General features: G+C 41.5%; 7 protein-coding genes and 1 pseudogene across 12 annotated transcripts; 6 read left to right on the forward strand and 2 right to left on the reverse strand.

Annotated features, from left to right (window-relative positions):
- The first annotated feature begins 1,179 nt into the window (after window positions 1-1,179).
- LOC143890870 (uncharacterized) lies at window positions 1,180-4,541 on the forward strand. Its single transcript, XM_077395555.1, has 6 exons — window positions 1,180-1,528; window positions 1,695-2,287; window positions 3,225-3,698; window positions 3,858-3,951; window positions 4,057-4,205; window positions 4,428-4,541. The coding sequence occupies exons 1-6, from the start codon at window positions 1,180-1,182 to the stop codon at window positions 4,539-4,541; spliced, it is 1,773 nt and encodes a 590-aa protein (XP_077251670.1).
- A 6,676-nt stretch (window positions 4,542-11,217) lies between these two features.
- On the forward strand, window positions 11,218-27,521 carry LOC143870480 (uncharacterized). 6 transcript variants are annotated; one of them, XM_077376610.1, is made up of 9 exons: window positions 11,218-11,599; window positions 11,818-11,873; window positions 25,413-25,803; window positions 25,892-26,077; window positions 26,162-26,344; window positions 26,433-26,729; window positions 26,818-26,895; window positions 27,001-27,225; window positions 27,313-27,521. In XM_077376610.1, exons 3-9 carry the CDS (start codon window positions 25,423-25,425, stop codon window positions 27,334-27,336), a joined length of 1,374 nt encoding a protein of 457 aa, XP_077232725.1. In that variant the 5' UTR covers window positions 11,218-11,599; window positions 11,818-11,873; window positions 25,413-25,422; the 3' UTR covers window positions 27,337-27,521. The 6 variants fall into 6 exon arrangements, with proteins under 6 accessions (XP_077232725.1, XP_077232724.1, XP_077232726.1 ...); XM_077376609.1 differs by having other exon boundaries at window positions 11,823-11,873; XM_077376611.1 differs by lacking the exons at window positions 11,218-11,599; window positions 11,818-11,873 and adding an exon at window positions 12,171-13,065.
- On the reverse strand, window positions 12,382-13,757 carry LOC143890878 (putative disease resistance protein At3g14460). The gene is made up of 2 exons (XM_077395564.1): window positions 13,325-13,757; window positions 12,382-13,202 (listed from the first exon to the last, which is right to left on the reverse strand). Exons 1-2 carry the CDS (start codon window positions 13,755-13,757, stop codon window positions 12,382-12,384), a joined length of 1,254 nt encoding a protein of 417 aa, XP_077251679.1.
- On the reverse strand, window positions 13,866-14,620 carry LOC143890889 (putative disease resistance protein RGA3 pseudogene; annotated as a pseudogene).
- Window positions 20,683-23,838, forward strand: LOC143870464 (uncharacterized). Its single transcript, XM_077376608.1, has 2 exons — window positions 20,683-23,617; window positions 23,701-23,838. Exon 1 carries the CDS (start codon window positions 21,419-21,421, stop codon window positions 23,528-23,530), a length of 2,112 nt encoding a protein of 703 aa, XP_077232723.1. The 5' UTR covers window positions 20,683-21,418; the 3' UTR covers window positions 23,531-23,617; window positions 23,701-23,838.
- Window positions 27,522-27,637: 116 nt separating the features above from the next.
- LOC143870546 (trigger factor-like protein TIG, Chloroplastic) lies at window positions 27,638-33,563 on the forward strand. Its single transcript, XM_077376616.1, has 6 exons — window positions 27,638-27,777; window positions 27,933-28,113; window positions 31,604-31,696; window positions 31,964-32,044; window positions 32,144-32,293; window positions 33,375-33,563. Exons 2-6 carry the CDS (start codon window positions 28,048-28,050, stop codon window positions 33,483-33,485), a joined length of 501 nt encoding a protein of 166 aa, XP_077232731.1. The 5' UTR covers window positions 27,638-27,777; window positions 27,933-28,047; the 3' UTR covers window positions 33,486-33,563.
- A 2,034-nt stretch (window positions 33,564-35,597) lies between these two features.
- LOC143890898 (uncharacterized) lies at window positions 35,598-36,620 on the forward strand. The gene has a single exon (XM_077395585.1). The coding sequence runs from the start codon at window positions 35,598-35,600 to the stop codon at window positions 36,618-36,620; it is 1,023 nt and encodes a 340-aa protein (XP_077251700.1).
- Window positions 36,621-46,943: 10,323 nt separating this feature from the next.
- Window positions 46,944-48,823, forward strand: LOC143890925 (uncharacterized). Its single transcript, XM_077395599.1, has 3 exons — window positions 46,944-47,219; window positions 47,335-47,631; window positions 48,707-48,823. Exons 1-3 carry the CDS (start codon window positions 46,944-46,946, stop codon window positions 48,821-48,823), a joined length of 690 nt encoding a protein of 229 aa, XP_077251714.1.
- The last annotated feature ends 21,189 nt before the right edge of the window (window positions 48,824-70,012 follow it).

Here is a 70,012-nt window from a genome sequence, read left to right on the forward strand (position 1 = left end):
TTGTGAAGCATCATTGATTATTAAGAACTCCAGCATAATTATTCTTTTGCAATTTTTTATCTTTAACTCGAACTTTCAATTTTTAGAAATTTCTTTTGAATCTAAAAATACTTTCAATCCGTGCTTTGGTCTCACTAGTAGGCTTTATAACAGCCGGTGCTGAGTTGGAAAGTCCTCAAATTCGCCAACTCCGCCTCAAATCCCACATGGCCACTTAAATTTGAAATTTCTCCTCACCAACCATCATTCCAAACGCCCCTTACAACATGGTTTTTCACGATTTGTTTTCCAAAAGCCACCCTTCCTCCACAATCTTACAACATGGCTTTTCACGATTTGTTTTCCTCGCCTCGCAGGGCCAGGCCGTGGCCGTGGTCTGGGTCTGGGTTTGGGTTTGGGTACAATAATGTATCTTTTTAGTGCCCAAAATGTTTTTTATTTTCCCATTAAAATCAAATCAATTTTTAATCTCCCCACGTTTTTGTTATTAACACCCCTATTAAGTGTAGGCACTAATAATGGTGATTAATCATCCTCCAACAGTCATTTTCTCATCTATAAAAAGGAGATAACAGCACCATTGGAGAAGACAGCTTTTACAACGAATTGCTTCTGTTTTCTACCATCTTCTTCCTCCGTTCCCTCTGTATCTGAGTACTATTCCAAGGTGGTTCTAGGTGGACTGGTCAGAGAGTACACGTGGACCGCCTTTCAGGCTGTTTTATCTTTGAGCGTCGGTTCGCGAATCTCGTTGCACCGTAGGGGGCGAATACGATTCTTAAGGAGAGTGATCATGTGGCACGACTCAGCCTTTCTTCCTCAAATCTGATTTTACCAACGTTTTCAACAAAACAGATAAGTACAAATTCATTTTTTATTCCTTTGGAAATCTAAAACAGTGCTAATTTAGAGACAGAATAACATATATCTTTTATGGATTCAATCAAGCCATAAATCAGACCTTGCTGGACCAATCTGTTTTTATAACAATCTTAAGAATCGTATTTTAAGATCTGATCCTATGGCTTCTGATAATCCAAACCCAAGTTCTGTTGATCCCATCTCTGTTGAGAATTCCAATCCAACTTTGGTTGTTCGCACCCCAGTTGTCAACAGAATTCTCAACACCGTTCCAGATTTTTCCAAGATCGAACGCCATACTGGATTGAACTATAAACGATGGAACAACAGATCTTGTTTGCTCTGCAACAAATCGGTGCCGCTTTTGTTGTTATCCAATCAAAACCTTCTGAAGATTCTTCTAATTTTGAAAACTGGAATAATGTCGATTATATTTGCAAGAATCATTTCTTGAATGGTTTGTCAAATGACCTTTATAACGTATACTATTCATATGAACATGCTACTGATCTTTGGAATGCATTAATAACTAAATATAATTTAGAGGATGCTGGAAATAGGAAATATGTGATAGAAAATTTTTTAGACTTTGCTATGGAAGATGGGAAACCTATTTCTGCTCAAATAGATGAGTATAAGTTCCTAATTGGAGAATTGGCTAAGGAAGGTATGAAGTTACCTGACACATTCGTGGCTGGTTCTCTTATTGAGAAACTGCCTTTGTCTTGGAAAGATTTTAAGATTGGAATGAAGCACATGACAAAGGAATAGAACTTAGACCAAATAGTTGTTTGGATTAAAATCGAAGAGAAAAACAGACTAAAATGCCAAAGAGTATACCTCTAAGGCAAACATTGTTGAAACCAAGAATGATGGGTCTAAGAATCTGAAACCAAAGAAGGAAAAGAACTTCAAGAAATCTGGACCCAAGAAGAAAGGAGTCTGTTTTGAATGTGGAAAACCCGGACACTACAAGAAGGACTGCCGATACCGAAAGGCTGGTTCGTCCAGTGCCAAGGTTAATCTAACAGAGGCGGATGTAATTGCAGCGGTTGTGACAGAGGTAAATTTGGTGAAAAATTCAAAGGAGTGGGTTCTGGATACTGGTGCTACCAAGCACATTTGTGGAGACCAAAGCTTCTTCTACTACACCATAGTTAAGGAAGGGGATCAAGTTTTCATGGGGAACTCACAAACCTCAAAATTCGTTGGAAAGGGCAAAGTATTGCTGAAGTTAACTTCAGGAAAAGTACTTGCACTTCAGGAAGTGCTGCATGTGCCGGATATACGGCGTAACTTGGTATCAGGAGCACTTCTCAACAAGAACGGACTAAAGCTCACCTTTGAAGCAGATAAGGCAATGATTAGCAAATATAATGTGTTTGTAGAAAAGGGCTCCAATGCCAATGGTTTATTTATTCTTAATGTACTTGAAATCCTGAATGAAAAAGCATCATCTTCTTCTGCTTACATTGTTGAGTCCTTTAATATTTGGCTTAGTAGACTAGGCCATAGAAGTGCACCTTATATTAAAAGACTTTGCAACTTAGGTTTAATAAATGGAAAAATTGAACCTAGTGAAAACAAATGTGAAATATGTGTTGAAGCAAAATTCAGAAAGAAACCTCACTTTAGTGTTGAAAGAAAATCAGATTTACTAGAACTAATTCATAGTGATTTAGGTGATTTCAGATCACTTGAATCTAGAAGAGGAAAGATATATTACATAACCTTTATAGATGACTTTTCCAGATACACTAAAGTATACCTATTAAGAAGCAAAGATAAGGCTGAACAAGCCTTTGTATAGTACAAAAATGAAGTGGAAAATCAATTAGACAAAAAGATAAAAAAACTTAGAACAGATAGAGGTATAGAATACTCTATAACTAAGTTCTGTGATGATAATGGTATTGTCCATGAAACCACAACCCCTTATCAACCTGAATCAAATGGTATAGCAGAACGGATGAACAGAACCTTAGAGGATATGTTCAATGCTATGTTGATAAGTTCTGGTTTACCCTTAAACTTGTGGGAGGAAGCACTTCTTTCGGCTTGTTATATATATAACAGGATACCCCCCAAAGAAGAAGGGTCATATACCATATGAATTGTAGCATAACAAGATGCCTAGTTTATCTCATTTGAGAGTTTGGGGTTGCTTGGCTAAGGTTGGAATACTTGAACTTAAGAAAAGAAAACTAGGACCTAAGACTTGTGACTGTGTATTCATAGGATATGCTCAAAACAGTACAGCCTATACATTTCTAGTTTTGAAATCAGTTGAAAATATCCTAGAATATAACACTATAATTGAATCTAGGGATGTTGAGTTCTTTGAACATCACTTCCCTATGAAGAAAGAAATTCCTAAAGAACCTAGTAATGTTTCAAGATATCAAACTGAAACTGAAAAGGAATTGGACCCTGAGTTTCAAGAACAAAGAAGAAGTAAAAGACAAAGGAAAGAAACAAATCTAGGAGATAGGATGTTCACCTATCTAATAGATAAAGATCCTGTAACTTATACTGAAGCTATAACTTCTCCGGATGCTGTATTCTGGAAAGAAGCTATAAAAAGTGAACTAGACACCATAATAGAAAATCACACTTGGGAACTAGTGGACCTTCCTCTTGGAACTAAAGCATTAGATAGCAAGTGGATATTTAAAAAGAAACTAAGACCTGATGGGACAATTGATAAGTTTAAAGCAAGATTAGTGGCTAAAGGCTTTAGACAGAAAAAGGAGATAGATTACTTTGATACATACTCTCCTGTTGCTAAGTTGTCCACCATTAGGACACTTTTAGTTATAGCCTCTATTCATAAACTGGTAATTCATCAAATGGATGTAAAAACAGCATTCTTAAATGGAGATTTAGAAGAAGAAATTTACATTAAACAACCTGAAGGATTCATTGTGTATGGACATGAAAACAAAGTTTGTAAACTAATTAAGTCACTATATGGCTTAAAACAAGCACCTAAACAGTGGAATGACAAATTTGATAGTGTATTAGTTACAAATGGCTATAAGATTAATGAATCTGACAAGTGTGTTTATAGTAAGTTTAATGGTGATAAAGGTGTGATTTTGTGTGTATATGTAGATGATATTCTAATCATGGGTACTAGTTTAGACATAGTTAAATCTACTAAGAGATTTTTAATGTCAATCTTTGAAACCAAAGATATGGGTGAAGCTGATGTAATCTTAGGGATGAAGATCATCAGAAAAGAATATGAAATAATATTGTCCCAGTCTCACTATGTAGAGAACATTCTAAGGAAATTTGGACAATATGATAGTTTACCTGTGAAAACACCTTTAGATTGTCAGGTACACCTTAAGAAAAACAAAGGTGAGATGGTATCTCAAAAGGAATACACAAGTATTAGAGGTTCAGTGTCATATTTAATGAACTGTACTAGACCTGACATTGCACTAGCAGTTGAAAAACTTAGTCAACACACACATAGACCAGGACATGAACACTGACAGGCTTTGACTAGGTTGTTGAGGTACTTAAAAGGTACAATGAACTTTGGACTGCATTTTAAGGGGTATCCTGCTATCTTGGAAGGCTATAGTGATGCGAATTGGATCTCTGATTCAAGAGATTCAGTGTCTACCAGTGGATATGTATTCACCCTTCGTGGTGGTGCGCTTTCTTAGAAATCGGTTAAATAAACTTGTAGTACAAGTTCCACTATGGAAGCAGAATTTATAGCCTTAGCCCTAGCAGGAGCTGAAGCCGAATGGCTCAGAAAATTTTTTGGTAGATGTGCCTTTATGGCCAAGGCTAGTTCCCTCAGTATCTTTACACTGTGACTGCCAAGCTGCTTTAGCCAAGGCCAAAAGTAAGACCTATAATGGCAAAAGAAGGCATATTCATGTGAGGCATAATTTGGTAAAGTAATATTTGAGTGAGAGAATAATTGCACTCGACTTTGTAAGGTCGGAGAGGAATTTGGTAGATCCTCCGACAAAACCACAGATAAATAAGATGGTTTATGAGACATCGGTAGGAATGGGATTAAAGCCCGTGGCTTAAACCATTAGTGATGGACACCCAACCTATGTGAAAGGAGATCCCTGAAATTAGATTCAATAGGTACTAACAAGTCACCGAATGGTTTGTTAACACTATCACCCCTATTCTTAGATGCAAAATGATTGAAGATAGTGTTCATTGCAAATGAGGTAGGGTGAGTTGAAGACTCTTAATCAGTTCATTACCTGTATTAGGTAGTATGTTACTTGCAGTACATACTTGATGACTGACCTAAGTGAATGTGGAGGTGAGGCCGCTTCCTATGAGAATTTAACGGGTAATTCTCTTGAACATTCATGAGAACCAAGAGGGGAACAAGGCCAAAATGTTCCAATACTGTGATTGAATCACCAAGGAATCAATGATAGGGTATGGGTAACAGGTTAGTCGGTTACACATACGAGAAAAGGCTGAAGGAGTCTAACTTTACCCGTACTCGGTAACGTAATCTGTTTATCCTAAATATCGGTTGAAGTCCAAAAGACACGGTATGAATCCAGTCTATTTTTCTAATGTGCTCAGATACTTCCGTTTTCAAATTTCAACTGTATTTTGAATCTTGTGGGGGATTGTTAGAAATTTTTAAAAGATAAAAGATTTAAAAAGTCAAAGATACCTTTTCTTTTAGTTTAAAATTTTGGAGGGAAGATTCAAATTAATGTTTCCCTCTCTTGTTTTAAAGTAAAAGATTTTTGTTTGAATGGGGATTTGAACCCAAGACCTTGGTGTGTGTGTTTGAAAAGGGAGCTCTCATTTACAAGTAAAAAACAAATAGTCCCACATTGCTTTGAAACAAAATTCTTCTCATCAATATAAGATGAAGAGTTGGAGAAAGGCTTGGGCCTTCAAGGGGCTTTCGAATTTGTTGGATCCTAGGCTTTTAGAAGAGAACAAATACATGTTCAAAACACACACACGCGGGAGCCTCGCCGGGCCGGGCCGTGGCCCGTGGTCCTAGGTCTGGGTCCGGGTCCGGGTTTGGGTACAATAAAGTATCTTTTTAGTGCCCAAAACGTTTTTTATTTTTCCATTAAAATCAAATCAATTTTTAATCTCCCCACATTTTTGTTATTAACACCCAGAAACGGTAGGCACTAATAATGGTGATTAATCAACCTCCAACAGTCATTTTCTCATCTATAAAAAGGAGAGAACAGCACCATTGGAGAAGACAGCTTTTACAACGAATTGATTTTGTTTTCTCCCATCTTCTTCCTCCGTTCCCTCTGTATCTGAGTACTATTCCAAGGTGGTTCTGGGTGGACCAGTCAGCGAGTGCACGTGGACTGGAACCTTTCTGGCTGTTTTATCTTGGAGCGTCGGTTCGCGGATCCCGTTGCACCGTAGTAGGCGAATACGATTCTTAAGGAGAGTGACAATGTGACACGACTCAGCCTTTCTTCCTCAAATCTGATTTTACCAACGTTTTCAACAAAACAGATAAGTACCAATTCATTTTTTATTCCTTTGGAAATCTAAAACAGTGCTAATTTAGAGACAGAATAACCTATATCTTTTCTGGATTCAATCAAGCCATAAATCAGACCTTGCTGGACCAATCTGTTTTTACAACAGGTAGGCGCCAAAATCTCCAACACAGCACGTATTTTCTTGGCATTGGCCACAATCCCACTCTGACTGAACAGGAAGCCGATGAACTTCCCGGAAGTTACGCACTTATGCTACAAATCCCACTTAAAAATATCCATATATAGGCAGGCAAACTCACGAAAAAGAGATATAAAGGTTTTTTTTTTACAGGGTTAAATTTTGTGTCAAAAGAAACATAAAAATTGTATATCTCACTTTACGCCCGATTTTACAATGTGCAAAGAAACAACGATAATTTTTCCAGAGTAAAAATTTACCCTAGAATTTTAACTTCAAAAATTTTACGTAGAAAGAAACGAAGTCTTAATGAAACATTCCAAAGACCACACATATCGGGTATAAATACTTCATTGGCACCTCATGTGGTCCTATTACCACTGCCAAATATTTTGTATACTTGTCACAGCCGAATTACGTCAATATGCATTCCAGCTAACTCAAAATGGATATATAAGTTCCAATCTTCGAAGATTCTAAACAATTTCATCATACCCAAGAGTATATAAGAGTGAAGTACAAGATAAAGCAAAAATTTTGCAAGCCCGCATAAAATGTCAGAAAATCCCAACAATTTGTTCAAGTGAATTCATGAACAATCTACTAAAAACCTCTTGGACTCTTGATGATCACCTTGATCTACTTCAATCGTTTCTTGAACCTACAAAATCAAATTGACAAAATGAGGAATCAATGATAAATTCTAAATAGCAATATCCTCACATGAATATGTCTAAAAATTATGAAAATCCCCTTGAGCACTTATGTCTACAAATTTTGGCTACAAATTTTCCAAATATAAACCTGTTTTTACTATTTGCCATTCCTCTCAATTCCTGAGAAATGACTACATGAGGCGATTTTCAAATACAAATCCATAGTGTATGACCATCCAAATCTATGAAAAGAGCAAGAAGCTACCTCCTTATAACTATAATGTCTTCAAATATTAAGCTTTATATGATTGAGATTATAGTAGAAGAAAAAACAGGAAAAGTATATTTTATCATATAATGCGATCCAAACATATTTTTTGTATTTCTCTCATGCATAGTTACTTAAATCCTTAAATCCTGAATAACGTAAAATTCTTAAAAATCCTAAATTTATGATGCCCAAATTTAAACTTCAAAAGTATAAATATTTGAGATTTCTCAAAATTTTCAAATTAAATGTTTATTCTCGTTTTTAGAAATTTTCCAAATTAAATGCCAAATCTAATGAATAACTCATCAAATTCAAAATTATTGAAAAAGATAGCTCGGAAAATTGAATTGGCACCTTAATAAAGACATGCACTTAACCATCCATCGTTCTGAACTATGCAGAACTACGCAGGTTTTCTCAAATATTTCACAACTTCAAACTTTGTAACTTGACAGTCAAACTAGGAGTCCATCTCGGCAAGGACAGAGCCAGGAATTTACACTTTTCCTGCATTGGTCATTAGGGGTTGGCCGCTCACATGGCCCAGTCTACTAGAGATTGAATCCTAAAACACTTTGCCTGTATTTCAAGGGATTTTGCAAGTCATTGAGGGGCACCCTCACGCTATATGTACCTCCGCCCCTGCATCGCGGGCTGGGAGGCCAACCCTAGCCCAACTCGAGGTAGCATCACATCAACTCTAACCCGACCCATCCTGAGCCTCAGGTCGATGAAGGTCAACCTCGACCCTACCCACCTCTAAATATTGCAACCCTACCTCTAAATATTGCAACCCTAACCCAACCCAAGTTTTGAAATTGAGTCGGGTTGCAAACCTTAAAAAGAATATCAAAAAACCATAACCCAAAGATTTTGAAAGCCTCAATGACATCATGATAAAATTAGAGGGATGGGAGTAGGTTCGGGTAGGCTTGTCCAAGTCTCAACCCTCCCCGATCCGCAATCAAATCGGGTTGGCTATTAAAACCCTAATCCAACCCTATCTGAGCCCAAATCGGATTGAATCCAAGTTGCACCACTATGTCAAACATGGGACTACCAAAGAAGTGAATGAGTGAACCTGCGAGGATGAAATTACCTATACTTTGGCTCCAAGAAGCTCGCTGAAGGGCCTCTGCCTGAATCAGTATCCCAAATCTTGTACACCCTTACACAAGTGAAACTTGCCGTCAAAGTCTTGTGCCGATAAGGATACCTGAGATATGTGCCTCCAGAACAGTTGTCTACACTCAATTCCTCAAGGAGAACACACTTAGGAATTAGAATATCAAAAATTTCGTCTGTCATAATCACACTCGCTAGAGATAGAATTTTGAGAGAGCTAAAATTTATAGCACCAGAGGGTTTGAATCAATAACCCCTTAACTTTAAAACTTTTAGTGATCCATATTGGAAGAGAGTATGAGGCAAACACAAATAACCTCCTCCTAAATAACCTCCACCCTCGTAGGAAAGATCGAGTTCTTGCACTTTACTCCTGATGGCAAATTCTATCCATCGATTGACCTTGTCACGAGTAGTCGACCTCAAGGCCGGCAAGCAGACATGAAGCCCCAAACTCGGTATGGTTGCTTCTTTGCGACGCGACAACACTCTTTCTGTGAACTTGACGAATTCTCGCCGTCTATATCTTCCATGAAACTGAGACTCATCAAAGTCCAATTTAGAAATAGAAGCACATAGGTATCTCCATCTTTTTGCCAAAATACTTGTTCTTGTAGCATCTCTCATGGACAGGCAAGAGAGGATGTGGAAAAGAATATCGTTTGACAAATCGTTGATTGGAGCATAGAACCTCGTTCTCCCTCTTCCCATCATTTTTTCTTTCAGAACCCTGAGAAAGAGAGAGAGAGAGAGAGAGAGAGAGAGATTTTAGGAGGGTGGGGATATTTTCGAGTTGCCTGCTAAATTATAGGGTGGACATATTTTCTAGTTACTAAATTCATATGTATTTAAGATAAATTGGGCAGTCTGTTTTAATTGAGCCAAAATAGGAAATGGTCCCACGTATGGGCATAGGAGTAATAGCACCCACATGATCTTGGTCCCATACCGAACGGACTTCCAATGCACAAAAAACCGTAGACGAACCTTAAATAATGGATCAAGTGCCTAGATCGTCCCATGTAGTGTTTCTCAATTCAAAATTCACACCGGCTTACTTTTTAGCAGTTTTTGAGTTATTCAATTAAAACATCTGAGGTGGCTGTTTTCACATACAAAAGTGAGCCACGAAATGGCTTTCCACGAAATTGCCTATCAAATCCCATTTGTGTGTCTGTATTGGGATTTGCTAGGCAATTTCGCGGATGACTTTTGTATTACATAGAGCAGACAAACAGGCTCACTTTTTAGTGGATTTTATCTTTTTCATTTAATTCATCTGAGGTGGCCCCTCCCTCATGCAAAAGTCGGCCGCGAAATGGCTTTCCACAAAATTGCCTAGCAAATACTTTTATATATATCTGTGCTCGAGTGTAGAAAACAAGGCTGGAGCCACTTTTTTTAGTAATCCTAAGCATTCATTTGAAAGGCCCATCATGAGTCGGGTGTGTATTAAAAATCAGCTTATCTACGCTCGACCGCAAGAACCTGTTAAACCCAAGGCAGAGTAGTGTAGACACCTCATTTTGACCGAGCCCTAAATCCCAAGGATCGAATAAATGCCCCGAAACTAGGTGATTCCCGAAGAACCGAACCCAAATGAGAAGTGTTAGGGGTAAAATCGGAATATCCAGCACCGAACCTCAAACCCCTTCTCCATTACTCAGCTGGATCGACACAGTCCCCGCAGCAGCACTCGGTAACGAACATTGATTAAACCTCCTTGATACTTTTCCCTTGAACGGTACCGAGCTACCAAGAGAATCAAACACAATCGTGGAGATCTCGCCCCCAAACGAAAAATCCGGACGACCGGTACACGTAAGGCGCGGCTTTTGAATTCAAAACATCCCGCCTAAATCATCATCCACGATCTTCGCCCAGAATCATCGGAAATCGTATCTCCACATGTTTATTCGCCAGCTATCAAGCTCCACGTGGGCTAAATGTAGGATATGATTGATGTCTCCATGATCTTATTCTCCCGCCATCACGCTCCACGTGGGCGAAATCAGAGGCACGATTGATATCTCCAAGATCGTAGATCTCCACCCCTATAAAAAGGGGACTACGCACTCAAGCAAAGGCATTCAACTCTCCCTCTCTTCTTCTCTGGTCTTGTAACTTGACTTAGCCCTCTCCCATTCCCCGACCATTGTCTGTGATTGCCCATCTCTGACTTGAGTGTCGAAGTGGCCGTCCAGAGCCACAACTCCAGGCCTGCTGACGCTTTTTCTATGAGCGCAAGATTACAGGTTCTGCGAAGCTAGTTCGTGCAGTCAGATTTTGGGCGTCATCAGATTAGCGCCATTCGTAGGATCTGCTATGCCAAAGTCAAAAGCCACCTCCCAACCTAACGATAGCATGGTTACGAGAAGCCAAGCAAGCCAACGATACCACGGACCACCCGAGGAGATGGAAGAGATGGTCACCTCCGGCGACACTCTGGTTACAAGGACCACCTTCAACCAACTCACACACTAACTCGCACTACAACAAAACCGCTGTTTAGCAGCGGTAATTTAGCAGCGGTCTTTAAAACCGCTGTTGAAAGTGGGTATTTAGGCGCGGTCAATTAGACGACCGCTGCTATATCATCGGAGAAAAAAAAAAGCTTAAACAAACCACTCCCGCCATATTTTTTTTCTCTCCCGCTGCCTCTTTTCCTCTCCCGCGCAAACCTATATTTTCCCTCTCATGCCCTAGCTTTTCTCTCCCGCTCCCTCTTTTCCATCAGGATCTGCTAACGATTAGGAGCCCAAAACTGTCGAGAAACCCTAATCTACATTGCCGATTGATGAAGGAGAAGAAACTGAGGAAGAGAGAAGCTTCTATTGCTTTGTTTTGTAGGATTTGACAATTCTTTTTCCTTTATTTGCTAGGGTTTCGACCATCCCTCTGCATTTGGTTCCATCTCCACGCCCTCCCTGTTTTTGGCCATTGTCAAACGAAGAAGAAGGGGGCTGATTTGGGGTTAGGGTTCCTTCTGGCCTGAGATATCTACCATCGTTCCAACAATGTGAGTCCCCTTGATTTCTCTTTTCTTTTTGAAAAAGGGTTTCATTATTAGTTCCATCTCTCTCTTTCTCTATAAATCTGTGCCAAGGCTCTGTTTTTTGTTTTCACTTGTACCCATTTTCTGATTTTCGAGCTAGGGTTCCTTTGTATTTTCAGTTGTTTTTCATTTCATCTGTTAATAGATTTATGATTCTCTTTCCCTTTGGTAATTTCGGCAAGATTAGAGAAGGATAAGACAAAGGAGAAGAAAAGAAGAAAAGGGATCTTAACTAGAGGTAACTTTTGTTTCTTTTTCCTTAATTTTACTAGTTTTGTCATGATATTTATGATCTGGTTCGGTGTTTATTTTATTTTGTTATCTCTATGGATCTTCTCCTAATTGAGTCTCAAATTTCCCAGATTTTTTTTTTCATTTCAAAGGATCGATTTCCTTTTTTTCTTAAAATTATGGAGATTTTAATAATAACATTGTAATGGTGTAGAACATTTAAATAGAGAGTGAGATCGCACCTATGCCTGGATGACGATTAAATGATGTCAATGTGGGGATGTGTTGTATCTTTGGCCAATCTTGGCCCCCTTCTTCTCTACATCGTTCCTCCAGTTTAGGACAACATAAAATCTTCAAACATTCAAGTGTGGTGGGGAGGCCATAATCATTATTGTCATCATCAGGAAACAAGGAATGGAGTTGACGATAATCTTCAATTATCAGTTCTTTGAGGGAGGTGAGACTTTCCAGCCGAGTGGGCATGAACTTGAGATTAGAACAAAAATGGATTTCTAGAGTTTTGAGTGTGGTGGGAAGCCCCCCCCGCCCTCTCCATTTGCCAAGGACTCTAGGTTGTGACAGCTATAGATCTCCAAATGTTGGAGAGAGGGTAGATCTTGCAACCAGCCTTCCGTGGACCAACACTTCAAATCATCAGACCATCCTATGTTTAACCTCTGAAGATCGGTTAGGGGTTTCAGCAACCCATGTGGTAGTGATCTCAGGCTTTCAAAGCGTTCGATAGTCAATATGGAAAGAGAGGTGAGGCAAGGAACTGATAAGCTTAATAGCTTCTCACCACACCTCCCTAGTCTTAAATCACAAAGAGATGAGAGCAATGGAAGGGTACTCAATTTTTCACAACCAATTATTTCCAACTTTGTGAGGGCAGGAAGAGGGTTGGCTTCGGGAAATGCCTCCAGCTTAGGGCATAATCTTAATGTAAGCTCACGAAGAGAGGGAAGATGGATATCAGGAGGCAAGAGGCGTTCACATTTTCTACAGTCCTCAAAAGTAATGCTTGTTAAATTGAAGAGATGCCCTATCCAACTTGGAAAGCTGACACCACCATAGGCAAAAATTTGTAAATTTTTGAGGTTTGTGTGGGGTTGGAGGCCTTCCAAGACCGTCTCGTCATTAACCATTCCATCTTCTGAATTATCATATCCATCCCATTCCAACACTAACTCATCAAGGTATTTTTTATCTTTCAAATTGGCTTCTTTTGCCTCCTCTATGTTTTGCACATTCTTGAGACCCGAGATGTGAATTTTTCTTTGATGTTCCTCATGTCCTTCAACTCTCCTATCTGACAACCACTCTCTTTGCACACCTTGAATTTCAACAATGTTTGGAGCGAAGTTAATTTCCCAATTCCTGGAAAAGAAATCGAGTACCAATTCAAATGGACCGATTGTATGGCAATATATCGTAGATTAACTAGATTCGTGATACCTTTGGGTAACCCTTTAAGTTTGACGCAAAAATCCATACATAGCGTTTGCAGATTACAGAGATTAGTTACTGATTCAGGTAGCCTGTCTATCATCGTGCAAGAGAGGTCAAGGTAACGTAGATGCTTCAAATTGCCAATTGAATCTGGCAACTTTTCGATTCTAGTGAAACTCAAATCTAATACCTGCAAGCATGTCAACTCCTTGAGGGCATCATTGATGATTGGTGGGGGATTAAGAGAATTAACACCCACTAGAAATGAGCGTAAGCTCTTAAATTTGTACAATACCTTCAAAGATATTGGATTCTCTTCGTCAAGAATCCACGATAAATGGCGTGCAATTTTAGGGATGGTGCGTGACACACCACATTCCATTCTAAGACATTCATCACCTGAGATAGATTCTGCTAGATCATGCATGAGATCATGCATCACGTATATTGAAGTCTCCCGATAGAATTCATGATGAGAATATTGAAAGAAAGACTTCAGCAATAAATCATCAAATATCTCCCCACCTATGTCTTCTAGGATCGTGCTTCATTTGGGTTGAATGAAGCCCACAACCATCCATTGTCGGACTAACACATTCTTCCCAAACCGAAAATGTTTAGGAAATGTAGCACAATAGGCAAAACATTGCTTTTGATTCGGTGGTAAGTAATGATAGCTCAATCTTAAAGCTGGTAATATTTCATTTTTATCATCCTTCCATATTTTGCTTGTCAAGATGCTTTCCCACTCACTCACATTCGTTTTAGAAGACAAGATGCCCCCCAATGTCTTTATGGCCAAAGGCAGGCCTTCGCACTTCTGCACGAGTTGCCTACCAATATCCTCCAATTTTGGATGCGCATTTGAAATTCCTGTCACAGATGCACGCCTAGTAAATAGTTCCCAACAATCACCATCTGGTAAAACCTTTAAATGGTGAGCACCAACTGTGCCCACTATAATTGCAACCCTTTCACTTCGTGTAGTTACCATAATTTTACTCCCCTTTGCTCCAACACCAAAGGGGACTCGTAGACTGTCCCAGTGAATTTGATTTTCATCCCAAACATCATCTAGAACAATTAAAAATTTCTCACCATTTAGTTTCTCTGCGCGGCATCCAAGTTTGAGAGACCACAGTGACTTCCAGTTGCAGATTCAATAATTGCATTTGTTATTCTCAATACATTAAATTTGTCAGACACACAAGCCCACACTCTTAGCCCAAAATGGGTCTTTAGCCTCTGATCGTTATAGACGAATTGAGCAAGAGTAGTCTTCCCAAGCCCATCCATGCCCATTGTGGGGTTTGATTTCAGGGGTCTGCAAATCTACAAACCTTCAGCATGTACTGAAACTGTAGGAACCCGGGGAATCCAAGAGGGAAATTCGAGGGAAATTCAACTGCCAACGGTAGCTCGTGGGCTTGTGCTCGTCATGCTAAGGGAAGTGACAAACCGAGAGACGAGAACTGCCTCATTACTAATAGCTTTGGAGGCTGCGACGTCTTCCAAGCGCTTCCAAGTCAATTCCCTCTTCTCTTGCATCTCTGTCTCCCTGACTTCGTCTTCTTGGAATCTGATTAAGCACTCCTCGAAGAGCTCTGAATCAGCATCCGAGAAAATCCTCCTTACGTTCAGGGTCAAGCTCTGGACAGCCTGGTTCCAATGGGTCCTGGTGTTTTCCTCCAAGGCTGGGAAGATGATGGGAAGTATCACCTTCCGATTCTGCGTGATCAAGTTCCGTATGTGGTCATTGTTCCAGAGCAATAAGGCTCGTTCCGCCACCTGAAAAAAAATAACAGTAGTAAAACCAAACTATTAAAGAAAAACTAAATACTGAGTCAGCTATAATGAGAAATAAATATCAGTGAGGTTCTAACATTCACAGTTGCATTAAAGGTTGTTTTGTTCTGACACACAGTTTCACAAAAGGTTGCTTCTTTTTCTTTACAGATATATCTAACCAAGTTCATCCATTGTGGACATTATGTGCCTCTTTGGTCAAGTATTGAGGGTGTTTTCCAAATCTTAGAAATGTACTTGAATATTTCATTTTTATTTTCTGAATGTTGAAAGGCTTTCATTAATGAAAACGAGACCGAGAGGGTCCCCAAGATACAATGAAAAGGAGGCTAACAGAAAAAAGAAAAAAAACAAAGTACCATACAACAAACGAAATCAGAATTTAGGGAGGGATAAGATCCAAAAAGCTCTAAACTTTCCCTAGAAACACCCTCTCTCGCCAGTCTGTCCGCCTCCCCGTTGGCAGACCGCCTCACATCACATGGAGGAAAGAGACTGATGGCAAACCCAATCTATCCCGAATCTCGTCAAATAAGGCTGCAAATCTCCAAGGAGCCACATGAGAACCTCTAAGCCACCGGATGATGTTAAGAGGGTCCCATTCAATCTCTACCTTGTTCAAATCCACGTTGTGGAACATTTTAATTCCTTGGTGAATAGCCCGGACTTCCGCCTCGTTTGCATCCACAACCCGAATCGAACCTCTGAATGCCCATAATACTACTCCTCCATTGATATCTGAAACTTGCTCTAGTACTAGAATGCTTCACGTGTACGCCTTTAATCAGCTGATTAATAACTGAAATGATGCTTACAGGCTTACACCAGAAGTCAGCGGATTCTAGGTTTAATCTTGCAAGGAATTAAAATATCCTTCGAGGTTCTGTTAGTTTCTTCCGTGTCTCAATAATGGGAACAATTGGTTAGTACTTAGTAGTTATTCAATTCCTCCTACTTACTCTGAAAAGCATGAAAAGTCAGTCACTTTCCCATTGACAGAGTCACAGTTTCCTGATGCAACTGATAAATCTAACAAAAACGTTATACCCAAATTCTCTAGTGGTGTGGAAACAGAAGAAGCCCTCGACTAATTGTTTATTGGACTAAAGTCAAGGTTTCAAGTTTCGGTTTCAGTATGCATTTTGATCGTCAATGGAAATGGAACCATGTGGGTTTCGAATGGAAATTTCAGTGGGCATCCCGTAAAATTACGGAAATTGTAATGGAAACACAAATGACGCACATTTAAGATAAAACTTCCGGAAGTGCTAGAATAAGCAGAAATACACTAAAAAACCATCATATAAATAAAAAATCACTCATAATAACAACATCAAACATATAGCGCATGTCTGATTTATAAGTTATGCATACACTAATTTTCATACACAATTCAAATAAATATAATTATATAGTTGGGTTGGTGGCCAAAAAGGGCCTCATATGGACTTTTTCCAGACAAAAGAGGGGTAGGGATACGATTGATTAGATAGGTGGCAGTGAGAACACATTCACCCCAAAAATCTAATGGAAGGTTTGCTTGAAACCTCAAAGCACGAGCTACTTGAAGTAGGTGCCTGTGTTTCTGTTCGACCACTCCATTTTGTTGTGGGGTGGCCACACAACTATGTTGGTGAAAAATCCCTTTGTTGTGAAGTAAGGATTGGAATTCAGAAGAAAAAAACTCAGTACCATTGTCGGTTCTAATTTGTTGAACTTTGCTATTAAACTGATTTTTTATTAAAGCAAACAAATTCTTGAGATAAGATAAAGTTTGAGATTTGGTTTGCATCAAGTAAACCCAGGTGACTCTCGTGTAGTCATCAACAATTGTCATGAAATAATGAGCACCACAATGAGAAGCAGTACCATAACGGCCCCAAATGTCACAATGAATTAACATGAACGATCTTGTAGAAGAAATACAACTCAAAGGAAATGCTAATCTAGATTGCTTGGCAAGTGGACAAATACCACAGATTGATTTATTAGAAAAACAAATACTCAGAATTGTTCTTGGACAATGTTTGAAGACGAGAGTGAGAGAGATGCCCTAGTCCCCAATGCCATAAATCAAATGATATGCTGTTGGAAGGGAAAGAAGCCTGGTTGGCCTGGTGTGGTTGGAGGATGTAAAGACCTCCTTGCTGTTTACCCGACCCAATCACCATCTTCGAGGACAAGTCCTGCAAAATACAATGTTCAGGAAAGAAAGTGATTGAGCAATTTAGTATTTTAGTGAGCTGACTAACAGAAAGAAGGTTATGGTTAAAGGAGGGCAAACATAAAACATTATCAATGGGTAAAGATGATGTCAACATGGTAGAGCCAATATGAGTGATGTGTGCAGTTTGACCAGTAGGTAAGGAAACTAGCTTCATGGTTGAGGTGGGTGATGCAAAGCATAAGAGAGAGGGGTCAAAAGCCATGTGGTCTGTTGCTCCACTGTCAATAATCCAATATGGGGTAGAGTCACTCAAGCAGGCTGAAACATTACCTGAGAGGTTGGCATTTGGGGTTGAGTTACCAGTGGATATAAGAGATAACAACTTATGGTATTCATCAGCAGTAAAAGAAAATTGTGGCTGGACAGATTCAACTCCTGCAATATTTGGAGGAGAAGTGTGTTGCTGATGGCTGTTAGAGGGACTAGCTGCGTTGGCCATGAAAAACGGCTGCTGAGGACAATTTTGCTGCTGAGCAGTTGCAGGTTTGGAGTTGCGTTGATTGCTCTTGGCTGATTTACGAGGGGGGTAATCATGAATCTTAAAGCACTTATCGATTGTATGGTTATCCCTCCCACAATTAACACAAAGTTCTTGGAATTTGGGTGTGTTGATGGTTGATGGTTTGAGGAGGAGGCCGGTTCGTTCGAGAAGCAGCCATGGCAGAGTTCTCTATAAATGATTTCGGTTGAGCATGAAGGGAACGTTGCCTTTCTTCTTGAATAAGAAGATTATATGCACGATTGACGCTTGGTAAGGGGTCCATCAAAAGAATATTACTCCTCACTGAACTGTAGGCCTCAGTTAGGCCCATTAGCAGCTGCATCAACCGTTGTTGTTGCTCAAAGAGAAGCGGCAGACTTGGAAGGTGCACACGTACAAGGGCCAACCATTGAAATTGAAGAGAGCTCATCCCAAAAGGGCTTGAGCTTGCTGTAATATGCACAAATGGAAAGGTTCTCCTGCTGTAATGTGGCAATAGAACTCGTTAGTTCAAAGATTCTTGGGGCACTGCTTTGAGAGAATCATTCTCTCAGTTCAATCCAGACATCATGAGCTGTAACACCATTGTTGATACTATCAGAAATTTCACCGGAGACGGCATTTAGCAACCAAGACGTGACCATATCATTGGCTCGGTCCCATTCGCTGAACATGACAGAATTTGTGGCCGGTCGAGGAAGAGAACCATCTATGAAAGCCAGTATTTTCTTGGCATTCAAGGCCATCCGCATAGCACGCGACCAATTGTAATAGTTGTCGCCAGTAAGAATTTTGGAGACAATAACAGCCCCAAGGCTGTCAGAATGATGGATGTAATATGGTGATGACGAATACACATCTACAGAGTTTCTAGAAAGAGCATTGGAAATCCTTGTTTCTGAAGGTAAAGGAAGTGAAGATTCATGAGAAGAATCTGATAGCGGAATAGAGGAGTCTGCCATGATGGTTGGATAGAGCTAGAGAGCAAGTAACTTGCAGGATTAAGGAAAATGTCTATTGCAAGTCATGGATGATAGGTACTTGGCCGTGGATTGTTAAATCCTTGTTGATTGTAGGGGAAGCTTTCAATGCCTCTATTCTGATCACTGTATGTTTGTGACCTTGCCCATGTCCAAGGGAATTAGATGATCCTGCCAAATAAAGAACCTCGTAGTTATATTGTGATGCTGGGGGTTTCATGGGAGTAGAGGAGGATGTCGTAACCGTAAGCTCATCATATCTTAGGAGGGACACACACACACACAGAGGGAGGGAGGGTCATGCATTGATTTTGTTAGTGTGTAGCGATCTTTTTTGATATAAATATTTCCTTACAGTTTTCATCTGAAGCACGGAGTTGTTTGATGCGAGCTTCAGATTGTTGGGAATAAGTATCCTCGAGAGTTTTCTAATGCTTTCGAGCAGAGGTAATGTGAAGGACATGTGCGGGAACTTCTTTAGCAAGGATTGTGTTGATCCAGGCAATGATCAATTGATCCTTGCCTGGATACATTGATGGGTACATTGATGAGCACAGATGCTACAGGTATTCTCAAATGGACAGCACAATTACAATGTCCCCAGCATGAAGTTGACTGCTACTTAAATCCCCATCTAAGATATGAAGATATTTTCTCAAATGTGGCAGAGGTAAAAAAAATGGGCTTTATGAGTGTATGGATAGAATGTTGGGCAAGGACTTTGCAAAGCTAGAATGTTGGGCAAGGACTTTGCAAAGCATATCAATGTCGATGTGCAGCTATTTACTTATTTTTTAAGGGTACTACTTATTTAGTTGTTAGTTATTTTGATGTCTTCTTCGTTATTTATTAACTAATAAAATATGAACTTTGGGTTCAAGAGTTAAGACACCAAAATTTGGGGATCTTTGTTGTGCGGGTCTTAAGCCTCACATGTAGTGCTTCGGGCTAATGAGGTGGTATTTCCTACATTCCTTTGAGTTGTGACCTTTCATGTAAAATAGATAATATTAGGAAAACAGCAGAAATTTTAGACCATGGACCTATGTTGCTTATGTATTCCCCTAATCCTCTTCGTGGTCCAACAGCCTGTTAGTTATTCTAAGAACCAGCTCCAGACCATTTTGGTCAACTAGTAACATAAGAGGGGCCCCTATTAACAAGGGCCTTTTCAAATAGAAACTTATGAACCTTCATCTAGTAGTAATTCATCTAGTAGTAGAACCGATACGGTCCTATTGGGAGGATGATGGGGAAAGCGGTTGCACATTCCATCATCCCCGCCCTTTCCCAATTCAATTCCCCAAACTCATGCACTAATTTTTCGACCCCTTCTCTTAATCCTTTAATAAGTCTACATCCTCCCCAACAATCCTTAGATCATTATAAAGGTCGTATTTTAGATATGGCTTCTTGTGTCTTTTTTCCATACCCATGTTTACAATGAATTTGATCTCCTTTTCTATCTCCTTCCAAAGAGAGGAATTTCTTCGTGTGGTTCTACTATTTCTCCCCGCTCTGGAAGGGGTGGAAGCTAGTGAGATAAGGTGGCATAGTTCTGAACATGGTTTGAAATTTCGACCGAAATCTGAAATTTCGGATTGCGGTCAACACCGACACCAAAACAACCGAAATCCAAAATGTACGAAATCTACAAGGAAATTTCGGTCGAATTTTTGGAAATTTCGGTAATTTCGGCGAAATATGACATAAAAGGGTTTTTCTAAAGATGCTTTTTCATTTTCTTCTTCTTCTCTATGTTTTTTATTCTCTTCATGCTATTGGTTCAGACCTTCATCTAGTAGTAATTCTTCTTCTTCTTCATCATCAGCTATCTTTAGTGAGAGATCTATTTGCATGCTCTCTCTCTCTCTCTCTCTCTCTCAATCTCTTTGAAGGTATTAATGGCATTCTGGAGGTACCAAAGTCAATTCTCACATATCTAAGACGTAGTTATTATGTATAGAAGGAAGCATCTTAGTCTTGACTTTACTTGTTTATATAAAGAGGGAATTGTATATATGTTGTTTCTTCTTAGTTGGAATATGGTTGGACTGTAGAAGCATTGGCTGTGGTGCATTTTGTTGTTCGTATGATGCATAAAGAAGTTTTTAAATCTCATTTTTATTTCCCCTTGAGTTGATACATGTGCTTTGGATCACAAAATTCCAACAAGTTAATTATTCTTAGAGACAATCATTTACTTTTTCAGTGAATACCCATGATATTAGGGACAATCATATCCGGGTTGACTATCCGACCGGATCTCCGTGGTGGTTTCAGTTGTACGCGTTTCTTCCCATCATTTTCGTTCTGTTCTGGAGAAAATTAGAAAAACAATTATGGATAGAAGTTGGATTCAACTTCCAAGGTATGGCCACCTGAAGCTTTAGTTTTCCAAATATAGTATAAATTAGAAAGGAGATGCATTATTTTAGGATGTCTAATGTGTGTCTGGATTTGAATAAAATAGGAATGACCCGGCGTACGAGGAAGGTGTTGTTCAATTTCTTAACTTCGCATTTGCTCATGGAGCTGTTGAAGGAAAGATATTCTGCCCGTGTACGAAATGTGGCAACATTAGAAGGGTTGATAAAGATGACGCCATGGCACATTTGCTATGGCATGGGATGTTGTCGGGCTACACTAGATGGATTTATCATGGGGAAAGGTCATCTCTTGGTAGGGATGATAATGCTAATCGAGTGGTCGATGAACCAATTATAGAAGATGAAATGCATGAAGTGTTACATGATTTATATCCAAGGTCGAACCACGATGATGATGGACAAGCAGATGAGGACGTTGAGCTAGCAGATGCAAGTAGGGACGGGCCTGGTGGAGATGCAGAGAAGTTTTATAAATTATTACAAGATGCCGAGCATGAATTATACCCTGGAAGCAAGTTCACAAAATTATCTTTCGTGGTTCGGTTGTTTCACATAAAGTGTCTGAATGGGTGGAGTAACAAGTCATTCACCATGTTGCTTGAATTGTTGAAAGAGGTACTTCCCGAGGGTGCTGCACTGCCGAAATCCTTTTATGAAACGAAGAAGATTGTTGGGGATTTGGGCCTCCAATACGATAAAATCGATGCATGCCCTAATGACTGTATGCTATACTGGAAGGAAGCCTCCAACGAGGAGACATGTCGCATGTGTGGGGCTTCAAGGTGGAAAACAACTGAATGGTATTCGGAAGATCAGGGAACTCATTCATCCTCTACATACCCAAAAGTTCCTGCAAAGATTCTGCGTCACTTTCCTTTAAAGCCGAGGTTGCAGAGGCTATACATGTCTACCAAAACGGCTTCTTTCATGACATGGCATCATGACAACCGTACGAAAGATGATATATTAAGGCATCCTGCAGACTCTGCTGCATGGCAAACTTTTGACTACATTCACCAGTGGTTTTCCTCAGAGCCTCGCAATATCAGACTTGGGTTAGCAAGCGACGGATTCAATCCATTTAGGACGATGAGTATTGCTCATAGCACATGGCCTGTTGTGCTCATTCCATATAACTTGCCACCATGGATGTGCATGAAGCAACCATATATAATGATGTCGTTGCTAATTCCTGGCCCATCTAGTCCAGGAAATGATATTGATGTCTACTTACAACCCTTGGTTGAAGAGTTGAAGGAACTATGGGAGACAGGTTTGCAGACCTATGATGCATCGAAGAAAGAGAATTTTCAAATGCATGCAGCACTTTTGTGGACGATTAGTGACTTTCCTGCATATGCTAACTTGTCGGGATGGAGCACCAAAGGAAAACTTGCATGTCCTTCTTGCAGTAAGGACACCTGTTCTCTTCGTTTGAAGCATGGAAGAAAATTTTGTTACATGGGTCACCGGCGTTTCTTAGAGGAGAACCACAAATTTAGGTTTGAAAAGTTTGCTTTTGATGGCACTGTAGAAAAGAGGTCAGCTCCGATTCCCCTGTCAGGGACACAGGTATTCCATCAATTACAAAGTATTAACACAACATTTGGCAAAAAGAAAGATACCAATCCGAAGAAGAAAAGCACCCGTCGGAAAAAAAGTGGAACTGAGGAGAATACATTGGACCAAGGAAGTTCTAATTCTGCATCTAAGAAAAAAGAGAAGCATCCCAAGGAACACAATTGGAAGAAGAAAAGTATATTTTTCAGTCTGCCGTACTGGGAAACACTCCTACTGCGCCACAACCTAGATGTGATGCATATTGAGAAGAATGTATGTGACAGTGTAATTGGGACATTACTGAATATTGAAGGAAAAACAAAGGACACTGTAAAAGCGCGGCTAGATTTGCAAGAAATGAAACTGAGAAGAACACTTCACCCGATGAATAATGAGAGGAACAAAACATACTTGCCTCCAGCATGTTTCACAATGTCTCCAAAGGAGAAAGAAGTTCTTTGCAACATCCTGAAGGACATCAAAGTTCCAGATGGCTATTCGTCTAATATCTCGCGGCGTGTGAATGTTCGAGAGCGCAAGCTTTCCGGGTTAAAGAGCCATGACTGTCATGTTTTGATGCAGCAACTACTTCCGTTAGCTGTACGCTCATCATTGCCTAAGAATGTCAGCTCGGTATTGATTGAACTATGTAACTTTTTCCGAGAGTTATGTTCAAAAGTCCTTAATGTAAGTGACCTCCTCCAACTCCAAGATCGGATTGCACTAACACTTTGTCATATGGAAAAGATTCCCTCCTGCCTTTTTTGATATCATGGTGCACCTACCTATACATTTAGCAGACGAGGCAGTGTTGGCTGGACCGGTACAGTACCGATGGATGTACCCCATAGAGAGGTATGCATAGTTCATGAAATTGTTTTTCATACTTGAAAATTTATTCGTATTAGTGAAAGTAATGAAAAGTTGTTTTCGTTTAGGTACCTGCTCACATTAAAGTCATATGTGCGCAATAGAAGTCGTCCCGAGGGATCTATTGCAGAGGGGTACCTGGCAGAAGAATGTATGACATTTTGCTCGAGATATTTTGAAGGTGTTGAATCAAAGTTGAATCGACCAGTTAGAAATGATGAGGATATTCCGACTGAAATAGAAGAAGGATTCACTATTTTTTCCGTAGCAGGACGCCCTATAGGCAACGCTAAGACGTGTGCCTTAGATCAACTCATTGTTGATCAAGCACATCGATATGTTCTCTTCAACTGCCCTGTAGTTGAACCATTTATTGAGTAAGTCAATTAAATTGTCTAATCATTTATTGAGCAAATACGTTAAAGCTCTTTTCTCTAACAAACATTAATTTCTATGCAGAGAACACCTTAAACATATTCAAACGCAGCATCCTCGTGCTAGACCAAGGGTTATAGAAAACATTCACAACAAAAATTTTCCAACTTGGTTCCGCACACATGTAAGTTTGTTATGAACCATACGCAAATCTTCAAGTTTATTTAGCAAAAATGTTGATCTTTGTAATTGAACGATCAAATTCTAAATAGGTTCAAGAGTTGCATCGTTCAAGAAGTGAGCAGCTATCAGAAAAGCTTAGATGGTTAGCCGGAGGTCCATCGACCGTCGTTACGAAATACAAAGGGTTTATTACTAAAGGTTTCCGCTTTCACACGAAAAGTCGCGAACGGTTAAGAAAAACACAAAATAGCGGGGTTGTTGTCACTGCAAGTACAAGAAGTTTTTCAAGCTCTAGGGATCGGAATCCAATGGCAGGAGATGTTAGTTATTACGGTGTTTTGACAGATATCTTGGAACTTAACTATTACGGAAGAATAAAGGCATTACTTTTCAAGTGTGATTGGTTTGATGTTCTAACACCGGACAGGGGAATGAAAATAGATGAGTTCGGCTATACGGTTGTAAATATGGCACGGCAAATTTATAAAGATGAGCCTTTTGTATTTGCATCTCAAGCTGAGCAGGTATTCTACGTGCAAGATCACCCCAGCAAAAAAGATTGGCACGTGGTTGTGAAGACGAAACCTAGGGACTTGTATGACGTGGGTGGGGAAAATGAGGAAGCATATGTCCAGACCGAGGCAGTGGAAATCCAAAATTTGGAAGACATTGGTAGATGGGAACGGACAGATATAGTTGGGACAATATTTGATGAACCGTTGGAAACCTTGACCCAGAAAATTCAAGATGATGACGAAGAATGTGATAGTGAATCAGATGGTAGTGACGAAGATGATACTGACGATGCTAATGTTGACATGGATGATCTAGAGTACGGTCACTACACTCTTAAATCAATTTTATTTATTTGGCAAAACTGTAAATTATTATTTTCAATTGGCTGTTAGTTTCATGAAGGAGCATCCACTAGAATATCTACAATTGGCCCTTTCATGCTTATTATTGTAGTATTTTTTTTTCATTTGATGCATTAGCCTCACTAGTAGGTTAGTTTGTTTATTTGATGCATTAAGCTAGGGACTTGTTAAATTTTTATTCATACCATCAAAATTTGAAATTATTATTCATTGTTGTTATTTCTATAATTTTGTTCTCTCATTGTTATTTGACCCACTTTTAAATTGTGAAATTGTTATCTTTGTTTACACTAGTTGTATGTTTTTAAATTTAAATACTAATCTCAATTGATAATCTTCTGCAGGTAATTAGAGATGACACGACAAAATCTCTTGAGGCCATCGTCACAGTTACAGGATCAAGATTCATCTGATGATGCTCAGGATCACTACCAAGATGACCTGGCTCAGCACTTGGATGAGCTGCCACACTCCCAGCCCTCAGAGACACAAGATGTTCCCTCCTCGTCGAGGAGGACTCGGGGTCCGACTTATTGCAAAGATACGTGGGGAAAACAAGGCCCGAAGAAGAGAGTGAAGTTCAATGAGCTGAGCCAGCCTATAGGTAAAATAGGGAAAAAATTCACGAGTTTCCTAGGCTCTGTTGCGAGAATTGGTCCTAAGTTGCCCATTGACTATCTTGATTGGAGACAAATGCCGAATGAAAACAAAGAAGATGTGTGGGATATTGTTCAGGTACGATGAAAATGAAATTTATGTTAGATTTTCTTATTGCATTCATTTTAATTCCATCATATTATTAACATTTTACATGACCTTTTAGCAAACTTACGATGTTCATGAGATACATAAGAGTTGGGTGATTGGTAATATCGGTCTGAAATGGAAAAATTGGAAGTGTAAGATCAAAAAACAGTACTTCGATGAAAATATGCCATGCACAGAGCCGAGAGTAGAACAATCGCAGTGGACGAAACTTTGCATCCATTGGCGTTCCCCGCTAGGTCAGGTAAGATGTGATATTATTGTTTTGGTTTTTCTGTGATTTCATTCAAAGATTTATAATTTTTATTATATGAATTCTAAATTGCAGGAGCAGAGTAAAACCAATAAGGCTAATAGGTCCAAACAAAAAAGTATGCATACTGCAGGAAGTAAGAGTTTCGCAATGATACATAGTGAGGCGGGTGGGAATCTTAGCCGCATCGAAATGTTTAAGCGTACTCATACCAAGAAGAATGGGAAGCCTGTTGATCCAGCCTCAGAGGAACTGATGGTATGTTAGGGTATAAAATGTTTATATTTATATATTTCTTGGTTTTACTGGGTAGTTTTCTTATAAGTTATCTTTATTTTACTTTCAGAACGAATTTAAAGAGTATGAGACACAGCATCCAGAGGCTACCACTACCGGCATTGTTGCTAGGGACGACGGCTTTGCCCAGTGTGTGGGATCAGAAAGGCGTGGCCGAGTACGGATGATGGGATATGGTGCAAACTTGAGTAACACATTTGGGTCATCCTCAAGTCGCATGAATTACTGTACACAGATCGAACAACAAAGAGATGTAATTGAACAACTTAGGGAGGAGAATAGCCAGTTTAAGGAGGCTATTACCCAAAAGATTGATGATTTCATATCGACTTACATGCGCAGCCAGGTAAAATTTGAATTTTGTTCGTTAAGAGTTAGTTATAAATATGTGATATGATGCTTTTGAATGATGGATCTACCTTAAAATATTTAAGACTCCCGCTGAGGGGACACCTACACGAATGGATGCTTCGTCCCCCTCTAGTATCAACATAGATCGCTCCCGCCCTGAGGTATAAATGGTTTTTACGTTTTCATCCAATTAATCATGTATTTTCTTTACTATTATAATTTTGGAGTATAAATGTACTTGGCTTCATTTCTTTAATGTTGCTAAGGTTATTTTGATGAGCATGAAAGAACCGGGGCTTGAAGTGGCCAAGGGACTTCTTGTGAGTGATGATCCGATGACTCTAGTTGATGGCAAACCAATGGGAGATGGATTCTCTCTGGTTAGTATCAGGGTTGCAATGGTGGGTACTGAACCTCTAATAAGACCATCAGGACGACGCAAAACTATTAGAGACGCCGCGGGAGGACATGTGCCATGGGTTTCTTCCTTTGTAAGTATATGATACTTTTATTTATTAATAAATTTATTTCGACTTTGTTGAATCTGTCACTTATTCTAAATTTTTTTTTTTTTGCAGGTCAAACGAACAGGAAGCACTTAAGCCAGTTTCTTGTGTCTTTTCTATTTCTGTTCTTAATACATGCATGGATTTTGGTAACTTTTTGTATGGGGTTTTGATGTACTTAACCAAACACGAAGCACAGTCCCTTTGTCTTATTCCATTTCTATGGTTGATGTATGAACCTTTATATTTCATTTCTAAGTTTGAAGTAGTGTATTTTGCCACATTATGTTATTTTTATGTAAGGTATTTTGATGTACAATTCGTACAAATTTAAGCTATTTAATGTCTCTGTGTTGTCTATTCCAAATGGGAACTTTATAAGGTATAGAGATGATGGTTGTTGGGATGTATTGGAGAGGGGGCTGATGGTGGATTGTTGAAGGAGGTGATGTTGAGATGGAGGAGAGGAGGCTGATGGTGGATTGTTGAAGGAGGTGATGTTGAGATGGAGGAGAGGAGATTGTGGGTGATGGAAAGGTTGGTTGTTTTCCCTCTTCTTCTTCTCAGATTATATGTTCTTCTTTTATCTCCATTTCCCCCCCTCCCCCCGCCCCACTTCTTTATTGTTCTTTTTTAATTTTTTCTCTGTTTGGATATTTTTTCCTCAAGGAGCGGTTCTGTTTTGATTACAGCCCTTATTGTAGGCAGCGATGACAAGCAAGGTCATCATATGCATTTATCTGTTGTGAACTGAGGAATGGAATCCATAATCCCTTCATCCCCATTTCACTCATTTCTGTTTATGTGATGTCAACGGATCAAGCCCGCCAACTATTTGATGCAATGCCTGACATGAACAGATATTATAACTGGGTATGTAATCTCTTGGCACATCTCCATCAACATTTTTTTGTATTGCATATCCATAGTAGTTCAATGTTTTGCCAAGGATATGTCCTCTCCTCATAGATACAATTTAGATTTTATGTAGAAGAAAGAGATACAATTCAGATTTTAGAGTTAGGCCATGATTTCTTCCATCAAATTCAAAACTATTGATCTAAATCTGTCATGACCATGCACGAGAGGATTTTTTAGGCGATATATTACCTTCAATAGCCTACACACTTTTCCAGCCTCCCCATAGGCTGAAACCTTGGTGGAAGGTCCATGTAGACTTTCTCATGATGATCACCGTGAAGAAACGCATTCAAAATATCAAGCTAATGAAGAGGCTAATCTCTGTTTACAACCACAGTGGTAAGAGCACTCTGAGAGAGTTGATTTAGGCAACAATAGAGAAAAGGTCTCTTGATTATCAATCCTGTATAACAGGGTAAACCATTAAAATATACCAAGATATACTGCAGGTGGGGGGCACCATCTTGGCGGCACCACTTGCAAAGGAGCGAGGGTGGGCCATCAATGTTGGTGGAGGGTTCCATCACTGTTCTGGGGAAGCAGGAGGTGGATTTTGAGCATATGCTGACATTTCTCTCTGCATTCATTATGCATTTGATCAAGGGTATTGTCTGTAAGGTGGATATGTCAGTGTACCAGTGCAAGAAAGCCTTCCTCCTGACCATAGCCGTGAACTGCTCACTGACCTGCTGGAACACCTCATGAATTGATGTCGAGTTCCCAATAAACATAGATGACATTTTCAGCTCCTTGGGTGGGATGTCACAAATAGTGGACTTGACATTGTTTGGTTTCCATTCCACAAAGTAGGAAGAGTTCTTTTTCTGAACATTAGTCATCTGTTCATCTACTTCTTTGTTGCTCATCTTCCCGCAGAAAATGGCTGAAGCTGTCAGATAGCGACCATGTCGAGGGTCATCAGCACACAACATATTCTTAGAGTCCCACATCTGTGTTGTCCGCTTAGGCATAGTGAGTACAAGGTACTCTTGGGAGCCTCTCGACCACTGTTTCAAAATGTGGATGTAGGTTTGAATGCGGTCAAAACAAATCCTAGTCGATTCGGAATGACACGGACGAGTACACGGTTGCACATATATTCTGCTTTGCTTTTGTACATGGGTTTGAGAAGAGGCCCATGTGTTCATACTTGAGATGTAAATTCCTCCTAGAAGATAGGAGATATTGTGAGTTGGTTGAGCACCACTTAGTTGACCTTAGCTTTTACCACCGTATGCATATAGCGACATATATCAAGATATATGAAGAGATCAGCGACAAGGTAACATCAAGCATGCTGTGAAATCATCCTAACCTCAGAATGCTCCCTACACAATAATTTGCATTGGTGTTTTTCAAGGCTTACAAGTATGCCCTTCTAGGCTAAAAAGGAAACATTGGAAGCCTAGTACATTCTCACGTAAAATATCAACATAGGCACACACAGGTTTTTAATGTAAAACATATACAAAGAGGCTCATGAAAATGGTAAAACAGGGTTTACCTTGATTGTCATGCCCGGATGTGCCTTACTGTGAACGGGACCATGCTTGGCAGTTTTCTAAAACAAAGATTTTGTCTATTGCTGAAAAATCCAAATGTTTTAAATGTTTGGCTCTGAAATTTGTTTCTCCTTCTATAGTATATTTGAAAATTTAACAGATTGGTGATATTGTGGTCCTTGATATATTTGCTACGAGAATTGATAAAGATAATTCTACTGGTGAAAAAATTCCATCTGCAGAGAGAAAAGGTTTGTTCATTTGCACTTTCTCATCAAGGTGTCAGCATGTTATTCTTTATTTTTATCACATTCTCTGTTTTGGAATTGTTCTTTATAATTCATTCCAAACATATTGAACAACAAAATGCAGATTTTGTTTAGAATTTTGTTGTTGCAACTTATTCATATGCTTTCTCTATATGAGTTTTGACTAATGGCTTGATGTTACTTTATGTAGTTTGTGAGTAACCTAGCTTGGGTTTAGATCATAGCTTGCATCTTAGCACATCACTATATTGTCTTTCCCTCTGTGTGATCTAAAAATCTTTTTACTAGTTGTGGTAGCAAGTTTATAATAAATCTAGTGAGAGCGTGAGCCTTCACTCAAGCTTGCTGGGATGGCTTGATGTATATGAATTGATGCAGTACGAGACAAAAACCAACTGAGATAAAAATTATCGGATTTTAAAAGTTTAATCCAGTAAAAATCCATTAATATATTGAAAAGAAATTAAGAAGTGAAATGCAGGCATGGACACGAGGTCCACCATGATGTACTGAAAGGGTATATTCAATTAACCCTAGCATAATAATCTCTCAATGGATGTGTAATAATTCAGCCAAAGTCCAAGTGGTCCTTTCTCTTTCGTGGTACACCGTGAAGTTCTAATCAACCCTCATGCGTGGAAAGGGATCATCGTATATAAGACTTAGGGCAGATCTGAGCGTAGAAAAAAAAGAGTAAGGCTGGGGCTAAAACCTCAGCTTCCACCTCCGTCATAATGCGGAGGAGCAATGTAAGAAAGTGTACTTTCTTGTATAAGAATATCGCTCCTGAACCTCTCGAGTCAGTCATATTTCCACAGCCTGTCATTCCAGGAGTAACTTTGCAGCTTCCATCGAAGTTTTCTTTTCTTTTCTTTTTTTCTTTTCTTTTTTGAAACATACTTTGTAACTTAACTTCGGCCAGCTGCTTGAAGGAGCCTACTGCTTATCACAGACTAGTTGTGGGGAAGTAGCACCTACTGGAACCCATTAAATCCTTGCACCAGTAAACGAATATTGAAACCAGACAAGAAGACCGTCCACATTTATACTTATGTCCCAGACACTGCCCTTATGTTTTGCTCTGTCCAAATGCTCCAAATTGTGGAATAGAATAACACCTTCCAACTGCTAAAGCCACCTCCCTCTCCCATCTACAAATGATGAAATGTATTTTCCAACTTTGTTGCCTTGTGAGGACTTTGTCTTATCCTTATGTTTATGACTATTTTGTAGGCAAATTTCAATAGAAATCCTATAAAATCACAGAAACGTATGGAAACATATGCGAATGTGAAATTTCAAGATGAAATTTCAGGAAATGCTACGCACATAGAACCCAGTCACATATGACAACCATCCATAATGAATGGTCACAATTCCTTTTTCTAGGTGGAATGCAAGGAACTATTTTATAGAGATTTGCCAGAGCTGGATGACTTTCTTGCTGATATGCTTCTTCCTGGATGCAGTACCTTGAGTCAGGTCTCATTGATTAAGTTATTTTTCTTTCTGAACTGTACAATGTTATGTCATTATTTCTCTCAAAAATTATCTGTTGTATTGATTGTGATTTTACAGAGTGTTTCACATAAGATTGCATGCAGTTTAAGTTTGTAGAATTGGCATAAATTCTAACTGTTCAGTGGAATTTTCTTTTACCTAAATTGAAAGGTTAGGGAATCAATACTTGAGAGATGTAAAGAAGTCGAACAAACAGCTAGAGAGCAAGCGACTGATAATGCAATTTTGGATCAAATGTGCAAGGTGAATTTACTGTTCTGAAAAATGGCATGGGAAAAATTTGCTCCCGGAAGCTGTCAATACTCCATAGCACCAATTATTTAAATCCTTTTTATATGAAGTTTGTGTCTATATGGTTGCAGTCTTCTCAGGGTCAGTCCGGGTGTAGGTTTTAGGGTTTAGTGTTCCACACCTCGTGTTCAAATCTGTTACATTGCTCCTGTTTGTTTGTTCTTCATACTATATCTGGTGCTTGTGTTGCATTATGAATTTTTCCGAGTTGATTTTCAGATTACTGAGGTTGATATTCCCCAGTCCTTGTTCGAGGATCAAGGGAGGCAGCTTTATGGGGCCAGACTTTTAGAGCTACAGGTAAAAAGCTTAATTGTGGTACCTCTTTTTTTTTCAATCTGTGATTTCAATATGAACTCATATACAAATTTTCAAAAAAAAATATGAACTCATATACAGGCAAGCACAAAACTAGATGAACAGCAGTTGGCTTCTCTTTCGAGTGAAAATGCAGTAAATGAATTCCTGGAACACCAGAGGGGAAATATAACCGATATAATCAAACAAATGCTCGCTGCTGGAGAGATATTCAAATTTGAAAATTTGCAGGTGAATGCAAACCCAGTTAGTTTTCAACATGCAATGCTTCTTATGTTTTGCAGTTAAAGGATAACCTTTCGGTTGCGAATTCATTGACTTTTGTCCATTGGAAATAGACCATTGTGTGTTCATATGTTTTGCTATCTTGTATTTTCTTATGGATCTTGATTGGCAATTAGGATTACCCATTCTTAACATTTTTTGGGCAGTGAACCACCCTATGTGAGGTATAACATGAGTGGTGTAGATCAAGCCTCACATGTATGATAGAAACTAAGTAGTATAGGAATATGAGGCATTTGGGCTGCATGAGATCAAGCATCTTTGATTTTTGGCTGTTTTGTTTTGTATTTTATATGTTGTTCGGGATATCTCAGCCCCTCTCCTATTTCTCTTCTTCTTTTTTTCTATGATTTAGCGGACACTTTGATTTACTGCTGACTCGCATGTCAACACGTTTCGACACTCGTTTGACACTTGTAAACATATTGCTAGAAGTGTCAGACTTAATGTGGGTGCATCTGACATGTTTACTCTTCTTTTAACTCTTTAACTAATACTCCCCTCCACTCCCCCCCCCCTTTTTTTTTTAAACCTAAAACACTAAACAAATACTTCTTCTGATATTATATTTACTGTATCCTATTTATCTCTCTATCTCGCTGCATATTGGAGACTGAAGATAAGTAGATTAGATTGATGAATGCCCCGTTATTTGATTATCTCATGTTTCTTTGAGACTTCTAGTTTCTTAATCTTAAGGTTTATTACTTTATTAGTTCGTTAAACGAATGCCATATTTTATCATGTTGCAACTTTATGACTAGTACTCAGATTTTTTAGATTTGGGTGTATCCTTGTTTCTAGATTTTTTAGAGGTTGCCAAGTCAAACACCTCATACCCGTCTCAACAATCACAGATCTGTGCCCACATATCATAGTTTTTTCTTCGATAATATTCTATTCGTTAGTTCTCAACAAAAAAAAAAGGTGACACGCTTCATATGTTTAATAATGCAGTTTTGAACTGATAGTCAGGAATAAATATGAGAAAATAAAGGCATCATATTGACTCTGGATTTGATTGCAGTTTTCAACAGAGGATCTGGTCAAAGAGGTTGAGAACTCTGTTGCTGAATTCAAACGGCATAATCAAGACTATGATGAGGAGCATGTAAAAGAGCAGGTTATTCTCTTCTAATCCCAGCAGACATCATGCATCATTCTTTTTTGTTTTTCCAAATTAATGGAGAAAGGTTTGAAAGGATCCTTTTACCTTCCTGAGCACTATCTCATTTATTGTTGGATTCCACAATGACTTACATGGGTTTTTTCCTAATCATTATGTATATTTTGATTTTTATAGTTTTTGGTTTTTATAAATGTGATGTGTATATAACAGGTTATGTATCAGGTGATGTGTATATAACAGGATCTGCTGAAAATTAAATTTTTTAAAAAAAAATTGTAACCTTTAGCGGCGGTCATGACCGCTGCTGTATGCTGCAAACTTAGTATATTGTTAGATCTATAGTAGCGGTCTAAACGGCCGCTAGTTAATATTAGCGGCGGTCCTTACCGCTGCTGTATGCTCCAAACTTAGTACCCTGTAGTCCTGATTTAGCCGCGGTCATGACCGCCGCTGTATGATGACATTTAGTAGCGGTGATCACCGCTGCTAATAGTAACTACCGGTACTGTATACAACAGATTTTGCGGCGGTCCGGACCGCTGCTATAGATGGATATTTAGCGGCGGTTATGACCGCTGCTATATTGCCGATATTTAGCGGCGGTCAGGACCGCTGCTATATCGCAAAACTTTAGCAGCGGGTTAGACCGCCGCTATATTGCGGACATTTGGCAGCGGTGTAGACCGCCGCTATATTGCCGAACATAGACTCCTCAGAGATGACAACAGTAGCGGTGATAACCGCTGCTAAATTAGCTTCATACACAAGCGGTCCATAGAGCAGCGGTCTTAACCGCTGCTATAATATATAGCGACGAGACATTTAGTAGCGGTGAACAAACCGCTACTAAAAGTAATAGTAGCGGTTTGTCCTTCTTTCAGCAGCGGTCTTGACCGCTGCTAAAAACCCTTTTTGTTGTAGTGTCGGAAATGTTGTGGTCGCCCTCCAGCAAGTACTCCAATGGATCCCTCCTCAACCGGTAGTGCCACCTCCACCGATAAACCCGCCGGGCAAAGGAATTCATCCCGTCGAGGTTCGGAGGAGCAGGGGTCCTCAGAAGGGCAAAATCCTCGGAGTCAAAGACCCCATCAGCGTCAGCAAGGTTCTGCCTCAATCACCAGCCCGCAACCCAACCATCGCCGTGATGGTCAGCACCGAAGAGGTGACAACCCGATGATGGAGCTGGCGAATTTGGACCATCGAAATGAGAATCAGATACCTCAGCAAATAAGAAGCCCGATGAAAAACATCCAAACAGAAGAAAACCCCGCCATCATGGCTGAACTCCAACGTCAGATAAGACAACTTCAGCAGCAAATGAAGGCACCATGTGATCCGGACCTCCTGGCGGAATGGGATAGCGAGATCGCTTCCCCGTTCACCCCAAGAATCGCCATTGCCATCGTCGCTACGAATTCGGATATGCCTCGGTTGGACCTCTATGATGGGTCATCAGACCCTCTTGAGTTTCTTCGAACCTATCGTCGTGCGATGGTGATCAGAAATGCTTCAGACACCACGATGTGTAAAGCCTTTTCCGCCTACCTGAAGAAAGATGCCAGCAATTGGTTCAGCCGATTAAAGCCCAACTCCATCGAGTCATTCCACGAACTGGAAAAGGAGTTTGTCGCTTATTTCGTCAACAGTCGGCCCCGAAAGAAATCGGCTGATGCTCTCTTGTCTTTGCGGCAAGGAAAGGACGAAACATTGCGGAAGTTTATTGGTCGGTTCCGAGTGGAACTCCACCAAATTAACGAGCCGAACTTCGATATGGTTCACGCCTCACTCCGCCACGCTATCTGAGATAGAGACATGAAAGTCGCCCTGAATGTGAATCCTCCTCGCGATCTCCAAGAACTCATGGCCACCACAGATAGATACATCAATAACGAGGAACCATTTGCCATGGAAAAGGAGTTGGAAACCACCCGGGAAACCGAAAAGCGAAAAGATGACTATAGGGCGCTACCGAATCATAAGCAGGCAAGACATAGTGATCGACAGAATCATCGCTCCCCAAAACCCCAGTTTGACAGAGTCAACTACACTCCATTGAACAACACCATCTCAAACATCTTGTACGAAATCCGTGATAGGGAACCTATAACCTAGCCCGAAATAATGAGAAACTCGGGAAAAGGTAAAAGCTCTAACAAATATTGTCGTTTTCACCAAGATCATGGGCACACCACCGACAATTGTTATCATCTGAAGAACAAAATTGAAAGGCTCGCTGGACTGGGAAGGATTGACTGTTACCTTCAGAATCCCTCAAGAAATCAGCAGCGACCCCGATCCGAAGTTCACTGGCCGGACGAACGTCATCGCTCACCAAACCACCATGCAGAAAGCAGTCGACAAAGAGCCTCAGATCAGGAGGAAGCACCAAAGATCACCAGAAATATTGATACCATTTATGGAGGCCCGGCGTCCGGAGGACCGGCCGACGAAAGACGCGCTCTTTATGCGGAACAAGTCAACTCCATAGAAAATCCCCCCAAGAAGACAAGGACTGACCCAAGTACCAGTGTGCCTATAACCTTCTCCAAAGCGGATTATGGAACCATAGATCGACAGCATTATGACGATGTGGTAGTTCGACTCACGATCGCCAACTATAACATGGGGCGAATCTTGATAGACACCGGGAGCTCAGTCAATGTCCTCCACCAAGACGCCTTCGCAAAAATGGGCATCAGCAGTGATAGGCTAGAGCCTGTTGACTGGTCCATCTTCGGATTCCCCGGTGGAGAGGTCAAGGTACGAGGTAAAATCAAACTCCTTGTAACATTTGGCGCTCATCCGAACCAACGTACCATCATGCAAACCTTTGTGATAGTTCGCGTCCCTTCCACTTATAATGGAATCATCAGAAGGCCAGCGTTGAACGAATTGGGGGCAGTGGTTTCCACTGCCCACCTAAAAATAAAGTTTCCTACAAAACTTGGCGTAGGAGAGGTTATCGGTGACCAAGAGAAGGCCCGTGAATGTTACGCCGCCCTGTTGAAAAAGAAAAAGGCCACCAAAGAAACCTTCTCCATAGGCGGTACCGATCCTCAAGTCGAGGTAATGCAAGGAGAACCAGTCGAAGAACTAACAAAAATTCCCCTGTTCCCGGTGTCGAAGAATGAACCATTCAAATAGGCTCTCTCCTCTCACGTAAGCTTAAAACTGATCTTGTCAATTTCTTAAAGACTAACTCGGATATCTTCGCCTGGTCCGCCTCCGATATGCAGGGAAACCCCTCCGATGTTGCGGTCCACAAACTGAACGTGGATCCAAAATCCAAGCCCGTGAAATAAAAGAAACGCAACTTCGCCGCCGAAAGACAAAAGCACATCAAGGAAGAAGTAGATAAGCTACTTGATTCCAAATTCATCAGAGAGATTCGCTACCCGGAGTGGCTCGCCAACGTTGTGATGGTCAAGAAATCCAACGGCAAATGGCGAATCTGCATCGATTTCACGGATCTCAACAAGGCATGCCCCAAGGATTGTTACCCGTTACCGAGGATCGATCACCTCATTGATACCACCGCTAGGCATGAGATGCTAAGCTTCATGGACACCTTCTCCGGGTACAACCAAATTCAGATGTACGGTCCCGACATTCCAAAAACTTCCTTCGTCACCGACCAAGTGTTGTTTTGTTACAAAGTTATGCCTTTCGGCCTCAAAAACGCTGGCACTATGTACCAACGTCTCGTCAATAAGATTTTTGCTGAACAAATTGGAAGGAACATAGAAGTCTATGTCGACGACATGCTTGTTAAAAGCCTCAAGGCACAGAGCCACATCGGCGATCTTGAAGGAGCATTCGCCGTACTCCGGTAGAACCGAATGAAATTGAATCCCGCCAAGTGTGCTTTTGGGGTTACTTCCGGAAAATTCCTAGGCTTCATGATTAGCCAGCGAGGACTTGAAGCCAATCCCGAAAAAATAAAAGCACTTTTAGAAATGACAGCACCGAAGGAAGTCAGAGATGTACAAAAACTCACCGGCAGAATAGCGGCCCTTAGTAGGTTTATGTCTAAATCTGCTGAAAGGTGCCTGCCCTTCTTTAAAACTCTCCGAAGCGTGAAAGACTTTCTATGGACAGAGGAATGTCAGACGGCCTTCGACCAACTGAAGGCCTATCTCGAAACGCTTCCATTACTCGCAAAACCGGTACCGGGGGAAGACTTGTACCTGTACCTAGCAGTTGGGCCTGCCGCGGTGAGTTCTGTACTCGTTCGGCAGGAAAGAAAGACGGAGCAACCTATCTACTACGTTAGCAGAGTACTCCATGACGCCGAGACTCGATATCAGGATCTTGAAAAATTCACCTTCGCTATCGTCATATTGTAGACACCCCATTTTGACCTGACCCAAACTTCCCAAAAATTGAATAAATCCCGAAATCGATCCCTGAAAAATCCGAAATTGCCCACTTGAAAATTATTTTTGAAATATTCTGAAAGCCCGAGTGATCTCTGAATCCCATTGATGTTCTCCGTTTAACCGTCCTGACTTTCTCATTAGAAAAATTGCAAAGTGCCCCTGAGTTTTGGTAGTGACCCCCATGTTTGAACCCCGGACTCCAATGTGTATCGGCACAGTCATATTTTTATATTTTCGATAACCCGGCTTGTTCTGAGATTTAAAGGATTATCGAACGGTTTTTACATTTCAAAATACTCCATAAATGAGAAAAGACAAGCAGGGAAAGTGTAATTATCAAAATATGGATGTGCCAATATCATTTTCCTAGAAGAAATGTACAAAAGAAAAAAAGAAAAATTCATTCTTCTCCTATTCTTGCTTAGACCACCCCCCTGTAGCGCATAAAATATGTTAAGGAGGGTTGTTTGAGGAAGAAAGAAGAGGCAGATGTATTTTTTTTAGAAATGGGGTGAATTAGCAAAGAAAGGGTGCTCATTGATAAGAAGAAAAGGCAAGTAGGGCCTAATGGTAGGAGGGTAAAATCACCTTACCCTAGGGATATTTTAGTAAAAGGAGTATTCCTTCCCCTACAAGTAATGAACATGGGCTGTTGGATCAAAAGGGTGAGGTATAGGGCTGGATTAGATTAGAACACTCTAGATCCTTAGGGTTTCTAAATTTGCACTAGGGCAAAGACAAGGATCAAGGGCTAGGGGTAATCAAGAAGAATAAGATACCAAATGGAGGGTAGGGATTAGATTTTTTTTTTAAAAAAGAATATAAAACCAAGAGAGAGCTCGTGAGAACAAGGACGATTTCTTTTCTCATTTTTTTTACAGAGAATGAGAAAGAGAATGAGAGAGAGGCAGAGAAAAAAAAAGAGAAAAAGGGAGGAGGACTTCCGGTCATCTTCCCCGTCAACTCCACCGGAGTTCCGTCCCCTTCCTGTAGCAGTTATCACCCCCTTCTTCTTCCACCCCATCTCTATCTACCAAACCCTTCTTCCACCGCAACCCTCACCTCTACAATTTCAGCCGCCACCTCCATCTTCACCATCTCCGGCCCCCACTCTTGCCGGCCATTTTCTCCGGCTGTGCCACCTCCACCCACCCACCGACCATCTTCTTCTTCCCTAACCTCTTATCATCATCCTCACCATCATCAACCACACCCATTACATTTTCTTTTTTAAAAAAACCCATCTTCTCCAGCCGACATCCGGCAAACCCCACCGGAATCCAAACCCATACTCAACAGATTTCAGTAAACCCTCTTTGCCATTCCATCTCTACCACCCTATCCCCTGTTTCTGCCCCATCCTCAACCTCAAAACCCTATTCCAAACCCACCTATTGCCTTATCTGCCACCCCTTTCCTTCATCTCCGACCACCAAACCCTCTTCTCCTTCTACCTTTATTCCAACCCCAAACCCATCTCATTCTCTCTTAGCCTAAACCCATTCTCAAACCCTCCATTAACTCCGGCCAGCCACCGCTCGACCAAACCCACTTCATTTTTTCTATAAACATATATACCTCTAACCTGTTTTTCCGACGTCCCTTGTACTTTCCGGCAATCCCAAATCCTCTGCAACTTTCGGCAATTCTTGTCGGAATCCGATCGGGCCCACCATCATCCGGCATTCATTAGTTGAGGGTTTCAATTGCTGTGATTCGTCGGAAAACAACGTTGGTGGCTGATCGGCGGAGATCGACAAACGCTCGGCAATTGCAACTGACGGCCCTCAACCTAGGTAATCATCTTTCTCTCTCTTTAACCATGATCAATGAATAGATTGTGTGGGATAGGATCATGTGAGTCTGTCATTTTGTTTGAAATTAACATAGATCGAGATAATCACCTAATTCATTGCATCCCTCACTATTCTATTATAGAGATTCAGGGGTTTGGATACTACTTAAATCCTAGATATAGATTAGTGAAGGGACTCCTCTGGCTTCTAATGTCTCTTTTGGGTTTGATCTCAAAACCATCATGTTTGGTGAATGCCCGAGTTATTGGAATTTCCTGGAGTATTCCTGATGTATGTATTTGAGGAATAAAGCAATGTGATTCAGCTACTGGCCTCGGTTTTGCTTTGATGATGTATGGCCCATTAGCAAAATTCGATTCTTGATATTGTTTAGCTTATATTCTTCTTAATGGTAGATTTACATTTCTTGATCTAGATTACATTACCTACCCTTTGGTCTATATTGGAATGCATGTTGAAGGTAGTGTCTTCATTCGTTTTGTGTAAGGAACTGTAATAGCTTTTCTGTTCCAATCAGAGTGAGGCATGGAAGATGTCTTTGTCAAAGCAGATCAGTACTTGATTTGATCTCTTTGGATAGTGGGAGGGTCATTCTTATATTGGCAACTGCATATTGTGGGACCCAATCCCGCGAGAGGGGTGGGGTGCGAGCCGGCACGCTCTCTCTTGGTCTCTCGTACCCACGCGAATGGCGTGTGCTTTTTATTATTGATTTTAATTACCCAACCAAGCAGGCAGCAACCAAGCCATAGGGTGCAAACAAACGTGAAACCCAGTAACCATAAGGGCAGGGGTAAGCCGCCGAGCCTAGCAAGGTATGATTTAATTCATCTTTTCTGTGAACTTGGGATCACTAAGGCAATCTGAATTCCACGCAAAAGAGAGTGACAGAGTCGCCACCTAGATGAGGGATCTAGGACCCATAATTGACCAGAAATCTAGACTCATTACCTGGTTACGAGAATGGAAGGTATGGGGAGTTACCACCACATGCACCATTCCTGCCCGATAATCGGTCTTCAATTCCAAAAGTTAACTCTTTCGAATTTCTTTTAAATGGCTCATTTAACTCTATATTAATGTGCGAACTATGTGACATGCATCCTAAGATCTAATTTCAATGTAATTCCTAAATGTATATCTTGATTTTCTTAATTTATTTGAATTCAATCTAAGTGAAAGTTCTCCTAAACTTCTAATTTCATGGAAAGTCCTAAGTCATTTAATTACTTTTAATTTAAGGATTAATGTACAAAACCCCACTTATGTGTGGAGCCGACTCGTGATTGGTATGTCTTCAAGCATCCAAGCTGCCTACGTACCCAAGCCTCACTGGGATCAGAGTCGACGTAGTTTGGTGCACCTAAGCTAAGCTACTTATGCCTAACTCATCTAGGACACCGTTCTAGACTGGATTGACTGTTTCAACAGTTTTAAGAGAAGTTATTTAATTCAAGTTGAAGATTTTATTATCCTAGGACTTCATCTAAGATGCTATATGATCCTATCTAAGTGCAAGTTGTCCCTTAGACTAATGCAGGTTAACTTACGTCCTAGGTAACTAGGCTCGTCCTATGAGAAAAGAGGGTAACTAGTGTAACTAGATCTATGGCACGGTTGCTATCCATAGCAAACGCCCGTGATGAGGCTGGACTCCTAACTCTAAGACTCCCTAAAACTTAGGACACAACATGACACAAGTGTTCCTAAATGGGGCTCTAATGGTTCCTACGATGGAAACCGCAATCCAACGGTTCTGAAAGACATGATGTAAATTGATTCAATTTGCTGAAGTTAATGATTTTCAGATTTCAAGGATTTTCGGTTCCTAAACATCTAAGGAATATCAAAGGCTCTATGGTTCGCAAGTTTCGACCTCGAATCACAACCATGGAAGGGAATCATGCTCTCAACCCTTGTATAATTTAGCACGTAAATTATAGTATCTTATTGCCTGGCATATTTCTCAGGATTTCCGTGGACAGTGGACCTCAGAGCCAATATCATACTATAATTTACGCACTCCAATTATGCAGGATCGATCGCAATTAGTATACGATTATGGTTATGATCTCGGCAGTTAAATTGTCACAGCATAGACAATTTACAAAGGCAATCTATGAACCCTAAGGTTTCTATTTCAAAAAGTTACGGATTGAATTTATGATGAAAAGTTAAGGTTTTTTGGAGATTTTTACTGACTTTTGTATTGATTTGCTATTAAATTGTGATTTAATATCATTAAGACCAGATTGTTAGGAATACACAGTAACCCTAAGCAATCGAACTCCAAATCAGTTAAAACTTTTCCCGTGATAAGATATGGATAATTGTAGCTTACTAGAAAATTTCCATGAATTATTATTAAGATTTGATATCAATTTATGATTTTCCAAAATTTAAATCAGATTATAGAAATTAGTTGAAAATATGGATCAATTTGTTTCCTAGGCGTTAAAACCCGTTTATTAAAATAAATTGTAAAACCTTATCAAATCTTTGCAAAATTAGTTGAAAATATTTCTCTAACATTTTAGTAACCAAAGTTACTGTTTTGTAAAGAAAAATTTTGAAAATATATTAATTTAATAAGAAAAAGAATTATGGCACGTAAAACAGGGAAGCGATTAGAAAACAGTAAAAACCATATTTGTTTTAAAATATTTTTCAATGGAAACTTCCATTTATTATTAGGCTTTAATTCTGAAAAGTTTCATCAATTTTTAAAATGATTTGGTATTTATTAAAAATAGCCAAAATTTAAAATAATTAATAATCCGATTAAACAAACTCCAAAAAATATGAAAATTTTTGGGTGATCTAAAAACCTTGTAAAACTACTGGAAACAAAGTTTCACTAAATTTGAACATGATTTGATATACTTTTGGCTCTATTCATCAAGAAATAACCCTTTTCGGGGTTATTCTTTGAAAAATAGAATGAAAAATAAAACGGTCGAACCACGGTTGGAAATTAAGTTTCCAGTAATATTTCATTTTATAGAAATCCCAAAAAATATCATTTTTTAAAGAAACCCACGTTTTCTAACACTTGCTTTGATAATCCGATTGAAATCCATATTGAATAAAAAATGAAAGAAAATCATTATTAAATGGAGGAAGTTTAATTTTTTTGGTGAAATTTTGAATTTTGAAAACTTATGATCTATATTATAACATTTGAAATTTCAAGAAAAAATTTATTGATTTGATCTACCAAAAGTAAAACCCTAGCATGCTTTTCTACTTTTGATATTACAAAGATAAAGATCCTACCGTTGATCGCGCTCCTTGTCTCTAGGGTGCATAGATCCGAGGTATACGCTTTGTCGCACCCTTTTATATGATGAAGAAGACCCAAAGAACACCCCAAAGATCCTTGATCTGTGATTTGTTGAAGAAGAAAAAGGAATTCAAGAATTTCTTTTGTGAAGAACACTTGAGAGATATGAACACACTTCAAGAGAGAAAAGAAAAAAAAATTCTTAGGAGGAGAGAGAAAATTGACGAATTTGGATTTTTTTTCTCCTTTTTTCTGGATTGTTTGCTTTGATTTTTATTCAAAAAAAATTAGGGTTAAGAGAGAAATAGTAATTTCCAATATGAGAGCTCTCTTTTTGGCTTGTTTCCAATTTTCCCTTCTTGCTTTCTTTCTTTCTTGTTTCCAAATTGGATTTGATTCCAATCTTAATTTCTTGTCAATCAAGACATGTTATTCTCATTCCACATTGCTTCTTTGGAAGAAAACTTTTTTAAGCAATCATTCCTCTTTTCCTTCTTTCCTTCTTTTCATTTTTCATTCTTTTTATTTTTCTTTTAACAAATATGATGTCACCATTGTGACATCATCAAGGTTGGGTACTCAACTCATGTGGGTCAACCATGTGGGCCGCCCACCATGGTGGTTGACCCATATGGGTGAACCCACATGAGCTCCATCTTTGCGGGCTTTAGCCCAATGGGCCATTTCACACGGGTTTCGGGTTTTTCCGTAAAACTTCAATAAAATCTTTCTAAATTCAACATTCTATATATGGACCCAACCGATTTGACATTTATGGTGCATCCCTCACACATGATCGAACCATCTTTTTTGGGAAAATAATTTTTCGAACCAAAATGCCCCTATTTGACAATTACACATCCAAATGTGACCAAAATAACCTTAAATTAGTTCACCCCTAAAGGGAAATGTTAAAAATGGAAAGTCTTTGTGATCAAACTTCAAAAATAGAAACTTTTAAAGTTGGGTCCTTTTGATGAGCAATATCAAACAGGATCATTTGGTACCCCCTGAAAATACCCAAAATGCCCTTAACACTTAGAATTTCCAAATTAAGCGAAACTCCTGAGAAATTCTAAATTTAGCAGGTTTTCCAAAATTCAGGAAATCATTCATAATCTCTTAGACATATTTCGGGGATCAAAAGAATTACACAGGAAAAGACCAAATTACCCCGAGGTGCTAGAATTTGGCGAGACTAGGAAAAACCTTGAGAAATTCTAAAAATAGCAGATTTTCAAAAATTTATGAACGGACTCACAACTTAGGAACTAAATATGATATGTTTGGAAATGTCTAAAATACCCCCGAAGTGCAAGACTAAGAGAAAATCTTGAGAGATCTAAATTTAGCAGGTTTCCCAAATCTTACGAAATTACTCTTAATCCATCAGCCGTACCCTCGAGATGGTTTTAGACATATGAGAAATGATTGAATTATCCAGAAGATGAAGAAAATGTGGAAGCCCCATGAGTTTCTAAAAATAGCACCTTTTTCAAAATTTGTAAAATCGCTCAAGATTTCTCAAATATAACTCGGGGGTCAAATGAGATACATCGGGAATGACCAACATACCCCTGCAGTTCAAAATAGGCAAAAATGAGGGAAATCCTAAAAATTCTAAAAATAGCAGGTTTTTTTTATTTGCTTGGAAAGTTAAACTTTCATCTTCCAGAGGCCAAAGGAACCCCCTAGAGACCTTCAGGATCGCGAATCAACTTCAAAACTCCCATAATGAGGTGAAATCTACCCTAAAATGCATAGATGCCTAATCTAATGCTGAATACGGACTCAAGACTCGATGATACTACCGAATCTTTCGCTTTTTAAAGCGTAGCAAAATGGGGGTGTCTACACATATCATATATCTGTTTTGGTTGATCCTCCTGACCTTCATTTTATTAGTATCTTTCGTGCCCAACCCATTCCCTGTAATTGGTTTGTTTTGTTGTTCTATTCCTTAAGCTCAGTGTCTCAATGCCTGATTGTGGCTGATCCTCACCTGTGATTCATACGATTCAGCCAGAATATAGTGCTCCCTAATCTTATTTGAGTAAAAGATTGCAGCATTCACTACCCCTCACGCTCTGTACCTTGTTTCGGTTAGTTTGCATGCCACTTCATGTGCTTATGTGGCCTCCAACCCCTTGCCCTTCCTATCATTTTCCTCATCTCAGGATCTTCACAGGATTTGAGGGGTTTCCTTTCTTTTCGGGACCATTCTCTTCATGTTCCTCGGGATCCTATTCGAGTTTCTGGATTCCATCAATTTTGGGAATACTTCTCTCGGGTTTAGGCTATGACGGACGGCAACCTCTTGAGCCTAACCCCCTTTTTCAATCAAAAGGGATAAAAAACACATAAAAATCAAACAGCAAAAAAATCAAAAATCGTCAAAAGTATCAAAAACATTTTTCGAAAAAGCTGTTTCGAACTACGTTGGCTTGATCCCTTTCCACATGGTACGTAGGTAGCTTGGGTCCACCCAAGTCCAGTCAAACCTTTTAATAAATATTTTCAAAAATCTTCGAACCTTTCAAAACAAAAAGTAAAAATGGGCAAAGATGATGATCGCCAGGTCACTCGGAGTCCCCTTTTCATTCCATTTCCGATTTCGATCGTGGTTTTCCGGTTTTCATCGGTTTTCCGACGTTTTATCGGGTTTTGGGACGGGCGATGACGTAGCGTGGTCCCTTCACAGGGATTGTCCTCGTTGAGCCCAATGATATGTCATGACGATCGCGAGACTTGTCTGATCTTCAGCAGATTAGGATCGCTGGGCTTGATTCTTTTTTTTGAATCGCCCTCTGAGCCTATCGTGTGTTCCATCTTCTTTCCCCTGCCATTTTTTGTTCTCACATGCCGTTGATTTTCCGATTTCTTTCTTTTCTTACACCTTTTAGCTTGCTGTGTGCTTATCTTGGATTTCTTATGCATTCTAGTTTGTTTGTTCTTCTAGCGTGCGATCGATTGGCATTTTCTTAGTCTTATATCTTGCATAGGCTCGCATGCTAGTGTGTTTACTTTGCTGCTTTGATTGCTTAGCTATAGCGTATATCCATTCGTCTTAGCTTGATTATCTGTCTAAACTTAGATATTTGCTTTCCTTATCTCATTATATCTATCATTATCTGCTTAGCTGTAGCTATGCATGCGATTGTTTATTGCTTTCTTAGATGTGATGAGTTAGGATTAGATGCGATGAATTAGGATTTGCATGTTCATTTTCTTTGCCCATCCCTGGGTCATGCATGCTTAGATAGACGTTTTCTAGGGGATGAGTGTTTCCATTTCACATGATTTTTGCCCAAAACTCTTCAAAGTTAATTTAAAATGGCATAAGAGACCAAGTGCTTGTACTTGGGCGAATTGGCGGTGCTCTTCAGATCTTCCTCATTCGTCACCAGGCACGGACCTTTTGTATCTCTGGTTATCCGTTGCAACAGAGTATTTCATGGGATCTAGGGCCCATTTCCTTGGATAGCGACTCTGAGTTATTTTAGGTGGGTCTTGGTTTCAAGGCTTTTGTCTCCGGATCAAGAGGTATCTCATACATATACATTCGCCACCCATGCTGTGAGTGGCATCATGTTTCGAGAGTTCCTTGGTAGAGCTCTCCTTCACATTGTGGAGGTCTCAGAGGATTGACGGGGGATCTCGCGTCCCTCACTCACCATCCTCTCGGGATCGGGGTCCACACATATCTGTGAGAAAACTCCGTCCATATTTCGAAGCTCATCCTGTCACCGTACTCACCCACCAACCTCTCCGGAAGATACTGCAAAAGCCCGACACCTCAAGGCGTCTGATTAATTGGACAGTTGAATTGGGTGAATTCGACATCCAAATAAAGCCCCGCCCAGTGATCAAGTCCCAGGTGCTAGCAGATTTTATTGTGGAACGTACGGTACCGATAGGAAAATTCGAAGGTCCAAGCCTCCTAGCCGAAGAATCAACCCTGAGCCAGCAGAGCCAAAATCCGCTATGGATGTTATATGTGGATGGCTCCTCCAATGCTGGGGGCAACGGGGCCGGACTGGTCATAACGGGGCCGGACAATTTTATTGTCGAATACGCCCTACGCCTAGATTTCAAAGCATCTAATAACGAGGTGGAATACGAAGCTTTGATCGTGGGAATAGCTCTTGCCGCCGAATTACGGGTCAGTCGGATCAGAGTCCACAGTGATTCACAATTGGTGGTCAGCCAAGTAAATGGCTTCAGCGAAGATAAAGAGGAACGGATGATCAAATACCTGGAAAAGGTGAGAAAGGAAATCTCCGTTTTTGAAGAGTTCTAGATAGAACAAATTCCCCGAACCTTGAATGCCCGCGCTGATGCTCTTTTTAAGATGGCCTCCTCCGGAATGTTCGAACAAGGAAACATCTATACTGAAATCCTCCCTCAGCCTAGGGAGAGAAGAAGTCCTACAACTCAGCGAGGAACCTAGCTGGATGGACCCTATAGTACGATACTTGAAAGACGGTAACGTACCCTCGGATAGAAAGGAAGCTCGACGCTTTGTTGCTAAGGCCGCCCATTACATCCTCGACGGACAGAAGCTGTATAAGCGTTCCTTTTCATGGCCCTTGTTGAAATGCCTCCGACCCTCCACCGCGGAGCTCGCCACGAGGGAAGTCCACGAAGGAATCTGTGGTGATCACTCGGGTGGGAAGGTATTGGCTCACAAGATCCTCTGTCGAGGTTTTTCAAGCCAACCCTCCAGCAGGAGGCTTCTGATTTTGTCAGAAAATGCGAGCAATGCCAGAAGTCCGTGCCCCGTCTACCCGCAGTTCCCTACAAACCCATCTCCAATCCAGTCTCGTTTGCGATGTGGGGAATGGATTTGTTAGGACATTTTCCTAACTCGACCAAGGGACACTGAATGATGTACGTCGCCATCGACTATTTTACCAAATGGGTCAAAGCCAAGGCAGTAAAGAAGATTACTTCCAAAGAAACGCAAACTTCTTCTATCATGATATCATTTGTAGGTTCAGTATTCCACGGGTCCTTGTAACCGACAACGGGACCCAATTTGAGTGCCGAAGGTTCAAAGATTTTTGCGGGGAACTCGGTATTGACCAACGGTTCACCTCAGTCGGTCATCCGCAAGCTAACAGACAAGTGGAAGTAACCAACCGAACTCTCTTACAAGGGTTGAAGAAACGCGCAGAGAATGCCCGAGGCTTATGGGCGGAAGAATTACCGAATCTCCTTCGGGCCTATCGAACCACTCCCAGAACCACGATAGGAGAATCGTCGTTCAGCCTCGCCTTTGGGATAGCCGCAATGATACCCGTTGAGATTGGAGCCCATTCTCCAAGGCTCGAGGCATACAATGAAAGGACCAATCCCAACCACCTGAGGAGCAGCCTCGACCTCGTTGAAGAAAATAGGGAAAAGGCTCGAGTCAGGATGGCCGCGTATCAACACAGGGTCGCCCGATACTACAACTCTAGAATCAAAGAAAGAGCAGTAAGAACGGGTGACTAGTGCTGCGATGATCCGAAGTCTCCGACCCTCGCAACTCGGGAAAATTAGCTCCCACTTGGGAAGGACCCTACCGCGTCTCCCTCACTCTCCAGCCTGGATCATACCAGTTGGAAGACTTAGAGGGCAACCCCATTCCACGCACTTGGCATATTTTGAACCTGAAGAAATTCTATCAGTAGGCAAGAATGTAATCTGTTTTCATTTCTTTATTTTCAATAAATCTATGTGTTTGTTCTTTGTTTTGTGATGGTGCAGACATGTAATCATTCCCCTCAAGTAATAAAATCTCCTTCTCGATTCTCCATCTACAAGAACGATTACCTCCCAACATCGAAAAATCTCCAAATTGAACAAGCTACGAACGAAGATTAAAAGATACGACCCATAAACTGATGCCCCAAGAGGCTCGGTAGAGCGTCTATCTACTTGAAAGATACGACCCGTAAACCGATGCCCCAAGAGGCTCGATAGAGCGTCTATCTACTTAAAAGATACGACCCAAAACCGATGCCCCAAGAGGCTCGGTAGAGCGTCTATCTACTTAAAAGATACGACCCATAAACCGATGCCCCAAGAGGCTCGGTAGAGCGTCTATCTACTTGAAAGATACGACCCGTAAACCGATGCCCCAAGAGGCTCAGTAGAGCGTCTATCTACTTAAAAGATACTACCCATAAACCGATGCCCAAGAGGCTCGGTAGAGCGTCTATCTACTTAACAGATACGACCCGTAAACCAATGCCCCAAGAGGCTCGGCAGAGCGTCTATCTACTAAATACCAATATCTCACCAGAATCAAGATAAAATTTACCATCACCAGCAAAAGGTAAAAGTGTTTCAAAAGCACCACCATGTGTAGGGATCGCCTCGAAGGACGAACCCTTCCACCACACACCAAAATAAAGTTAATTTTTTTTACAGACCAGTTCATGAGAAAAAAATAATAAAAGGAGAATTGCAAGGGCCCTGCCCCTAGACATCCTTCTCCACATCCTCTCCAGTAGAAGGCACAATGACAGGCGGCGCAAAGGATTCCACTCCTGGAGAGGTAACCACAGGATCCGCCACGTTCGTTTCAGTCGCCTCGAAATCCTCTCCCTCGGAAAGTTCGGTCCCTAGCGGATCTTCTAGCCTCTCAATCGGAAAATTTGAATCTATGGCCTTAATCTGATTTCGACAATCAACAAACCCCTTTGCCACAAACTCCAGAACATGGAGTGCCATATCCGTTTGATACTCCTGTGACTGGCGATCGCCCAGGACCGAACCTCCTCTTCTCGCTGCGCGGATTTATCCCGCACCTTCTCAAGGTCAGCACGAATGTCCTTTTCACGGCCAAGTTCGTCCTTGACCTTCTGGAGTTCAACCTTGGCATTTGCCTGGAGCTTTTGTGCATCTGCCAAGGACTCCTCGAACACCTTCTTATCGTTTGCCCAAGAATCCTTATGATTCTTCACCTCCTTGGCTACGTGAGCATAGAGAGATTGGTACTTATCCATGCGCCGCGAGGCATGAGGGCAAAGATCTAACAATTGTAGGCCAAAAGAGAGAAGGTCAGTATTACAGAGCCTAAAAGACTTTTGGGAAGACTAAGAATAAAAGCACGCACCTTCTTCGCCAAAGTGACCATGTCCCGGCCCAAGGCGGAGTGCGAACTTCTCTCCAAATCCGCCGAGTCTCTCGGTAAGACACTCGTCATCGCCATCTCTACAACCACCCTCTGGTTGCGAAGGGCAGAATCTTCAATACCCACCTTCCAGTTAGGATCAAAATAAGACCCCAGTTGGGTCGCCTGATCCCTCGGAAGAGTTCCTGGCTTGAAATAAGCCTGAGTTCCCTCGCAACCCTCGACGAGCAAAATCTCCTGGCTCATAACCTGGCCTTTACCCTTACCCTCCTCCTCTGCCGACTTACCCTTTTTACTGGGAATCTTCTCCAGCAATTCTGCCTGCCGCTTGCTATGCACGGACTTCTCCGGAGATGCGACATCCTTAATCCCTACAGCCAGAGCCGACCCTTTGCCGGCCTTAGCTGCCTGGCGCTTCATGGCTCTGTCATGTTTTTGCCGAGCCACTTCCTCGGCCTTCAATCTCCTCTCTTCCTCCATGGCCCAGGCAGAAATATTAGCGCCCGACCCTTGTGCTGCCATTTCTACGATAAATTCAGGAAATAAATCACGACACAATAGAAGGGAAACGAGCAAAAATACAAAAAAGAAGATTGGAAAATAGAATCACCAGACTGACTCTCGTCAGCACTTGTTTCCTATTCCTCCCTCCCTTCCTCACCTTCACTCCGAGCCTCATCCTCTGAGTCTAGAACAACATTGCTCAAACTGAATTTCACCAATACTCGTTCAGATTTAAAATCCCGAACGTTGAACCTCTCCTTTCCTACATCCACACCCCTACCTACAACATCGTTGAAAATCAGCTGACTCAAGGTCCCTAAGTAAAACTTCAACCCCATTTTCTCCTCGTTGGGCTCTCTCCAATCAAAGGGGAATCGCCACCTGGCTGTTCGAGGCGGTTTCACAAAGAAGAACTCATTCTTCCTCCGTTTAATGGAAGAGGGAGCTCCGCCCATGATCATCAGTGTCCACCGCTGGGCCACGTCTACCCAGTTCCCCTTCATCTTTATAAGGAAACATTTCCGAATAACATCCAATGATAGTGGGGCCCTCACCATTTTACTTTTCACTATTTATGCCAAAAGACCCCTCCACCCATTTGGAAAAATCTGGGACGGTGCCAGACCAAAGAAATCAAAAACGTTTATCAGAATTGGATGAAGACGGAAGCGGAGACCCGCCTCAATAACTTCTTTGTAGAAGGTTGTCTCTCCCTCCACGCTACTGCTACATGCCCGTTCGTTGGAGGTTGGGAGCTGAACTTCATATTCATCCGGAATATGATATTTCTCCCGCAACTAGGGGTGTAAACGAGCCGAGCCGAGCCGAGCTTGGCCAGGCTCGGCTCGGCTCGTTAAGCTCAAAGGCTAGGCTCGGGCTCGAACTAGGCTCGGCTCGGGCTCGAACTAGGCTCGGTCAGGCTCGGCTAGGCTCGCGAGCCTATCGAGCTTGGGTTATATTCTGGAATATACGTATCAAATGGACGGTTTGGATTATCACGGTCTGGATTATCACAGTGGATTATCACGGTTTGGATTATAAGGGTGCGAGATTCGCACATGAAAGGTTGCTAGCAAAGCGAAATAATAAAAAAAAGTCATCATTACGGAAAAAGTAAAATAGTAGGTGAATGTATAAAGTTTTAAATGAAAAATTACCAAAAAAGGGTAAAAAGTTATGACAATTACCAAAAAAATACAACTAAAAGGTAGGAAGTTATGAAAATTACGGAAAAAAGTCATGATTACGGAAAAAAAGTCATGATTATGCCTCCAGCTGTATTATATTTATATTATATTTACGAGTATTTATATTATATTTAGGAATATTCTTTATTTCTTTTATACGGGTTTTTGTTAACGAGCCTTAACGAGCCGAGCCGAGCCTGGCCTAATTCGGGCTCGGCTCGGCTCGGCTCGTTAAGAATTCGAGCCGAGCTTGAGCCGAGCTTTTTTCGAGCCGAGCTCGAGCGAGCTTCCGAGCCCGAGCCAAAATTGACACCCTTACCCGCAACCTTCCAAGATCTGAAGGTTGAAGAATGCCTGTTGAGCTCATGGCGACTTCAGGACGATATGCCCCACCAGGAGGCACGTGTGGCTTCCAAAGCTCTGCCGACTCTCTGGAAACACAGCTAATCTGGACATCCATCGGTGCCGAACATGAATCGCTCCTATCCTCGACTAACGCAGCAATGACGGGAGCATAACTCGGCACAGACTCTGCCGTGCCTGGGGGATCAAAGGGAAGAACTACCTCCTTTCTTGGCCGTGGCGCTATCCTCTTCATGGACCCTCCGCTCCTGGCAACAGTCGTGCCACCGCCAACTTTCTTAGCCCTAATTCTAGGCCTTATCTCCGACGGTCGCCCCAAAGCACTCTCCGCCTCTATCTCCGACGGTCGTTCCAGCACACTCTCCGCTTCCGTTTCCGGCGAGACTTGGGGAGAAGGGGATGATTCTTCCATCCCCACGGGCTCAATCGACCGATTTTGTGAATCCGTATTCTCCGACATAACTACTTTAAAGAAATAAAATGAAAAGTTCGGGTTGAGAAACGCACCGGTGAAATTGGAGAAAAAGGATCGTGAAACTCGCCGGAGAAGACGAACCGGCACCTTGAAAGAAAGGGGAAATCAATCTGAGAAAAAACTTGGAATCTTCCAAATCTCCGATTACACAAAAGAACGAAGAAGATGGGAGATTCTAGCAGAAAGAGGGAAATGATCCACAGGAAAAACCCTTGAGTATCTCGCCAGAATGAGGGAAGAAAAGAAAGAAAGAGAAAATGGAAGAAGAAAGAAAAATGGGCGGGCTTTTATAGGTCCACGCACGGGAAAACTCAAAAGTCACGTCACTCTGACGTTATACGACATGTGACGCCCCGTAACACGCGCACAGTTACCAGAGTCATTAATACGTCATTTCGCCATAATTGTTCAAAGCGCCAAACCGCCGTTTCCCAAGAGTCGCGACCGTTACACATGTCTCCTCGAAGTACCCCTCAAGACGCATCAACAAACACTCCTCCGGTACCGAGTATCACTTGATGAAATCATGCAATACACTCAAGTTGTGTTACATCCACGACAAGGTGAGAATACATTCGGAACCGAATGTACTCACTTGTGTCGTGAGTTTAACTCCAACTAAAACAACGATCCCTCTCATGTTGGCGTACGAATCATGATATTTGATTCCAATTATTATGTATTTACCATGCATCTACATGTCACTTGAGGTATTAAATAAAAAGCATGATAAGGAAACATCGAAAATAATAAAGATCATTTTATTCACAAGTAAAAGAACCTTTAACAAAGGTGGGCTTCTAGGCCGGATACAAAAAAGGGAGAAATACATTCGGTACCGTACTATAACTGTGAGTAACTACAAAAGATAGAAGGAAACAATGGAAAGTCGACGCCCGGAGCTTCAGTATCATATGTCTGGTGAACCACCAAGTGCTACCAGACATTGGACCTCAGCATCGCCACAGCACCCACTTCGCACATCATCTTTGCCCCGGAAGGAGGCTTCAAAACCGACTGTGCCAAGATCATGGCCGAAGGTCCCATCATTCGTCCGGATCTTCCTCCGGATCTTCTTCAGGGTCCTCCTCCGGCGAATTCGCCTCCAGATGAGGCTCTAGACCGGGTGACGCGGAGCCGGCCCTCGTGCCACCTTTGGTCACTTCTTGCAGCATCACCTTCAGGGGCTCGTTCTCTATCTCCAACTTCTCGACTTTGGCCCTCAGCCGGAGAACCTACAAGCCTTGTTGGAGAAGTTGATCCGCCACCCTGTATCCCCTCTCCATCGTATGCTTCAGGGACCGCTTATAATTGGCGACAAAGCTGGGAACGTCGCCAGGAGCAAGGCAATCCCTGGGAGCGGTAGAACCCGAATGTTCTTAGGTCTCCACCTTCCGTTTCTTTTTACCTTAGGAGCTGCGATCTGCCCCCTCAGCTCCAGCTGACGAAGAAATCACCGCCACCGGAGTCACCACTTCCGGCGAGCCAAGCCTTGGCGCCGGTGAATTTCTTGCCCTCTGCGATCTCCTGGTTCTTCAAGACACCGACTCCCCGACGAAAATCCAGGGCTCCTCTTCTCTATCTGATGGCGAGTTTACTTCCACCACCGGATTCATTGCTCCTGGTTGATCGTCGCCGGCATGCTCTTGAGACATTTTCGACAAGAAAAAACTGAGGGAAAAGGGAGGGAAAGAGGAAGAAGATATAACGGATAACCCTTCCCCTCACCCCCCCCCCCCTTTTTTTAAGGGTCACCAGGTGAAAAAACCAAGCGGGATTTAATATCCCGACGATTTTTTAAATCTCCCATAAAGCGAGAAATAATAGCCTGACCCGTTTTTTGAAAAGCATGTGAAAAGTAGGCAGGAATTAAATGTTTTTGCCGTTTCCCGAAAAACCCTAAGGATAGAATAACGCGCCTATTAAACGACGCGACATTGAATCCACCCGCCGATTCCCTAGAAAGGCGCTTCGACTCCATCACCTCCAGAGGGTCGACACCGGCCCACCACTTGAAAATGTAGCTACTTCCTTGACCCTGACAAAGGGACAAGAAAGTAGGGGGGAGTATGTTAGGGGTAAAATTGGAATATCCAGTACCGAACCTCAAACCCCTTCTCCATTACTCAGCTGGATCGACACAGTCCGCGCAGCAACACTCGGTAACGAACATTGATTGAACCTCCTTGATACTTCTCCCTTGAAAGGTACCGAGCTACCAAGAGAATCAAACACAATCGCGGAGATCTCGCCCCCAAACGGAAAATCCACGACCGGTACACGTAAGGCGCGGCTTTTGAATTCAAAACATCCCGCCTAAATCACCATCCACGATCTTCGCCCAGAATCATTGGAAATCGTATCTCCACGTGTTTATTCGCCAGCTATCAAGCTCCACGTGGGCTAAATCTAGGATATGATTGATGTCTCCATGATCTTATTCTCCCGCCATCACGCTCCACGTGGGCGAAATCAAAGGCACGATTGATATCTCCAAAATCGTGGATCTCCACCCCTATAAAAAGGGGACTACGCACTCAAGTGAAGGCATTCAACTCTCCCTCTCTTCTTCTCTGGTCCAGTAACTTGACTTAGCCCTCTCCCATTCCCCGTCCATTGTCTGTGATTGCCCGTCTCAGACTTGAGTGTCGAAGTGGCCGTCCAGAGCCACAACTCCGGGCCCGCTGACGCTTTTTTTGTGAGCGCAGGATTACAGGTTTTGCGAAGCTAGTTCGTGCAGTTAGATTTTGGGCGTCATTAAGAACTGAGCTTGAATTTTCGTCAGTCCATTGTTTTCATTTATAGATACAAAATCCCTGAAAGATCAACATTGTTCCAAGGAGAATCCTTACAAAATTTCAGGAGAATCGGACAAAATTAGCAAAAAAGACGAGCCGAGTGAGTGTGGATATTATTTTCTTAAAGAAAAGAAGGGTGATTCATCCATACGGGAGCTGTCCAAAGATAAATGAAGGGAGGCAAATATATCATTTTCTCTTTTATTCACCCACCCATTTTCTTACCTGAATCACCCCTTATGGTGTAAAAAGAGTAGTCATTAATGCATGATGGGGGCTGTACAGGGGAAAGAATAGGGGGTGAAAATATCATTTCTTCTTAGGCCCTATTCACTCGCATTCCCTGGAGACCAAATCCCAGGAAAACACCCCTTTTTTTCTCAAGAAAGCTAAAATTCACATGTTTTGTCTTCATGGGATTTTGAATGAGCCTAGGTGGAAAATGTCACATCTGACATGGAAATTGGGAAAATTGATGTGGAAATGAGTCTTTTCTCACAAGTGTGAGATTCCTTTTCCCTTTATTTTGGTTGGATCTGCTTTCCCAGGAAAACTAGTGAAAAAAGGTGGGCAAGCGGTTTCTTGGGAAACCTTTTCCTGCACAGTTCATGTGGAAGTGAACAGGTGCGGGAAACCTTTTCCTGCACAGTTTCCCTGGATTTCTTTTCCTAATGCCACGTCAGATTCCCGGGAATTCTTTTCTTTTCCTTTCCCGGGAAAACAAGTGAACAGAGCCTTAAAGCCCATCGAATTAGGGTATGAAGAGAGGGGGCTCTTTGTTTTTCTGAATTTTTGGGGGAGCAACAGAGATTGCAGAGAAAGAGGTAGAAGAGGAAGAGGCCAACCACCTCCTTCTCCGGAGAGATTCCGCCTCCTCCGTCCACATGCCTCGCAACCACCATCATGTTCCATCACCTCCCTTCTCCTAAACCCCATCAGACCCCAATCCCAAAACAACTTCATCTAACCCCTTTCTCAACCTTCACCACCCGCCACCTCTACCATCTTCTTCTTCTTCTTCCAGCTTACCTCTTCATTAATCTCCTTTAGACCTCTGTAATTTCACCCCTGCCATCATCTACCTCTACCATCAAATTCCCCTTTATACATACCTAGATTTTCTCCCTTTTCATTAAATCTAACCACCATCTTCATTTCCTATCATCATTAAACCCAATTACCCCAGATCTGGCCAACCCCATTGCCTTCAATAATCAAATCCCTGCCGATTACTTGTTGTCCGATCATCTTTCTTCAAAACCCCAATTGCCATCATCTAAATGACATTCATCTCTACTCACTGTAAAACCAAATCATTACCTCTATCATTTCCCCCTTGGATCTAACCACCCCACTGTAGCTGAAACCCTTGTCATTTGTTCATTCATTTCTTGAGGCAACGGAGAAGGGATTTCGCAGAATGGATCTTGATTCTCCCTCGAACAGAGATTCAGGTAACATCTATCCCCATTTTTAGCTTGCATTTAGAGCATAGATCAAGGTGAATTGATAAATTTAGTTTGTGCAACTTCCTTGTGATGATCAGCAATATGGGGTCTCCCTGTTAATATCTTGTTTAATTTTAAAATTTAGAAGAATGGATCGCATCAGTGATCCGAGTAGCTAGACCCCACTACTAACAGCTGAAGAGGTTTCTTCTTTAGTCATTTTCCAATTTCATGGTAGCTGGTGTTTCTCATGTGAATGGGTTGAGTAGTTTTAATGACTCCTGATGGCTTATAATAGTAAAGGACATGATGAATTTAGTGTGATCATCAAAACATTATAGTGCTCATATCCATGCCCCTGGACTTGTGGTATTAACACTAACCAATTTTAGCACCAATGAACTTGTCTTTCCTATATAAATTGGTTCATCAGAATTCATTTTAGAGGTAAAATGATAATCTCGTATGGAGTGTTGATAGATGTAAGACATGATGAGGTGTTGCATTGAAAAGAGAATGGTTGTAGTTATATCATCATGGAATGTTAATGCCTGCAATTTATAAATGGCTTATCGAAATTTGAATCTTAACTTCTAAGTTTAAATTCCCAAATGTCTTTTATCATAACCATTTACATGAAATTGACTTTTGTTTTCAATTTTGAGCCATTACGGCCTTCCTGTGTATTGCTCATTTTAATCCATACTTTCATCAGATTTTAATCTTGTATTGCAAATTGCAAGTTGAAGTGAATCTTGTAAAAAGGTTTTTTTTTTTTTTTTGGTGATCAAAGTATCCAAAGTGTGCCTTATCTAAAGGTATATCAAAATCTGGTTTTGCAAAAAGGCCAAAATAATCATGATGACCCATGTTTTACGAATGATATTATTACCTTTTGTTCGGGTCTCCCTAACTTCGGATGTAGTATGATCCATCTTAGGGACATCCGTCATTAGTATCATGAGTATCTTGGTTCCCCTTGAGGTTACCTTTGTAATTTTACGCACCAGGCTATTTTGTTCACTAGTTAACAACAGGACCTTGTTTGTGATACTCCCTTTGATTCGGTGACTGTGTTCGCAAGTTGTTAAAGTTAAGAGATCTTTTTTCACAGACAAAATAAAGTAGAAGACCTCCTTTGCAGACACCCTTTCTTCTCCCTTTTCAAGATGTACTTTGGTTTTGGTTGAGGTTTCTTATCGGGTGCGGAATTTTACCAATTTTGTTTTTGAGGATTCTTTGTCGATTTTTAGAGTTTCCTCAGGTTTAGGAGGCTATGACGGAATGTTTCTTGAGCCAACCCCTTCCCTCCCTATATTAGCTTTCTCTTTAGGGAAAGTTAGGAGTTCGTCCTACCACCATAGGATTTAGGAGCCTGTTCAACCCTTATAGAGTTTAGGAGTCTGTCCTACCGTCATAGAGTTAAGAGTTTGTCCTATCGTCATAGAGAGTTAGAAGTTTGTCCTACCGTCATAGAGAGTTAGGAGTATGTCCTACCATCATAGAGAGTCGGGAGTCTGTCTTGCCTTCATAGAGAGTTAGGAGTATGTCCTACTGTCATAGAGCTATAGGATTCTGTCATCCCTTTAGAGAGTCTAGGATTCTGTCCATTAGTCTAGGAGTCTGTCCTCTTTAATCAAAAACTCCCTTTTAAGTAAAAATAACAAAAGCATTTTTCGCAATACTGTTTCGAACTACGTTGACTTGATCCCCTCCCACGGGGTACGAAGGCAGCTTGAGGTCGTCACCTCAGGTTTAGTCATCATTTTGTAAATACTTTTTCACCATTTTGTAAATAAATAAACCAAAAATCTTTAAAAATCATTAATAAGTTCAAAACCCTAAAAAAAGTGAAAAAACTCTTAAAAAACCAAATGTTTTTGAAAAGCTCTTTCCCTTAGATTATAGGATGGTGTGAGAGGGGTTTTAGATTGTCTAGAGTCTTGTTTGGTCTTGTTGGCTATGTCTTGTCGTGTGAGTGTCCCTAGAGTTATGAGGCCTCGAGTCGTGGTCGGTTAGATACTTAGTCGAGCCGATGGCTAAATTAGGATGCACTTAGTTAGTCCATTTTCTAGGGTCTCAGCCTAGTTACACATTGGATGTAGGACTCACCTGCATTAGACTAGGTTGATTTGCATTAGTTTAGGACTATATAGGCGTGTCTAAAATACTTAAACATGGGTCGTGTCGAGTCTAGTGTGGTCTAGGCACATTTAGGCATCGTAACTTAGAATAGACCACCGAACTACGTTGACTCTGATTCTTCCCGAGGCCAGGATACGTAGAGCAGCCGGAATGGCCATCCTGGTCCGAGTCAAACTTCACATTAGAGTCTAGGGTTTGTCGTGTCGTATCGTATGTAGTGTCGAGTCGTGTTGTGTGTTTTGTTGTGTTTTCTTACTTTTCTGTACAGACTTTATACATTTAGGTATAGTATGCATGTGTTTGCCCACCAGAACTTAGACACCAACTAGGCATGACACTTATAACCTAGCTATGCTTAGGTGACACTTCTTTCACTTATTTTGTGTTTCCTTATTATTTTAATCACCGGGTCATGCATGCCTAAGTAGACATCTTCTCGGGGATATATGTTCCCATTTCACATTATTTTTGCCCAAAACTCTTCGAAATTAATAAATACATTGCATAAGAGACCGAGTGCTTGCACTCGGGCGGATGGGGTGCTCTTCGGACCTTCCTCATGCGTCACCAGGCACGGACCTTTGTTTTCTCTGGTTATACGTTGCAACAGAGTATTGTATGGGTTCCAGGGCTGACTTCCTTGGATGGCTACTCTTCTTTGTTTCAGGTATGTCTCGATTCCGGGCTCGTCCCCGAATCAAGAGGTGTCATATATATCGCTACTCATGCTGTGAGAGGCACTCTTTCGAGAGTTCCTTGGTAGAGCTTTCCTTCACATGTGGAGATCGCAAAGGCTGTTGAGAGCTCGTATCGACGCCGTCCTCGGGATCGAGGTCCACAATTAGGGTGTCATATGGAAAAAAAACCCTCAATCCATGTCATGATTTAAGAAATCAGTTGGAAGAACCCTAAATCCATACAAAAATCTTTGAAAAACCATTGAAAAAATCCTAAACACTGAAAAAAAAAAATGACATGTAGGGTATCACAGGGACCCTAAACTAGACCTGGCAAGAATTGACCCTTACCCGCAGGTCGACCTGGCCCGCCGGTCCAGGTCAACATTTTGTGACCCGTTTCTATGTTGACCCACCGGTCAAACTGTCCCGTCAAAACTGGGCGGGTCCAAGTGGACCTGCAAGTTCCCGTAGAAGTGAAACAAAGTAGTTTTCCATAATTTTCATATTTATATACGTCTTCTTTATAGTTTTTTCCGTAATTGTCATATAACGGTACCCTTTTTCGGTACTTTTCTCTATAATTTTTCTACTTTACAGCACTTTTTTCCGTAATTTTCCTTAAAACTTTAGTACCTTATGATTATTATTGCTAGCTTCTTTCGGTACTTATTATTGCTAGCCACCTTTCCAGAAATAGCATTTCCGTGCAGTTTTCACCATGTCTAATAAGACAAATCTCTCAACACATACAATTGCAAAGGATGGGTGAGAAGTAGCCTTTGGAGAAGGTGGCTAGCAAATACCTATAAAAACAAGAAAAACAAAAAAACAAAAATTTACTAAAAACACGGGTGACCCGCAGGTCGACCCTGCTCCTACGGGCCGGGTGCGAGTCCAAGATTCGTGACCCATAAATTTTTTCAGGTCATTTCGACCCGGACCCGTACGACTCGGGTCAAACCCGGCCCGGCCCACCCGTTTGCCAGGTCTACCCTAAACCATTGGAAAAAATGCTAAATAGGGTGTGACGAATTGGAACCCTAAATCCAGCCCCTAAAAAAATTCTAAAGAAAAAAAAAACCTAGATTTTTAGGGTCACTTTTGAAAAAAAAAACCCTAAATCCATGTCTTCAATCCATACAAAATCAGTAACCCTAAACAATCAGTGAAGAAAAGAGAAAGAAAACCTAGATTTTTTAGGTTTATTGTGAAAAAAAATACTAAATCCATGTCTTCAATCCAAACAAAATCAGTAAGAAGAACCTCAAATCCACATAGATCTAGTTCCTACATATGTCTTTAATCCATAAAAAATCAAAAAATGAAACCTTAGATAGCATATTACCCAAAAAAAGCAAAAAACATACTTGTGTGGAGAAGAGAAAGTGTCGACAGGGGAGAGCGTCTGAGAAGGGAGTGGCGGAGCCTTGTGGGGCCCACGTCGACGGCTGAGAGCGTCGAGGAGAAGCGAAGAAGCAAGAGTCGGAGAAGAGAGAATGGGTTTAGGTTTCGACCTTCCTTTTTAGTCTTTTCTTTTTTAATCGTAAGCCTTCGTGGGGCCCAAATATCAGCCAATAGAATCTCTCTTTAAAACTCTAGCGTACCAAAGGAACGCTTGAGCGTCTAATCTTTTCTCTCTCTCTCTCTCTCTCTCTCTATATATATATATATATATATAGAGAGAGAGAGAGAGAGAGAGAGAAGGGTTCATGCAAACGTGTGCAGGTAAGTTACCTTCACAAGAGTGAAAAAATAGGGTGGGGGCCACATTTTTGTGGGGATCAAAACCATTCATTTGGAAGGCTGTAAGCCCAAGGGTTCTCCCAAGGGATCCTCATACTTTCACTCATGTTTTGATGATTAACAAACACAAATTGATTAGATTTATAGGACTAATAAGTTGCCTTGAGTGTTGTGTTGAAACAGGAAAAAGACAATAGATTACATTACACAACACATGCATGACTTGGAGATTCATGTGGACACTACATGAAGCAACTCAATCTTGATGGGAACAAGCTCAAAAAGGCAATTGATGGATGATCCTGCAAGATGGAGTGAAGATTTGAAGATCTCAATCAAGTCAAGCATCGAACGGAGCGTATTGAAGATCATGTTCAAGAGAAGACTCAAGAAGTGTACAGTCCGAATATAGGTTGTATCTCTAACACTCTTGATATTCTCTCTATCAAGGCACACTCTCTTGGACACCCCAAAATTGTATTTTCTATGTCCAAGAGAGAACCCAAAAGGATTGCAAAAGAAACCCAGAAAATAATTTGAAAAACAAAGTTTTTGCAATCAGCGGTCGACCGGCCCTTTAAAATGGTGAAATATAAAACTAGTCAGAAGGCATGCGGCGGGCGACCTCGACAGGCCCGGCCGACCGTAATAATGAAAAATCAGTTTTTTACATTTGACCAGAACATAGCCCGCGGGCGACCCCAATCGACCCAGTCGACCGCAGCAATAAGAATTTGAATTTTTCAAATTGCGCCCGATATGGCGCAGGCGACCGCGACACCCGGTCGACCGCCCCTCACTGGAAAACTAGCCGTTGGGTTTTCTGCACAGCTTTAATTTGCACCCAGTTTTTACGGTTTTTCCCTCCAATGGCTATATCCATTCAAAGGCTATAAAAAGGAGTTCCAAGCTCCATTTTGATTTGATGAAAACATTTTAAAATAGTCTAACACCGACAAATCTATTTAGTTATCATTTTTGGGTTTCAAACATCTCTCCTAACCACTTGTGCCTTGATCTTAACTTCATCCAAAAGTGTTAGAATTAGGTTTTTCTTGCTTATCTTTGTGAGAGAGTTTGTAGTGAGCTTTATTGTGCTATTTGCCTACTTAGAGGCTTGAGTGAGCTTAAACTTTCCTTTATCATTCATTGTATTTGTGAAGAAAAGCGGTTCCCTTTGAGGCAGTTTGCGAAAAGGATTCTTCCTCTTGGAGGCAGTTTTGCTAAGAGGAGAAATCACCTTGGAGGCAGTTTGCAAAGAGGTGGTAATCCTTGGAGGCGGTTTGTACAAAAGGAGGTTTGTCCTTTGAAGGAGTTTGTTGTAAAGCCCGGAAATTCGGCGTGCGGAATCTCATTTTAGTGAAGGTAAATCCCAAGAAAAGACCAAGTACTTGGGTAATGGAGTAGGTCCGTTTGTGACCGAACCACTATAAATGATTGTGTCGTCTCCTATCTTCTTCCTCCTTGTGGTGAATGATATAATCTAAACCCTACTTTTCTGTTATTGTTGCTAATTGAACAAGGGTTCGATTACAATTAATATTTGTGAAAATTAGTTAATATATTTAAAAGTGCACTTAACTAGGGCAAAATTTTTAAATATACAATTCACCCCCTCCCCCTCTTGTGTTGCCTATTGGGATTTCAATTGGTATCAGAGCTAAAGGCCCTTACATAGGTTCTCATTGAAAAGCTTCAAGAGAAAAGATCCAAGGCAACTAATGGATTGTAGACTTCCCATGTTTGATGGTTCGAATTATGGATCGTGGTCGATCCGTATGATGACCTATATCAAAAGTCTAGAGTTTGGTGTGTGGCAAACCATAGAAAAGGGAGTCATTTTCCCTAACACTAGAAAATTTACTGAAAAAGACACTTAACAATTTATTTTGCATTCAAAAGCTCTAATTACATTGTGTTGTGCCTTAAGCACTAGTGTATATAATGTTGTATCATCATGCGAAAGTGCTAAGAAAGTTTGGAATAAACTTAAAGAACATTATAACAACCACAACACTTGCAAAGTTGTCTCACTAATAACTGGAATTGATGAACAAGAAAGTGAGCAACTCAAAATTAAATATTTAGAGCTTAGCAAGGAGTTGATGGAAAGAAACAAAAGGACTTGTTGATTAAAAAGTCCGTTTACTCCATGATATGCAAAATCAAGACCTTAGAAGAAAATTTAGAAGAACTCAAAACAAAAGAGTTCGAATTGCTTGAGATAAACAAAGGTCTATTAAGTACAAACCATAAGCTTAATGAAAAATATAAATACTTGAAAGTAGATGAAGAAGAGTTAAAAACTAACTCATCTCAACAAATTGAATATCTAGAAGATAAACTAGAAGAGATGAAGTTAGAAAAAGAAGAGTTTAGGCTAGAGAGCATCAAGCTACAAGAAGAGAACAAGAATGTGCTTAACCATAATCACTCTTGTAGTTCATGTACCCATGACCATTCATGCTATTATTGTGGTAGAGTTGGGCACTACAAATCTAAATGTAAGTTTAGGTTTGAAAGGTCAAACAAGTTTGTTTGGATAAGAAAAGATACACTCCCAACAACAAACTTGATTGGAACCAAGGTAATTTGGGTTCCAAAGTCCCCTACTCAAAATATTCATTGAATATGTTAATCTTAGGAGTTGTGCTTAATTGTAAAATCATATGCATTCTTTCTAGATACTACTTCTCAATGTTGCAATCATTATATCTAGATTACATGAGCTTTAATGACATATCTTCTTATATTTGAACTTAGATTCATATGGTTATGTATGTTTCAATGGAATGTATCTATGTTCACAAAGTGCAAATGATCACATCATATACTAGCTATAGTCTATGAAGAAACCAAGATTACACTTGTTCTAGACTATTTTCATGCTATATTGAACATCATTTTGAAAAATCCCTCTAAGTGCAAAATCACACCACTGTGAACTTAGCATTTACAAATAGAGAGCTTAACATGTCAATACTTTGCTAGACATAGGTCAAACCTGTTTCACACACTACATTTAGCGAAAACTAACAAAGAACATCCACGTAGAACTTCAAAGGAAATTTATGTCACTCCAACCACTTGAGTCAAATGGAAGAAAAATATAAATCAATTTTTAGATATGCTCAGACGGCCCATGGGACAAATTTACAAGCTCATTATAATCCCATGAAAAAGGGAAGAATAGGAGAAAAATGAAAACACCTTCAATTCCCTTGAAAGATATGTAGAAATTGAAAACAGGGAAGTGGCGGTCAACTGAGCCTAGGCGGGGCTACCGCGGTAGGTTAAAAAATCAAAAATAAAAAGATACAGGTTGCATGCGGAGATCGACCGACCCAATTGCAGGCGACCGCGGACGGTCGCGAGACCAAAATTAAAAAGGGACAGAAGGGTCGCGGTGGGCGACCGCGAGACCCCGGTTGACCGCGGGCATCGAAAACTCATTTTTAAAGACCTTCCGCGATTCATTTTCTATTGTTAGAGAATGAGAAGAAGAGAACAGGAAGAAGTGAAGCCCACTTCCCTTTACTTTGATATATATATAGAAAGAGAACATACAAATGACCATTATGCCCTTAGGCTATGTAACACTATGTAATACATCTTCTAATACCTTCTTGATGGGACACAAATACGGCTCTGCCCCCAGATATCGCCACGTGTCATCCATGCACGAGTAAAGCCTGACCATCATAAAGAAAGGCGTCCGAAAACGGCAAAGACCACATAATCATGACACGTGTCGCCCTCTCGCCGCCCAGGCCTCATCATCACAAATTATGGAAGGGAATGGCCGCCAAAGCCACGCGCGCCGGCAAGGCAGGGGGACGACCCAATCCTGCAAAGGAAGGTTTTCTCTCCACAATGATAAAAAAGGGCCGCGCACCTCCCTTTAAAAAGGAGGGGAAAGGAAGAAGAGAGGGATCCATTTTCTCTCTAAAAAAAGGACTTCTCCCATTCTCAGCACAACCGGAAAAAGAGGCGAGGTAGCAACAGAGGAGGCTAGGAACCCAATCCTACTCTCCCTGCTAGTCCCCTCCGACCCACTCATTCACACACCCAGAAAAGAGCCCGCGCGCTGGCCCTAGTAACCCTGATAAAAACCCCTTCTCCTTCTCGCTGTCCTTTATATTGATTGGTCGAAGGATCTAACTTGGGTGTCGAAGTGCTCGTCAAGGACCCACCCCGGACCCCCCTGACCCCCTTTGTTTGTGATTGCAGACCCCGCGGAGGCCCTCTACCGACCGCGTGATCGCAGACCCGGATTCAGACGCCATCATATTGGCGCCGTCCGTGGGACTCGTTGAGTACTGGACGCCGCATGGCGATGAGAAACCACACCCAACAGCAGGAAACTGGGGTAATCACCAGGAGTCAGGTTCAGCGCGCGCAAACCAATAGCTCAAGCTCCCGAGAGCCCAACTCACCACTCTTGGGCCGACACAAGCCCTCCTCTAGCGCACCGCAGATGGTCCCCACCATGGAAATGTTCAACGAACTCCGCTGGGAACTACTCCAACGCTTGCCTCCTCCGGCCCCGGAGAGGCCCCGGACAACGCAGGACCAGACAGAAGCCTATGACGAAGGCAACGAGGAACAGTCAGGGGGACGTCACCCCCGGCGAAAACGAGCGTCGACTCGCCGGACACCGTCCCCATCAACGAATAGCCCTCTGCCCCCCGCAGCCAGGGGACACCAGCGAAACAATGGGAAGCAGGCTACGCTAAGCCGAGCTCCCCCTGTCCAAGCTGCCCGTCTCCAGGAACCACCCCTGGCTCGGGCGGAAGAAGTGGAAACCTCAGCGCAACCGCCCGGCATAGACCCAATAGCCGACCTGCAGAGGCAGATTCGAGAGGTAAAACTGTAAATGAAGAAGCCCTACGCCCATGGCATCCTCGACGAATGGGAAAGGGAAACGGCATCCCCATTCACCGCGGAAGTCTTAAAGACCCCTGCAGAAGCAGGCATAGACCTCTCCCATTTCGGTCTGTACGACGGAAGCACTGACCCCCTCGAGTTCCTCCAAACCTTCAAAAGGGTAATGACGCTCCGAGGCGCATCGGACGGATTCATGTGCAGAGCCTTCGCCTCCCTGCTAAGAAAGACCGCTAACGACTGGTACATGAGGTTGGAGCCCGACTCCATTGCATCCTTCCATGAATTCGGGAAGAAGTTCAGCGCAAGATTCGCCAACAACCGCCTCCGCCATGATCCAGCAGACGCCCTCCTAGCCCTCCGGCAGGGAAGAAACGAGACCCTAAGAGACTTCATGTTAAAATTCAAAGCCGAGTTGGCCCAACTTTGTAACATGGACGTCCAAATAGCGGTCGCCACTCTAAAGCATGCCACCACCGATCCGAATCTCAAGCTACATCTCACCCTCAAGCCGCCACGGGCCCTACAGGAACTTGAATCCGAGGCTGACAAGTTCGTACGGGCAGAAGAAGCCTGCGCCCGAGAGCGAAACCAGCTCGGCCCCGATGAAAGAAAAAACAATGATGGTCGAAGGATCCTGAGACCTAGGGCCGAGGAGAAACAGGCGAGCCGGAACCCCATCCCCGTCTTCGAGAGACTGGGAAGCGCCCCGCTAAAGGTTCCCCTCTCCCATGTCCTACTAGCCATCAGAGATCAGGGTCTCCTGCCCCCCCCCCCCCAAGCGAATGGCCACAGATCCAAAGAAGCGATCCGCCAAAAAGTTCTGCGAATTCCACAGGGATCACGGCCACGAAACCGACCATTGCTTCCACCTCTGCCTCCAGCTAGAAAAACTGGCCGAGAAGGGCCCCCTAAATCAATATCTCAGAAGCCTTGGCGAAAGTTCGCGCGAGGTCCAGCATCCAACCGACGAGCCCGGAGGCAGACGTCGGTCACCCGAAAGGTGCCGGTCCGGCTACCGCCGCCGATCCACTAGCCGGCACCGATCCCCGAGCAGGCATCGCTCCAGAAGCAGACGTCGATCCCGCAGCAGGCACGGCGAACACCGCCATCAGCGCCTCCGGAAAGACGAGCCCCCCGAACAACCGCAGGCCCGCGAACAACCGCCTACCATCATAGGAAAAATCAATACCATCGCGGGAGGACCGGCAGCGGGAGGGCCGACAACACCCGGTCGACGGGCCTATGCAGAGCGGGTGTTCTCCATGAATATGCCCTCCAAAAAGGCCCGGACGAATCCGCCCCAGCAAGACCAGATCATTACATTTTCCAACGAAGACCTCGACGGGCTACAGGTCTCGCACGACGACGAACTGGTCGTCAGACTAGTCGTCGCCAACTTCGACATGGGAAAAATTCTGGTCGACACAGGAAGCTCCGTCAGCGTATTGCACCTCGGAACTTTTGAAGAGATGAAACTAGGTAAAGAGAGGCTGGGACCCGCAGAGTACTCCATCTACGGGTTCTCCGGTGCGTCCGTACAGGTCGACGGCAAGATCGACTTATCCGTAACTTTTGGGACGTACCCCCTCGAAAAAACCATTCTGACCACCTTCATGGTCGTAGATATACCATTCACTTACAGCGCCATCATTGGGCACCCCGCTCTAAGAGATTTGGGGGCAGTGGTCTCCACCCCCCACCTCAAGATGAAATTCCCCACTCCAACCGGAGTGGGGGAGGTCCGGGGACAGCAGATGATAGCACGCCAGTGCTACGCAGCGAGCCTAAGAGGAACCAATGCTCCGGCCGAAAACTTCACAATCGGTAGTTGAAATCCCACTAGGCAACCCAAGAGGGGGGTGAATTGGGTTTATTTAAAAAACTTATTCTCTTTAAAAACTCCTTACCAAAATTACCCTAGTTTGAACTTTTCTCAATCAAGTTAGTTTGATTAATTAAGCTTAATAGTAATGATGTAAACTTTACTCCCTAATTGATTTTATAACTTGACTAGAATGATGAGAGGCTTAATTAGAAAGAGATGAATATGCAATTTCAACTTAAGTGCTAATCACTCACTCAAGCAAGGATATGAATATTAAAGCACCAATAAGAGAGAGTAAGAGAGATGTGTTCCAATCACCAATCAAGAGAATGAGGTAGAGAGACAAGAGGCTTTGACACAAGCGCTTTTATAGTGGTTCGGTCTTAAACCCAAGACCTACTCCACTCTTCTCAAGTTTGCTCTCCTTGAGGTATCCACTATCTTCCAAGGAACTTAAATACGGCGTTCCTTTCGCCTTGTACAATCCGAGCGTCCAAGCTTCAAGGGTCTTAAATACGGTGCCCTTTGTTGCCAAGTTTACAATGAAGAAAAGAAGATGTTGCTCACTTGCCTCTAGATAGGCTAATACAAAGTAGAGCTCACAATGCACTCTCAAAGATAATTACAAGTAATGCCTAAACCAATCTCAAATGATTTTCTCAAATCAAGGAACAAGAGGTTCGTGAGACAAAATTAACCCAAAATGATTGCAAGTAGTTTTCAAGGGTTCTTTTGAGTTGGAACATGTTCATCTTTTGGTTTTAGGTCCATACAATGTGTATATATAGAGTTCCAACTCAATATGACCATTTTGGGGGTATTTCGGTCATTTTTGGGTCAAAAAACTACTAGCCGTTGGACCCCCAACGGCTCTATTTTTTTGTGTCCAGGTTGTTTTCTCGGAGCTCCGAGAAATGTCTCGGAGTTCCGAGAAAAATCTCGGAGCTCCGAGACTGGATTTCCAGCAATCAGCTTCCAATTTGAAAATTTCATATCTCCTTCGTTTCTTGTCGAATTTCGACGTTCTTATGCTCTACGGATATGAGAAAAATGAGAGCTATCTGTCAAAAATATTTTCAAAAATATTGAAAATTGTTTAAACAAGTTTTGATAGGATTTAGTTGCTGGTCCAGATTGTACTCTTAAAACTCTGTTTTGTTCAATGTTGTGTTGAATGCCATATGGGACCCAACATGTTGGTGCACCACCATGGCCATTCACTTATCCATTTAAGTCCTTAAAGGGTGTGTTAGTGTAAGCCCAATGGTTTCCACCTTGGCATTCCCATCTTATTTTGATGATTCCAATACACAAGTGATTTATGATCACTAATGTGTTTGATTGTCTAAGTTGTAGATCACATTGGTGCTAAGACAACATTGCTTGGATTGAGGCCAAGAAGCACTAATTGGACCACTTCATGAAGGCCAAAGACATCAAAATCCAAGACAAATGAAGACTTGAAGAATCCATTGAAGATCAAGTTATATTAGATTGTATTAAGATCCAATCTTAGTTTTAGATTTGAAAGGCATAATTAAGTAAATAAACACACACCCTAAAAATATAAGTGATTGTATTTGTGGAGTTCCAACACCTTGGAACCCTCATAGCAATCCCATCTTGGTGTTAAGTTGGAAGCCCAAAAACAGAAATGAAAATCTGCTCAGACATAGGCTTCTCGGAACTCCGAGAAATGGTCAAGTGACATTTTTTTCATCTTCTATTTGAATTCCCGGAACTCCGAGATTTTTTCTCGGAACTCCGAGAATTCTTGGAACTCCGAGAACACTACAACGGTCGGAAAAATGGCCGTTGGTAATTTTGCTGGAATTACCACAATGCCATTGAACGGTCATATTTTGGTTTTCCTACATAT

The sequence above is a fragment of the Tasmannia lanceolata genome, unplaced genomic scaffold (assembly GCF_043159265.1).
Source record: "Tasmannia lanceolata isolate RefF3 unplaced genomic scaffold, GAP_Taslan_0.1 ptg000002l, whole genome shotgun sequence".
NCBI classification, from domain to species: domain Eukaryota; kingdom Viridiplantae; phylum Streptophyta; class Magnoliopsida; order Canellales; family Winteraceae; genus Tasmannia; species Tasmannia lanceolata.

What these genes read in the sequence shown, in the direction of transcription:
- LOC143890870 (XM_077395555.1), top strand. Translation starts at nt 1,180, where the DNA reads ATGGAACAACAGATCTTGTTTGCTCTGCAACAAATCGGTGCCGCTTTT. An exon ending in TGGAGAATTGGCTAAGGAAG is followed by an intron (nt 1,529 to 1,694) that starts GTATGAAGTTAC and finishes AAAATGCCAAAG; the next exon opens with AGTATACCTCTAAGGCAAAC. An exon ending in TAAGTTTAATGGTGATAAAG is followed by an intron (nt 3,952 to 4,056) that starts GTGTGATTTTGT and finishes TTGAAACCAAAG; the next exon opens with ATATGGGTGAAGCTGATGTA.
- LOC143890898 (XM_077395585.1), top strand. Translation starts at nt 35,598, where the DNA reads ATGAGAAACTCGGGAAAAGGTAAAAGCTCTAACAAATATTGTCGTTTT.
- LOC143890925 (XM_077395599.1), top strand. Translation starts at nt 46,944, where the DNA reads ATGTTATATGTGGATGGCTCCTCCAATGCTGGGGGCAACGGGGCCGGA. An exon ending in TGATCAAATACCTGGAAAAG is followed by an intron (nt 47,220 to 47,334) that starts GTGAGAAAGGAA and finishes TGTTCGAACAAG; the next exon opens with GAAACATCTATACTGAAATC. An exon ending in GTGATCACTCGGGTGGGAAG is followed by an intron (nt 47,632 to 48,706) that starts GTATTGGCTCAC and finishes GTGATGGTGCAG; the next exon opens with ACATGTAATCATTCCCCTCA.
- LOC143870480 (XM_077376610.1), top strand. Translation starts at nt 25,423, where the DNA reads ATGACACGACAAAATCTCTTGAGGCCATCGTCACAGTTACAGGATCAA. An exon ending in ATGTGTGGGATATTGTTCAG is followed by an intron (nt 25,804 to 25,891) that starts GTACGATGAAAA and finishes ATGACCTTTTAG; the next exon opens with CAAACTTACGATGTTCATGA. An exon ending in GGCGTTCCCCGCTAGGTCAG is followed by an intron (nt 26,078 to 26,161) that starts GTAAGATGTGAT and finishes TCTAAATTGCAG; the next exon opens with GAGCAGAGTAAAACCAATAA.
- LOC143870546 (XM_077376616.1), top strand. Translation starts at nt 28,048, where the DNA reads ATGTCAACGGATCAAGCCCGCCAACTATTTGATGCAATGCCTGACATG. An exon ending in TTTTGGATCAAATGTGCAAG is followed by an intron (nt 31,697 to 31,963) that starts GTGAATTTACTG and finishes GTTGATTTTCAG; the next exon opens with ATTACTGAGGTTGATATTCC. An exon ending in CCAGACTTTTAGAGCTACAG is followed by an intron (nt 32,045 to 32,143) that starts GTAAAAAGCTTA and finishes ACTCATATACAG; the next exon opens with GCAAGCACAAAACTAGATGA.
- LOC143870464 (XM_077376608.1), top strand. Translation starts at nt 21,419, where the DNA reads ATGGCACATTTGCTATGGCATGGGATGTTGTCGGGCTACACTAGATGG.
- LOC143890878 (XM_077395564.1), bottom strand. Translation starts at nt 13,757, where the DNA reads ATGCATGATCTCATGCATGATCTAGCAGAATCTATCTCAGGTGATGAA. An exon ending in ACTTAAAGGGTTACCCAAAG is followed by an intron (nt 13,203 to 13,324) that starts GTATCACGAATC and finishes TTGAAATTCAAG; the next exon opens with GTGTGCAAAGAGAGTGGTTG.